This window comes from Talpa occidentalis, unplaced genomic scaffold (genome assembly GCF_014898055.3).
Source record: "Talpa occidentalis isolate TD23 unplaced genomic scaffold, MPIMG_talOcc4v2.1 talOcc4.12, whole genome shotgun sequence".
Classification (NCBI taxonomy): Eukaryota; Metazoa; Chordata; class Mammalia; order Eulipotyphla; family Talpidae; genus Talpa; species Talpa occidentalis.
In genome coordinates, this window is record NW_023601212.1 from 45,274,293 (window position 1) to 45,339,279 (window position 64,987).

General features: G+C 42.4%; 1 protein-coding gene across 3 annotated transcripts; it reads right to left on the reverse strand.

The window, feature by feature from the left end:
* Positions 1–6,994: 6,994 nt before the first annotated feature.
* ZNF333 (zinc finger protein 333) lies at positions 6,995–41,163 on the reverse strand. 3 transcript variants are annotated; one of them, XM_054693336.1, is made up of 12 exons: positions 41,115–41,163; positions 38,978–39,011; positions 30,059–30,182; positions 29,505–29,600; positions 22,112–22,194; positions 20,380–20,496; positions 19,290–19,377; positions 11,943–12,031; positions 11,244–11,370; positions 10,721–10,816; positions 10,116–10,192; positions 6,995–9,636 (listed from the first exon to the last, which is right to left on the reverse strand). In XM_054693336.1, exons 2-12 carry the CDS (start codon positions 38,978–38,980, stop codon positions 8,539–8,541), a joined length of 1,998 nt encoding a protein of 665 aa, XP_054549311.1. In that variant the 5' UTR covers positions 38,981–39,011; positions 41,115–41,163; the 3' UTR covers positions 6,995–8,538. The 3 variants fall into 3 exon arrangements, with proteins under 3 accessions (XP_054549311.1, XP_037361961.1, XP_054549310.1); XM_037506064.2 differs by having other exon boundaries at positions 10,721–10,819; XM_054693335.1 differs by lacking the exon at positions 41,115–41,163 and adding an exon at positions 40,483–40,925 and having other exon boundaries at positions 10,721–10,819.
* Positions 41,164–64,987: the final 23,824 nt, after the last annotated feature.

The window sequence follows — 64,987 nt, forward strand, 5'->3', positions numbered from 1 at the left end:
GGTTACGGATGTTGACGGCCTTCCTTCTCAGCCCAGGACCACTGGACCTCTTCAATGTCAGCTTAACAACAAGCCCTTAGTTCACTCCTTCCTAGTCATGCCTTCTTGCCCCAAACCACTCCTGGTGTTGTAAAGCAACCCCGATACAAAACGGGGTCAGGACATCACTTCCCCCTAACACTGGGTCATGACCTCCTGACCAAACTCAGGGCTACTCATGGTTCCAAGACCCTAGCACTGCTCTCATCCACCCACTGCTCCAAACATCTCCTAATCTTCCTCGGGACTACCCACTGTCTCCTTCCACTGTCAACCTGGTGGTCTGCAATATCTCTATCCTGATTGTTGCCACTTATCATACCCCAGTCCTCATTCACCTTAAGGATACCTCTTCTTTTCCCTCTTGCCCCCAGTTTCCAATTTCCCTCACTCATTGTCAGGGTCTCAAACCCATCATCCAGTGACTCCTAGGAAAGGGACTCCTTACTCCTACCAAATCGCCCTGTAATACTCCCATTCTCTCCATTGAAAAGCCCGACAGGGGCCTCCCCTGGTGGCGCAGCGGTTGAGCACTGGGCTGCAAAGGTGTCTGCAGCCTCTACAGCACCAGTTCGATCCCCAGCCACAGGCGAGGGTCCCACATGGCGCGACAGACCTCTCCTGCCGCGCCTGCTGCTCCCTTCAGCAGTGTATTTCGTTACTCTTCCTGTTCTGTTCCCCGCTCTGGCTCTGGTGAATTCTCTCACCCTCCTGTGCATCTGACTGTACCCAGTGCTCGTATAAATAAACAAATAAATCTTAAAAAAAAAAAACCCGAAGGTTCTTACCGCCTAGTTCAAGACCTTTGCCTCATCAACGAGGTGGTGGTGCCTATCTATCCCATAGTGCCAAACCCCTACACCCTTCTGTCTCATATACTGTCTTCTACCACACACTTCTCTGTACTTGACCTCAAAGATGCTTTTTTTACCATCCCTCTGGATCTGCAATGCTATTTTCTATTTGCTTTTACTTGGGAAGATCCGGACACACACACCTCCCAGCAACTGGCTAGACAGTCCTGCCTCAGGGTTTCCAGGACAGCCCTCATTTGTTTGGTCAGGCATTAGCTAGTGATCTCTCACCATGTAATCTTCACATTCCCTACCACCCACAATCCTCAGGGAGAGTGGAGCGGGCCAATTGGGCTAATCAAGGATCACCTGACTAAAACTCTCATTAGTGCTTCGCAACTGCTCCGGGGACACGCAGACCGGCACTTACCCAGTCCTGCCTTGGATCTTGACCTTCTCAACCAACCTTCCCCACCACTGCATCCAGGAGACCAAGTCCTGCTCAAATTGCTTCAACCAAAGCCACTACAGCCTCCGTGGACCGTTCCACACATGGTCATTCTCACCATGCCTACAGCAGTAAAACTTGTGGGAAAACCCTTCCCGGCATCATCTATCATGGGCCAAATGTGCCCCCGATGACAAACAGTATGTATGTCATAACCTGGGTCCTACTAGGATGCATATTTCCTTTTTTTTTAACATTTATTTATTTATACAAGAACCAGGGTACAAGCCAGAGGCATGGGAGGGTGAGAGGATTCACCAGAGAGAGAGCAGGGCACAGAACAGGCAGACTGATGAAAGACACTGCTTAGGGGAGCAGCAGGCAAGACAGGAGAGGTCTGCTGCGCCATGTGGGATTCTTGCCGGCCGGACAGGATCGAACCTGCACTGCAGAGGCTGCGGCAGCTTCACAGTGCAGCGCTCAACTGCCTGCGCCACCAGGGAGGCCCTAGGATGCATATTTCTTGTCAAAATCTCCCCTAGCTCAGTGTCCTGTGTATGGAAATTCAAAGTTAGGGAGACCTTTGTCTCAGGATCCACTGAGACTACCCACTTGGTGGGTACTGTGGAGTGTCCACAGGCCGGATGCACAGCACCTACCACTCTCACCCTAACTCTTCATCAATTACTAACCCTATGAAGAACACCTGTTTTGTTTCTTTTACCATCAAACCTTAGATCACTGCAAGAATACCTACAAAGAATATGGAGGGTGCCCTTACCAGTCATGTACAGTGCACCTTCCAGACAAAGACCAAATGTTCTCTCTGGTCAGTCATAATACGGGTTTCAATATGAATCAAGTTAACTATGCTATTTCAGATCCTTAGGACCAACATTGGGTACAGGGAGTCCAAGCTGCAGTCTATACTGGCTGGCATTCCTACCCAGTGGCAACATTGTCCATCTCAATGGAATATGTTCCGACACAAAATGCCACAGTCCAAGTCTCCCAGGACATCCTCCATTGGGAGTAAGTCCTATAAAATCAGGTAATATCATCAGAAAAGACCAAGATACCCTCAACCTGGATTCATATAATCCAAAACACTATACTCTTGCTAAATAAAGTAACTCTTTTGGGTCTAATACCTCCTCTTATTTCCTCTGTGCTTCCCTTCAGAGGCCTCTACTGGCAGCAGCCCAATTGATCTCAACACCATTACGACCAAGATAACAGACACTGCTTGCCAGACTCATCAACTCTCAGAGCCCCCATGGGACTCCAATCACAACTACCCCTGCTATCAAACTGACACCCTTGTCGGCTTTCATTCCTGTACTTCTAACATTTTGGTTAACGAATAGATACCTCCTTAGAAAAAAACTTCTGTGTCTTTAGCATCATTACAAAGACAGCTCACCTCCCTGGCACAGGTCGCTCTACAAAACCAGTGGGCTCTGTTCTTGTTAATGTCTGATAAGAAGGGGTACCTGCCTGTTTCTCAGGAAAGAATGGTGTTACTATATCAGTGAATCACGGATTGTAGAACAAAATGTGGAAGGCTTAAAGAAACTACGCAAAGACATGGACAGGGAAAGCGGGGGCTCCAACTCTCCGCTGACATGGTTTCAAAACCCTATAGTCTCATGGCTCCTCCCACTCTTAGGGCCAATATTAATGATAACCTTATTTTTTCTTTTTGCTCTTTGTCTCCTAAAATTCATACAGGCTCGCATTCGGGAAATGTCTCATACCAACTTTAACCAACTCCTTCTCCACCCATATTCTCGCATCCCTGCAGAGACCTTCATAACCAGGCCTGAGCCACCCCCTTGGTCTTCGCCCCCTTTCAGCAGGAAGTAGCCAAAGAAAGAACCCGTTGCCCTTTTTCCTACCAACAAAAGGCTGGTATGAAAAGTCAATGCAGGAGGCCAGAATGCAAAAGCCCACCAGGAAGCCTACCTGGGAACAGGAATGCAGAAGCCTGCCTAGAGGATTCAGACAAAGAAACTCCCCCCGCCCTACAAATCTTTTCGCACCTTACAAAATTTTTCCCGCCGTAGGAACCCAGTTTCCCACCTGACCTCTCCTCACCCTATAAAAGCCTGCCTCCCCCTGACAACATGTGCGGCTTCACTGACCCCTACCTTGGGTGCGTGAAGTCCACCCTGGGTGCAATAAATTTTCCCTTCCTTTGAGAAAGCTTAGCCTGGCTCTCCTTTTCTTTACCGCGCTGAACCTTTCAAAAAGCAGCAAAATGGACCCAAAAAAGGCAAAACAGGGCTACTTAATACCTCAAGAAGATGACATCACAAGAAGAGAATAATTCTCCAGAATCTACCACAAGGATATAGAAGGGGTGGTACAAGGGGTTAAGATGCAGCCTGTAAGGCTGTCTCAGCCTCTGCAGCATGGGTTCCATCCCCGGCCAGCCAGGGAGCAGCCCACATGGCGCAGCAGACCTCTCCTGTCTTGCCCTCTGCTCCCCTCAGCAGTGTATTTCAGTCAGTCTGCCTGTTCTGTTCCCCACTCTGTCTCTGGTGAGTCCTCTCACCCCCCGCACCTCTGGCCTGTGCCCCAGTTATTGTATGCATAAATAAATCTTTTTTTAAAAAAGCTACTGTTTAAAGGCATGGAAGGTTCTATCTTTCTATCAGATTGAGTTGAAAATTGCCATAATAAAGAAAATCAAAGAGATAGAGGAAATCACAGAATTGTCAAAGAAATACAACAAAATTCAGTAACCAACGTTATCTCAAAAAATTTTAAGATTAACATTACATGAAAAAAGGAAAAACTGAGTAATTGGCAAAAACGTAAGTTCATGAACCCATCAGAGAGTTGAGGTTGCAAGCACCCAACTAGCCTGAAATCTAGGGGATGAGATAGACAGAAGCACCTGAAGATGGCATCACCAGAGAAGCAGGTTAAGATTTCTGCTAAAATTTTTAACATTATTAAAGGTCAAGTGTGGGCTGGTAGAAGGGTGGAGAATCTTGGAACTTCAGGCACAAAAAGTTTCTAACCCACTTGCAGGCTCTTCTTAGACCACCTCCAGGCATGAGAAAGACGGGTAGGACCAGAGATTGTTCTCCCTCCTCAGACATATCCATGAGCTCATTTCCACTTTACAAGTTACCACAGGTGTGTTTGCCAATGGTTGCCCTACCACAAAACCAAAGTATCCTTTTTCTAACCTCTAGTCAGCAGTTTCTAACATTTCCAGTCACAGAAGTTTCTTCATTCCTTTAGAGCTGCCTTCTTGCTACCCAGGTCCAAAATCAATATCCCTTTTTAAGTTTTCATTATAGAAGCATCCTATTTTTGATACTAACTTCTGTGACAGTTACTGCTGCAAACCAACCACTTTCCATGATAGTTCTATGTCAGCACTTGAGCTGGGCAGTTCCACTGGTGTCATCTAGGGCTGCTCTTGCAGCTCAGTCAGCTGAAGGCTTGCCTGGAGTCAGATGATCTATGTTGGCCTCACTCACGTGTCTAGTGGTTGATGCTGATGATCAGCTGCTTTCTCTGTGTGGTCTTCATCAGAGAAGAGGATGGCCTAGGTTCCTCCACTTTGCTCAGAAATTTTGCTCTGAAAGTCTAACCACATAAAAAAGGGAAAACCCCAACAAGTTTTTCAAGCCTCTCATATGTCATGTTTGGTAACACTCCATTGGCCAAAGTCAAGTGATAGAGATAATCCTCAAAGGGGGAAAGAAATAAACCCCAACTTTTGATAGGAGGAGCAGAAAGGCGCAATGAAAAGATACATATATATTAAGGGATGGAAGAAATTATTGTAGGCAACCATCTACACCATCATCATTATTCACCAAAAATGCAAATGAAGGTACAAGAACTAAAAAATAAAAATAAAGCACAATAATGTGCTTTATAAATAAAGCAAATTAAGGGCCTCCCCGGTGGCACAGCGGTTGAGCGCTGGGTTGCTAAGCTGCCCGCAGCCTCTGCAGCGCCGGTTCAATCCCCAGCTGCTCCCAGCCACCGGAGAAGGGTCCCACATGGCGCACAGACCTCTCCTGTCGCCCGCTGCTCCCCTCAGCAGTGTACCTCGGTCCTTCTGCCTGCTCTGCTCCCCGCTCTGGCTCTGGTGAATTATCTCACCCTCCCTCGTTTCTGACTGTACCCAGTGCTTGTATAAATAAATAAATCTTTATAAAATAAATAACTAAATAATCTTTAAAAAAATAAAATAAAATAAAGCATATTTATATGCCCACTAACAGACCTAAAATAAAATTGACAGTAGCATGCATAGTGAAGAATGTGAAACAAATGAAATTCATTCATTGACAGTGGAAATATAAGTTGTTTTAGTGAAGCTAAAGATATGACTCCCTAATCCAGCAATTCCCCTCTTAGGTTCATACTTCATAAAAATGAGCATATTTATGTCCACAACAAACTTGTACAAGTTTGTTGTACAAACTGTTGTTCACAGTTTAATTCATAACAGCAAAACTTGGAAAGAAACCAACTATCCACCAACAAAATGGAATTTTTAATTGTGGTATATTCAGACAGTGAAATATTACAGCAATAAAAAAAATGATGTGGCACAGATAAATTTCATAGGCACTATATTAAGTGGGGAGGGGAAACAAACAGAAAAGGGAATACTGTGAGGTTCCATTTCTATGAACAGGAAGAACAAAACCATTGTGAGGTAAGTCAGAATAGATTACCACTAGGGACAGGGTTTGACTGGGCTGGACCTCAAAGGGACTTTCTGGGGAGATAAAATAATTTATATCTTGATGTGGGTGGTGCAAACATATATAAAATTCATCGTGTGAACTAAGATTATAAACTTTTGTATAAGTTATTGCTCAGTTAAAAGTATTTTAAAACACATTAAAAAAGCAGCTCTCCTACTTGCCTGCCTGTGACTATGCAGGTATCTTTTTTCCTTTCTCTTTTTCCTAATAAGCTGTCCTTTTAAAATCTAAAAAAATAAAATAAACACATTAAAAAGAACTCTTCAAGAACAAATATAAATAGAGTGAGGTACAATGAAGCAAGCATGGCTTTTGGAGACAGACTGCATCACATACCACCTATGTTCCCTTATTTAAGTCATCTCAGAGTGCAGACCTGTTTCCTCATCTGTGAGTTAATGATAATAACACTACCTAACCCAAGGTGTCACTGTGAGGACTAAATAACATAAAAGAGTCAAAGCTTAGAGTAGCTACTATCTATTAGTAGTAAGCTCTACATTATTACTTGGTATTACAATGATGAATGGCTGAGTATCACTAGAGAGAAGCATGGTCACTTTATAAGAATAAAGAAACAATTTGCTGGAAACTTATAAAATATAAAAAAAAAATCTTTACATTTAATTCAAAATAAATTGCATTTAGGGCCTCCCTGGTGCCGCAAGGGGTTAAGATGCAACCTATGAAGCTATCCACAGCCACTGCAGCATGAATTCGATCCCCAGCCAGGGAGCTACCCACATAGCACAGCAGACCTCTCCTAACTCGCCCACTGCTCCCCTCAACAGTGTATTTCAGTCAATCTGCCTGCTCTGTTCCCCACTCTGTCTCTCTCTGGTGAATCCTCTCACCGCCCCCCCCACACACACTTCCGGCCTGTACCCCAATCTTGTATGCATAAATTAATAAATCTTTTAAAAATAATAAATTACATTTAATTCAAGACAAATTTAAAAATTGACAGAATTACAAGGTTTATTCAGTAATACATTATCCTGGGAGGAGAATTTAACAGAGCTCTCTAACAAATGACAGATTAGAGATTGCTATGGGCTAAATGTGTGTCCTCCAAAATTCATATGCTGGGGAATCACATTCACTAACCCCAAGGTGATAGTATTAGGAGATGGGGCCTTTTGGGAGGTGATTCAGTCATGAGGATGGAGTCTCATGAACGGCATTAGTGTCCTTAGGGACCCTAGAGAGCTCTCTTGCTCTTTCTGCCATGTGCGAGACACAAGAAGATGGCCATCTATAAACATGAAATGGGCCCTCACCAAAAATCAAATCTGTTCACCTTGATCTTGAATTTCCCTGCCTCCAGAACTGTGAGAAATAAATTTCTGTTTATAGCCATCCAGTTTATAGCATCTTGAACTGACTTAAGAGACCAAAATTTATAAATGCAGAGATTTTTAAACACAAGATGCTCAGTCTAGTAGACATATGTAGAATACAATCATTTCAGCCACATATGAAACATTTATAAAACTGACCATATACTAAAAATATCAGTTAAGAGATTACTCTTAGACATAACAAACACATCTCTACTCTCCCAATCAAAAAAAAAAAAAAAAAAAACCATGAAGAAATATATATTAAGGGGGTTGTAATTGTATGGGGAATATAAAAAAAAATTTAAATTAAAAAATTAAAAAAAAAGAAATAAATATTTTCCATATAACAAGATGCCCAAGTAAACAGCCCAGAGTTGGTACTGCCACACAGAGATCACACAGATACCAACTGGGGGCCAGGATGGTTTCATTTCTGGCCATACTCTTTTCAGTTCTGGACACTGCCTTCCTGTACAAAAAGCAAGAAATGGAGCAAGCTGGTTAAATGTACCTATGCCACATCTTCCCTGGGTCCCTACACTGACATCCTGATGACTTCTCATACACTGACAGAACTGGGGGATCTGGTCTTCCTTAACTGCGAGAAGAGCTGGAAATGGAGGTTACTTAATGGTGTACCTTCCCAATAGGAACAGAAAATTTGGGTTCTTTTGTAAGGAGAAGGGATGATTTTGGTAAATAGCAGGACATGCCACACTAGACCTAAAAGCAAATCTCAACAAATACCTAAGACGCAATAACATAAAGACCATATGCTCTGTTGAAAATGCAATTGTATTAAAAAGCAACAACAGAAAGACAACTAAAACACCCATACACATGGAGCAACTTTCCAGAATGATAGACATTTTGTATCATGAATAGGGCGTTAGTTACATATAAGTATACATCAGTCAAATTCACCCAAATGTATATGTAAAGTCTATAAATTGCAATATAGTTAATTATTTCTCTATAAAAATATAGCTATGTATTGTTATTTAAAATCTAATTTCAAATAATTCATGCATCAAAGAATTAGTGATGAGGGAAATTAAGACAATATTTAGAATTAAGCCAAAATGAAAATATTAAATATCCAAACATGTCATGAAGTCAAACAATTATAAAAAATGACAAGAGCCCCAAATAATTATATAAACTAGAAGTTAATTAACAAAAGACTTATTATATGGATGAGACACTGATAAAGGCAAGCCATCATTCTGAACATTTTCTCTCCTGGCATGAATCCTTTTATGCACGGTGAGTGAAGAACTGTGCCTGAAGGCTTTCTCACACTGATTACATTCATATGGTTTCCCTGCACTGTGGGTTCTCACATGTACAATAAGGTGTGAGGACTGACCAAAGGCTCGTCCACATTCCTGACAGGCATAGGGCTTCTTGCCTGTGTGAGTTCTTGCATGTTTCCTAAGTGATGAGGGCTCACTAAAGGCTCGTCCACATTCCTGACATGGGTAGGGCTTCTCTCCAGTGTGAGTACGCATGTGACTCTTGAGGGTTGACAGACGGCTCAAAACCTGACCACAAGTCACACACTCATAAAGCTTCTCACCGGTATGAACCCTCTTGTGTACGTTCAGATGTGTGCTTGTGCGGAAGGGCTTCCCACAATGACTGCATTCATAAGGTTTCTCTCTAGTGTGAGTTCGCATATGTGTTTTTAGCGATGAGTGTTCTCTGAAGGCTTTCCCACAAAGACTGCAACCAAAGGGCTTCTCTCCAGTGTGAGTTCTCACATGGCTCCTCAGAGAAGATGGCTGATTAAATGCTTTCCCACAGTCCTTACATTCATAGGGCTTCTCTCCTGTGTGGTTTCTCTGGTGCAAAATAAGATTAAAGTTCCTCGTGAAAGTTTTCCCACACTGACTACATTCAAAAGGTTTCTCTCCAGTGTGTGTTTTCATGTGCCGCCGCAAGTTCGAGGAATACTTGAAAGCTTGCCTACATTCTTGACATTCAAAGCATTTCTCTGCAGTATGGGTTTTTTCATGCCTGATGAGGTCAGAGTTGTATCTGAAAGACTTTTCACATTTGTTACATGCATAAGTTTTGTTTCTGCTACAAATTTTCTCAGGTATGATTAAGTGAGTGGATTGAAAGAAGGACTTTCTACTCTTTTGGCATTCATAGGAGTCCCCTCCAGTGTGAACTCTCTGATACTGAAAAAGTGGTTTGATACTATTAAAATGTTTCCCATCTTCATTGTATTTATAGGGTTTTTCTCCAGTCTGAGGTTGTTCCTGTCAATTGGGGGGAGGGGGGGAAGATCAAAGATTTTATTTACATTCATAGATATTCTTCCCCGAGTGAATTATGTATCAGAGAAAGACATTTCTATATCTAAAGCTTTTACCATTTTAGTGCATCTGCAATATTTCTACCCTGAGTTCTCACAAGTGGATGCTCTACCATGAAGAGTACCTTATTATTATCTTCACGAGGCCAATTAAATGCAAATATTTTCTGAATTGCTTAGTGCTAAATTAAGTTTTAAATGCTCTCTACCTATGTCACATTTATGAAAATAGTTATTTGTGGGAATTCTGTGAATACAAGTCTGACCTATGTTTAGAGCTGCTCCCAATTAATGAAATTCATGGACTCTCTCCCAAAAAACTGCTTTCTCTTGAGTCTCTCTAAGCTCTTGTGCTAGTTTTCTAACCAATAACAACCCCAGACTTCTCCTCTATAAACAGGAAAAGTCCCTTGTGAATCTTACCCTTTTCATGTCAATGGATGGAAGCTCCACAAAAATATCTTGGTGAGAAAATGATTCTTGGGGTTGTAGTTGAGGTTCTGAAATGAATTGGGAGTAGGGATTAAGTGAGCAGGAAGAGAAAACTGTGGAATAGAGGTAACCCAAAAAGTAAGCAGGGTATGTGTAGAATTTTTTAATACTAATTCTAAAATATAGGAAGGAATTTTGAAGAGAAGGAATGTATCAAAGAGTAGAGGAAAATTTTAAGGCATCTGGCTATGTAAGGAGGTTTATAATTACAGGAACAAGGGATAGGAATGATAGATGACTTACTAAGAAAATTCTATGAGGTACTGGGACTGTTATCAAAAGAAATTATGAGCAAGAACCTGATGGGGAGGAACTAGATTAAATATACATGTGGAAATACTAAATGTGAAGAGGAAGTAAAACATCTTTCTAGGAAATCAGAATAAAGTATTAGAGATAAAAAGGTAAAGGAAAAAGAAAAGAAGGACACTCAACCAGTCTTCTATTCAAACATATTTAAAAGGTTTCCTTTGTTGAAAATTGTCAAATCTAACACACACCTTACCTGGTGCTCACCTGACCTGTCTGATGCTCACCTAGCCAGGTTTCTGGGAAGATTCCTCTTTTAGTGCTACATAGCTCTTCTCTTTCATCCAAATGGGAAAGCATACTGGGTTTGCATAGTTGATTTCCTGCTTGTGGGAAAAGATGCATGGTATGGGCAGACTGCACCTGCCATAAACCCAGGGATGGTTTTCTGAAGTCTTTGTGGTTGCTGGAGATGGGAGTAGCAAAATGAGCATATTTGAACTAAGATGAGCACAGTAAAGCTCTTTTACTAAGGAAGCAAAGTACAAGCTCCTGCACTGGTCAATAGATAGAGGACAGTAAACTCTCTGGTGCCAAAACCTTAATATGTCAGTGACATATTAAGAAACCCAGAAGCTATGAACTATGGAGAAACAAAGGGCAGCAGAAGGGGTCTCCATTTTCATGGGAAATTCGCTAAACTGTGAGCACATGAGAGTAGCACTTGTCTGTCTTTTCTGCTCTCAAATTCCCAAACCAAAACAGTCTGGGAACCCATAGTGTGTGGATGAAGCAACAAGGCCAGCTTACCCACAAAGGCCAGGTTCCTATAGTTCTCCAGCATCACATCTCTGTACAGGATTCTCTGGGTAGAGTCTAGAAACATCCATTCTTCCGGGGTGAACAACACAGCCACATCCGCAAAAGTGATAGCTTCCTAAAATGCACACCTATACCAGATCAACCAGGGGCCACCCCACCAAAATTTGAGAGGGTGGCAGAGGACTAGCAAGGCCGGTGAAGGGAGATCCCATGCAAATGGTTTTTGGATGAGGTTCTGAGGTCTCTCGGGCCATGAAATTAGAACTCCTCTCTGCCCAGTATTCCCTCCCTGAGTTACAGCACCCAGAGTTATAGCATCAAAAGACCTTGACTTCATGGTGGAACTTAGCTACTGATAAGCAGTCAGAAAGCTCAGGCAGTTTTATTTCCCTCTAGCTCCAGCTGAACATGTCATAGGCAAGAGAGAAATATTTGGTAAATAACAACTGTTTGCTCCAGAAGACCTCGAAGACTGTGGGATAAAGACAGATCACATCCTTACTCTGTTTTCCCTTCTGAAGTCCAGCAGAAGTCAGCACTGGCTAACCCAGGGAAGGTCTGAATGAGGGAGAGAATCACTGCCTTCCCACTTTTAGGCCCAGTGCCTGGAGACCAGCCTCATGGATTGGAGAAGCTCCAGGACATGGGAATTGGGCAAAACAAGAAAGAGCAAGACAGACTTCTTACCTGTGGAAAGGTGGTCAGCACCCCAGGAGCCACAGTTGCTTCCTCTGTGCTCTCCTGCTGGAGCCAGGCAGGGTCCTGAGCAGGCAGAGCTGGAGGAAAGGGAAGTCAAGAGACCCAGTGAGCACAAAGGGCCAAGGCAACCCACCTTGATTGTGAGGAACTGTAAGTACACACACGTACACACCCATGGGACACACATGTACACAGATACGTACATACACTTAGGTGCATAGGCACACTTACATACAGGTATACATGTGTACAAACTCACAAACATGCCTACAGACACACAAAACACATGCTCGTACACATACACAGAGATAAGAGAGCACACACATTCACACACATATGCATGTTTGCCATTTCAAACCTTTTGAACCAGTATCAGTCCACCCGGAGACTAGTTTCTGCAGCACATGCACAGACACACACATAGTTGATTGAATAGTGGGTCAGCTTTTCCTCCTTGCTGAGCCCTGTCCTCTGCTCTAGTCTACAGAGCAGTATCCCCTAGGTCTTACCACATAGAGGAAAAGGAAACCACTACCACCCTATGAGCTTGCCTGTGAGGGAAGTGTCCTGCCCTTCCTGCTTTCAAATCAGTAACACCTCCCCATCACACCAAGTATCCTCAGTCTGGTTCATTACAGATGAGGCAATGACACCCCAACCAGCCCTCCTCTCTCCACACTCCTACCTCTCTTTCCATGGGGACCATATCCTCAGGGATGTCATATCCCTGACCCCACATATTGGATTCCTGCAACTGTGAGAAATGTAGCACAAACTGAGTGGCTATGCTGACCATGCCCCAGTGGGCAGAATACTTCCTTACCTCTTTCTCGCTTCTGGTGGTGGCCACTGTAAAAATTATGCACAGAAACCTTAGAGGTCAGAGGAGAGAAGAGTTCCCACAAATGTGCAATCAGTAAACTACAGCATCCAGGATGCCTTGCCTCTCACAGGAAGTGAGGCTGCTTCCCCATCCCAGTGGAAGGATAAAGGAGATTCCACTTTGCTCAGCAGCAGTCCTTCCAAAAGCTATATAAGGGGATGCTAGTTTTGGGTTGCAGCGAAGTGCATACTTCACCATGAGTACACAATTTCCAAACTGCCTTTTTGTTGTTTCCATTTTGTGGTAAAATAACTGGTTGTTCTTCATTTGAGGTCAACATGGTAGACCCTTGGTGTTCCTTGGCTTGTAGCTGCATCCCTCCAATCACTGCCCCCACTGTCACATGACCATCTTCTCCCCTGCACACCCATGTCTTCACCTGGCCTTTTCCTCTTTTTCTCCCAAAGAAGTAATAGATCCCAAGAAAGTTCAAAACCCAGAGAAAGTTTAAGGCCTAAGAATAATCCTCTGTGACTCAAGGCTCTGTCTTGCTTACTGAGATTGTCCTGCCCTCTAGCTAATTTTGGATACGTTTCATTCATATTCCCCAGATAACTGAAAAAATATTGGAGATAATGGTTGGATATATGGGTCTGGAGCTCAGATGTGACAGCCATCCTGGAGACCTGGGCCTTGTCAGGTTAAGTTGGGAATTGACACCCAGAAACAACTAGGTTGCCCATTAAAGCACAGCATACTGAGAAATATGAGAAGAAATGTCCATGCATTGGGCACAGCAGAGGCGAGATGGAAGGGGACCCTATACAAGAGACCAAGAAGGAACCCAGGGTATGGTCAGCAAGCCCAGTAGGGTGAGTTTCAGGATGGAGTGACTGAATAAATGAACAATGGATTCCCACCAAAGATGGAGGTCACTGGCATCCACAGTACTGGTCCTCAGATGATGGTGATGGGATGTAAGCAGGAGGTGGTGAATGGAATAAAGAGTGATTACCAGGAGGTAGAGAACATAGGAGGTAGAGAACGGTGGTGTGTCACGGCTTGAATTGTATCCCCCAAAAAAGATGTGTTGAAGTCTTAACCCCCCACTACCTCAGAATGGGACCTTATTTGGAATAGCATTCTGCAGATATAGCTAATTAAGATGAAGGTATAGTACAGTGAGCTCTGAATGCAACAGGAGGATGTCCTTCTAAGAAGAAAACACACACGAAAGGGGAGAAGGCCACAGACAAAGCCAAAACTGGAGTAGTATGTCTGCAAGTCAGGAAACACCAAGGATTGAGAGCAACAACCAGAAGCTGAAGGAGGCAAGGAAGGATCCTGTGCCACAGGTTTCACTGCAAGTGTGACCTTGCTGATGCCTTGAATTTGGAATTCTGACCTCCCGAATTATGATATATAAATTTCTGTTCTATCATGCCTATCTTCTCAACACCTGTTCTCGAGTCCCTGATCTTAGGAAGTGACATCCCTGCCTCAGATAAGAAATCTCAACCCTCTCTGACACCAACAATTTATTTTTTTAAATAGTGATGGCACCTCTATATAGAGTTCCCACCTTCCCCTGCTTGTGCCAGTCCACTCTCTTCCTCCTACCCCATCCCCACTACATGACACCTTTCCTTTCTGGACCTACTTAAATGTCAGGTCCCCAGAGTGCCCCTTCCTGAGGTCACCTCCCCAATATCCTCCCTTTTTCTAATAAGACCCTCCCGCCTTCTTCACAGCCTTTACATATTCATTACCAGATATTTGCTTCCTTAGATGTTTCTTTTCTGTCATCTTCCCTGGGTAGAAGCTTCTAAAGAACAAACCTGGTTTCCTTTCTTTTCACAACCCTGTCTCCACCACCACACTGGGCACATAAATGATCTGAATCATCAGGTAAATGACGCATACGTGACTCACAAAATTACCTCAACTCGACCTCCAACATAAGTCTTACATTGTTCCACGCTTCATGCTATACAGACAGGAGCTCATACAGCATACCTGACTGTTCTCCTAAGCAAGGCTGCTGGCAAAACTGGCCCTTGTCTAGCATCTGGGAGACCTGGATTTCAGAAGGGCTCCCACCACTCCATTTAAACTGTACAACATGGTTTATACTGAGCCATTTTCCTTCCAGAAGGCTAGACACAGTTAATTTATCTCAATGAAAAACCAAGGCACTGAGTCTTTAATGAACCCCTGACAGACAACACTTCACACATGATGTCCAGGGAATTAAGTATATCTTGTGTGACTCCCCTGGGAGAGATCTCCAGAATGCTTTGAATCTCTTTATTAAAGGATAATAATCTTTGTACTGTAAACTCTAACTGGCACTTGCATTGCAAGCCTAAGCTTTGAGACTGGATATCCAAGTCAAAGAAGGCTAGCTTGAACAAATACACAGCCCGTCACACCACTGGATAGAGCCAGCAGCCTCCTTTGTTTAATAGGTCCTAGGTGATTTAGGTAACTGGTCCATTGAGACTGGCTTCTCTTTTTCCTTCTGTCTCTCTTCCCACACTTTAAATCCATGCTTTTGTTTCAAATTCACCAATAAATAATAAGCCAGGGAAACCCTGGACCAATCCCCCCAAAATACTCCACCCCAATAAAAGTAAGATCCTGGGCCTATATAGTCACACTCCCTAATCTCAGCACTGTTGCATAGGATGATCGAGAGGTGTCCTGAGGACGGCAAGGGAAAGGGCTGACCGAAAACACTGAGAAAACTTGCGTGTGCCAGGGCGGAAAACCGCATGGGAGGAACGCCTGAACTTGCTTCATCCTTGGAAGTCTCCTTGGTCGTAACTTAACAACAGAGGCTCACAAGGACAGGCATGTCCAATAAGCCTAATGGCTCACATACATGGTGTATATGAGCTCACGTACATGGCATGAGAGGCAAGGTTGTTTTGGCTTTCTCTGACTTATGATAAAACGCGGATGTCCTTGTTCACAATTCCCACATAACCATGCTGTGAAAAATAGAGAATCACTGCTTGTACCTGACAGCAGTCCCCCGTCTGGTGGGTCCTTTGCAATCAGCGTCCCAGGTCTCAGAATCCACTAACGGCTCACAAGCACCACCTCAGAGTGGCTCAAGTGTGCTATGTAATTTTCAATTTTTTATGTAATAAACCTATACTTTTTCAAAGTTTCCAGATGCATCTTGCAATCATTAATAAAACCCCAAGGGCTGGACTAGTTACAATATGGGCATTAAAGTAGAAATGCCTGGGCCTCCCTGGTGGCGCAGCGGTTGAGCGCTGGGTTGCGAGGCTGCCCGCTGCCTCTGCGGCGCCGGTTCGATTCCCGGCTGCTCCCCGGCCACCGGAGGAGGGTCCCACATGGCGTGCAGACCTCTCCTGCCGCCCGCTGCTCCCCTCAGCAGTGTACTTCGGTCCTTCTGCCTGCTCTGCTCCCCGCTCTGGCTCTGGTGAATTCTCTCACCCTCCCGCGCTTCTGACTGTACCCAGTGCATGTACAAACAAAACAAACGAACAAACAAATAAATAAATAAATAAAACATGCCTCTATAAAAGAAAAAAAATTAAAAAAAAAAATAAAAATAAAAATAAAAAATAAATAAAAAAATAAAGTAGAAATGCCTGTTGGAAACTAACTGGAGCCCAGGAGTATCCCCACGTACTTCCAGCCAGTAGCACTGTATCAATAGCCCGAGACCTACAATGAAATCAGCTGTACGTCCCATGAGGCCTCCTATCGAGTCACCAAACCTAGCAGTAGTCCTAGGGGCCCCCTAGGACTCCATATCACCCCAAGTCTAAGCTACCACCACCTATTACTAACTGTTCTATTCACCACTCATGTCCTCCCTGAGGCCCATCCTCTGCCCAAGTGCCGGAGGCTTCTGTTAAAACCACAGGTGTGGCCAGCACCTGCCTAAGTGCAGCACTGGCTTCCACCAGTCTAGGCTGCAGATGGGGCTTTTTATAAGCACCAGTGATCCGGACCCACGCTCTCTCTGGTCAGCTAACACTCTCCACTTCCCAGTGCTCCTGTACCAGAGCCTTCTGGGCCCCCTGGACACAAATGCTCTCTGCCCACTTCCACCCCCAGGGATTCTACAGATGTCAGTCCCAGGCCTGAAATCCTCTCCCCAAACCTTCTCCAAACAGCCCAACATCTGGCTAAGCTAAAAAATACAGTGATTATTATGGTCTAAACCAGCACTTGGTCCCCAGGGGATGTGTAGCAATTCCTGCTATCATGGTAGGTTTGGGCTGTGACAACAAAATACCAGAGGCTGGGCAGCTTGAACAAAAAAAAATTTATTTTCTCATTGTTCTGGAGGCTGGAAGTGCCAGCATGGTTGGCTCCTGGTGAAGTCTCTTTTTTCTGGCCTGTAAACAGCCACCTTCTTACTGTGTCTTCACATGGCAAAGAGAAAGAAAGTTCCAGTATGACTTCTTACAAGGACAATTTGATGGGATCAGGGCTCTATGCTTATGACTTCACTTAATCTGAATTACCTCCTTAAAGGCCAAGTCTTCAGTACCGTGATGAAGAAGATTAGAGCTTCAACATAAGAACTTCAGATAGACATGACCTAGTCCTAGTAACTAGTGACATTTCCGATAGTCATGACTTGCAGTGGAGGTGTTATGGGCCAAATTATGTCCTTACAAAATTTTGTAAGTTAAAGGCTTAACCCCCAGCATCTTGAATATAACTGTATTTGGACATGAGCTCTTTAAAGTAGTCATTAAATTAAAATGAAGTCAGTAAGGTGGACCCTAAATCCAATGTAACTGGTGTCCCTAGAATAAAAGGAAATTTGGATAGATACATACAGAGAGAGAACAATGTGAAGACACAGATAAAACATAGCCCTTACAAGCTACAGAAAAGAGGCCTATCATAGCCCTCAGAAAAAGCCAACTCAGCTAACACCCTGATTTTAGACTTCTGGCCTCCAAAACTGTGAGGAAAACAACTTTTGCTGTTCAAGCTGCCCAGTCTGTGGTACTGTGTTACTGAACCCCTTGCAAACTGATACAGGGACTAAGGGATGGGATGCTCCTGGAATCTAGTAGGTAGAGGCCAGGGAGGTTCTTAACAACCTGTAACACACAGGGTGGTCCCCCACAGAGAATGATCTGGCCCCAGTGCTAGCAATGCTGTGAACAAAAACCCTCAATCTAAGCTTAAAGTTCCCAGAGTTCCTCTCTACCCTCCAAGATAAAATCCTCATGTTATATGCTTCTATTACATTCTGCTCTCCATTTAAAATCTGACTGCCCAAACTGTGAGCTCCACAAGGGAGTGAGTCAGAGTTTTGTTTGTGATTGTTTCCCAGTGCCCACTGCAGCACAAGATGACAGCCTAGTACATAGAGTATTCCCATGCTTCAAAAGCATTTTAAAAGCAAGAGTACTTCAAGAACAGAGTATTCCAGTACTTTAAGAACCAAGTACTTGAATACTTCAAGAGTACTTCAAGAGCACAGAGCATTCACATATTACAAGAGCACTTCAAGATAGAGCCTGGCCCAGAAGGCTTACCAAAAATATACAGAAGAGCAACATATAAGCCACAGTTAAGAATTCCTTCCTGCCAATGATATAATACAGATTCCAAACACAAGACCGGATGATGCTGTTAAGAATAAAGAGTCAGGGCCTCCCTTGGTGGCACAGCGGTTGAGCACAGGGCTGCAAAGCTGCCCGCAGCCTCTGCAGCGCCAGTTCAATCCCCGGCCACCAGTGAGGGTCCCACATGGCATGACAGACCTCTCCTGCTGCGCCCGCTGCTCCCCTCAGCAGTGTATTTCGTCACTCTGCCTGCTCTGCTCCCCGCTCTGGCTCTGGTGAATTCTCTCACCCTCCCGCACTTCTGACTATACCCAGTGCTTGTATAAATAAATAAACAAATCTTAAAAAAAAAAAAAAAAAGAATAAAGAGTCAGTCAAATCCAAACTAATAACAGGCCCTAGAAATCTAGCTGTAGAATTAAGGTTACTGGGGGTGGGGTGGTGGTGGTTAAAGGGACTATAGTGGAGAAATATGGGTGCCCAGGTGTGGTGACATATGTCTGAAGAGATGTGACCCTAGACTCTGAATCACATATAGTATTTTAAACCAACGTTACTTCAATAAAATTTAAACACACACACACACACACACACACCCCATTTAGAGTAAATTCAATTACAATCTTCAATATCAACATAATTGTGCAGTGACGAACATAACCTTGCATAAATAGAGGTCTAGCCTTTGCCACAGATGGATGGGGCCTGCTTTTTCTAAACAGAAAGATTTAAGACCAAAATAATAATCCCAGCCCACAATCCTCATGAAGTGTCTTTTCCTTTGACTCTGTGAAGAATGAGAGGTGACTTTTTCTATTCTCTTCTACAGTACAGGGCACTACCTGAAGTGAAAGGACAGGAAGGTAGAGAAGCAAGTCCCCAGAGACAAGACAAGACACTGGGGCCCCTGGCTGCCGAGTCCATCCAGCACTCACTCACCGGAGCCCCCGGTCATCCATGGGGCGAGGAGGCCCAGGGCAGGCTGCAGCATGGCTACCCTCTGAATCTGCATAGCCACCTTCAGGCCCTGGACAGAGTAACAGGGACAGGTAGAGCCATATAGTCCAGGAATGCCTATTCACCCTTACTAAATTTTGCATGACTAGCCCTGTTTGGGGGAACTTACTGATAAAAAGAGGGACACACCCTGTTGACCTGGTGGAGAGGGGGTCCAGGTGGGGTAGGTGTACCACCTTCAGCAGTGGAGGAAATTTTGAGCCAACAGGGACAGTCAATGGTGGACAAGTTAAGGGGGGAAAGAGGATATAGAGGCAGATACACACCTTATTCCTGGAAAGTATCTGAACCTTTTCTCAGCAGAAAGGGTATCTAATCTGACTTGCATTTCTCAGATATGCTTCTGGTCTGTCCAGGGTGGGGCAAAAACCTATCAGGAGCAGTTCCAGGTCCAGAACTATCAGAGGCTCTGGCAGGGTGGTGGCAGCAAGGACAGGAGAGCAGTCAGAGGTAGGTTTGTGAAGTTGGTGGTAGGTGGGAAGTAAATATGCTAAGTGCTATGGCTCAGGTGATGGTGACTGGCAGGGCAGGGCTCAGAGCTTGACTTAGAGTGTTCCTCTCTGACAATATCTCCACATCAGTATGAAAAAGGAAGGCCCTTAGTCAAGAGCTCAGCCACCAACCCAACACCCAGTCCTTAGGTCACAGGACCCACTCATTCCTTTTAGGATTCCTGGCCATGGCCAGGATAGGTGTGAGAGTGGAAAGATTAGAGGAAGAAAGGCAAGACCTAGACAGGCAGGGCTAAGGCCCTAGGTGCCAACGCTCCCCCAGAACTTCTCTGGATCTGAAACCATCCTGAGAATATTCATCTTCAAAGAAGAAATGGTAGGGCCAATTCAATAGCACTTACTGAGAGCTAAGCCTGGGCCTCTATCATGTTTCCAGTTCCTCATAGTTGGCCCTAAATATCGCCCCACCCCCACCCCTGCTCCTGTTTACAGAAATCCCAAACCCCAGGCGTTCCTGAATATGACTGGGGCCGTCACAGCAAAGCACCTCCCAGGCTTACTGCGTATCTGGAAGACCAAGGTGCCTCCCGCAGAGATGACTGGTCCTCTGGAGCCGGCAATGTCCTACTCTCTCCTGTCAAGGTCCTGATCTGCCTCATCAGGTCCAGCCCTGACCCCTAGGGAAAGGCATGGAGGGTGTTGAGCAGGACAGAAGCAGCAGTGAGGCTGCTTTCAGCCTGAAAGACCCTCAGTTTGGGGTAGGGTTGCCAGAAGTCAGGGCATGTGGGTGATACCGCCAACCTGCAGTGAGCACCAGTGACCAATGGTCTTCAAGGACTGATCACACCCAAAATGTAGAGACACAACTGATCCCTTTATGCGGCCAGAAGATGTCTGACTACAGAAAGGCTGAAAGTCCTTGCTTCTGAATATGAACATTGCCCTATTTTCTTGGGTTCTGTATTCATCTGTGTGGCATCATCAATCACAACTGTTTACCTAACCTCAAGATCCAGAGGTGTTCACTATTCCAACTCACACACTAAGCCAATCACCCAGGCCAGATGATAACTAGGGACAGCCTTAATTAGACCCCAAAGGTCCCCCAGAATTACTCAAACTCACCAATCCCAACCTTTTTACCTTGTAAAAATCCCAATGAAGTCTCCAGCCTAGACACTCTGACCCTGGTGTTTCCCCATGTGGTCCTGTGTGCATAGGGAGCCCTTTCTCCTTAAGAAATATACAGTCCTGCAATGCTTAATGATAGGAAAATGTTCTGAAAAATGCCTTTTTAGGCAATTTCATCATTGTGCAAACATCTTGAGTGTAATTACACACACCTCGGTGGTATAGGCTACTTCACACCTAGGCTAAGATATAGCCTGTAGGCTCCGCAATTGTATGTGTGGGTCATTGTTTCCTGAAACATCATTGTACAAAACATGACTAAAAATCATAAAAGTCTTGGTTGGTATTGGTGGCTCCATGTCATAGCTCAGTCACCTCCACAAATGAAAATGCCATAGGTACCACGTTGAAACAAACATTTTCATCAGAATAATTTTGATATGAATCACTCTTTTTGAAGAAAAGGGTTTTTAGGAGTTTAACCTATTCTTTCAACACAGGTTACTGAGCACTGCTAGTGAAGATGCTGTGGATCCAGCAGAGAACAAAAAGGCAAAACCGCAGCCCCCAGATGCTAAAGTGTTGTGGGGGGAGGGTAATGTAAGGGGCTCTGAGGTAGCAGTGAGGCTGAGCCTGGAGGCACCCCTTCCCTGGCCTCCTTTAGTGCTCTTCTAGGAGCAGTTCCCAGATCTCTGTATCCCTGCATCTACATGTCTAGCTGACTAAGAGGGAAAGTCATAGGGTCTCTGTCTGTCCCTGGCCCGCAGCACTTATTCCCACATGAGAGGGGGGTTTCAGAGTTGCCACCCATTGGGGGCATCGGTGATTGGAACAAGACTCAGCAATGCCCAGAAGGGCCCAGAAGGTCTAGCTGAAGAGTTAGCACCACCAACAGAGAGGCAGTGTATGTGATCCTTGGCGAGTAGAACCTGGGAATTAAGTGGGGGTTTCCCAGAGTTAGGCCTGGATTCGCCTTCAGCTCCAAATCCATCTTTCAGAAGAAAGTCTTGAGTAACAGGAAGGGTTTGCTCAAATTCACAAGTTAAGGATGGTGCCCTCAGATACTGGGAATTCCCTTAAGGAAATGCCCACATGTCTCCCTGGCCCTGTTCCTCTACTTCTCCTGAGAATGAACAAAGGATAATCTCCTGTGAATCTTACCATTTGCATATCATGGGATGAATTTTCCTCCAAAATATCCTGCACAGGAGTAGACTCTTTGGATTTAAGTTGAGATTCCCACTCTAAAATGAATCAGAAAAAAATTAACTTCATTCAGAAAGAGTGATATGAAATTGACAAAAGTATATACAGACATTTTTTTAAAAATATATTGAACCCTAAACTGGTCAATACTGAAAGGGAAGAAGGTATTTTTGAGCAAAGGGAGATTAAAGAGTAGGGCTATGTGTGGAATTTTGCAGCAACAGGAACGAGGGGGATATTGAGGCTATTTCCTTGCAAAAGATTCCGACAACTGAGGCAGATATTACTAGAAAGGGAGCATTATCAGAGAAACATGTAAGAAGCAATTAGACAAAGAGCACTCTTAGAAATGTTCAATTTAAAGAGGAATTGGATAAATATGGCTATGATGTAGAAAAATCAGAACTCTTACCCACCACTGGTAGAAATACAAAACGGTGGCCCTGTTTTAACAATATTTTTTTTAAAGATTTATTTATTTATTTATGCAAGCACCAGGTACAGTCAGAAGCACGGGAGGGTGAGAGAATTCACCAGAGCCAGAGCGGGGAGCAGAACAGGAAGACTGACAAAGCACACTGCTGAGGGGAACAGAGGGCACGGCAGGAGAGGTCTGCCATGCCATGTGGGACCCTCGCCGGCGGCTGGAGATCCAACCGGCACTGCAGAGGCTGCGGGCAGCTTTGCAGCCCAGCGCTCAACCACTGCACCACCAGGGGAGGCCCTGGTGGCCCTGTTTTAGAAAGCAACTGAGCAGTTCTTCAAAGAGTTAAACATAGAGTTACCATCTATGGCATCAACTCTCCTAAATATCTACCCAAAAGAACCAAAAACACGCCCACATAAAATCTTTCACATACATGTTCATAGCCATACTGTACACAATAGCCAGAGAGTGTGGAAACAACCCAAATGTTCATCAACTGATGAGTGCACAAAGTTTGGCATAGCCATACACAGGAATATTCAGTCATAAAAAAAGAAATGAAGCACCAATTTGACTCATGCTACAACATGGATGTACCTCAAAAACATTAAGCTTAGTAACAGAAACAGATCCCAAAGGTCATGTATTTTATCCTTCCCTTTATATGAAATGTTCAGAAAAGACAAATCCATAGAGACAGAAAGCAGATTACGGTCACATGCTGCATAGTGACATTTCAGTCAACAGCAGACAGCACTTTCAACAGCAGTCCACACACACTGTCTAGATGTGCAGCAGGCTGTACCATGTAGGTTTGCATGATTACTCTATGAGGTTCATACAATGACAAAATTGCCTAACCACAAATTCCTCAGAAAATATCCCCTTTGGTAGCTTTTATCCCAAGACCAAGACCACCTGCCTGTGACTTGCAAGGGCCTCTCTTTTTTCTTTCTCCTTTCGTAATAAACCTATTCTTTTAAAATATGAAAAAAAAAAAAAAAAGAATATCCCTTTTGTTAAGCAACATGGGACTATATTGGTGCCAGGGACAAGAAGTGAGGAAATGGGGAATAACTACTAAAAGAAATGAGGTTTCTTTTTGATGAAAATGTTCTGGAATTAGATAGCAATATTGGCTGTACAACTTTGTGAATATACTAAAAATCAACGAATTGTATACCTTAAAACGGTCAATCTTGTGGTGAGTGATTTGAATTTTGTTTGTAAAAACAAACAGGAACACATTTTTTCTGAAACCCAACAAATGTGGGCTAGAAAATGAAAACAGAATCAAAGCTAAAGGAACTCACTGGAGAAACCTCGCTCCTATTATATTTCTCCCCAAAAAAACAGCCTTTAAAATGACAACTTCCCAGGGCCTCCCCTGGTGGCCCAGCAGTTGAGTGCTGGGCTGCGAGGCTGCCCGTGGCCTCTGCAGTGCCGGTTTGATCCCTGGCCACCGGCAAGAGTGCAACATGGCACAACAGACCTCTCCTGCCACACCCACTGCTCCCCTCAGCAGTGTATTTCGTCAGTTTGCCTGTTCTGTTCCCCGCTCTGGCTCTGGTGAATTCTCTCACCCTCCCACACTTCTGACTGTACCCAGCGCTTGTATAAATAAATAAATAAATAAATCCTTTCTTTTTTAAATAAATAAAACGAGAACTTCCCAAACATGAAGAAGGAGCTGAAAATAGACATACAAGAAGCAAGAAGAACACCAAACTTCCATGATGAAAGGAAAAATACAGCAAGACACATAATAGTAAAGCTCCCAAGAATCCAAGACAAGGAAAAAATAATGAAGCTGACAAGAGGGAAGAAACAGATAACATTCAAAGGAAAACCAATCAGGCTGACATTAGACTTCTCCGAAGAAACACTACAGGCAAGGAGAGAGTGGAGAGACATAGTCAACAGACTCCAAGAAAACAAATGGTAACCAAGAATACTCTATCCTGAAAAATTTTCCTTCCTCTATGAAGAAAGAATAAGGACCATCCCAGACAAACAGAAACTCTGGAATTTCATGATGATAAAAGCCCCACTCCAAAAAATACTACAAAGAATCCTAAAGCCAGAACCAACAGAGGGATGAATAACAACGAAACAAGGCCAAAAAAAAAGAAAGGAAAGGAAAAAAAGTTATTTAAAGAATAAATAAATAAAATCAGAGGAAAGACAAACAAAATGGCAAATACAGATGCTAACATATCAATATTAGCTCTAAATGTAAATGGACTAAACTCTTCAGTGAAAAACACACAGAGTCTCAGGTTAGATTAAGAAACAAAATCCAACCTTTTGCTGTCTCCAGGAAACACATTTAACTACAAAAGATAAAAATAGACTCAAAGTAAAAGGATGGAAAACATGCCTACAAGCAAATGGACCAAAAAAGAAGGCAGAAACAGCTATACTTACATCAGATAAAACAGATATCAAACTCAAAAAGGTAAAAAGAGACCCCAATGGTCACTACATTATGATCAAGGGGACAATACTTCAAGAAGAAATAACACTCATTAATATACTAACCAAATGAAGGAGCACCAAAATATATCAGACAACTATTATCATCTCTGAAACAGACATCAGAGAAAACACATATGTAGTAGGTGACTTCAACACACCATTATCAACAATGGATAGATTAACGAGACAAAAAATTAGTAACAACACTAAAGCCCTACATAAGGATCAGGAGCTCATGGGCTTAACAGACATCTATAGAACACTAAACCCCGAAAAATCTGAGTACACATTTTGCTCAAGCACACAAGGATCATTCTCCAAGATCGATCACATACTGGGACACAAGACAAATATCAACAGATACAGCAAGATTGAAATCATACCAACCATCTTCTCTGACCATGAAGGCATCAAACCAGAAATAAACCATAAAAAGAAGGCAAGGAACCCTTCTACCTCATGGAGATTGAAACCCACACTACTGGAAGACCACTGGACTAATGAGGAGATCAAAGAAGAAATTAAAAAATACTTTGAGTTGAATGACAAGAAGGACACCACTTTCCTAAATGTATGAGACACAGCAAAAGCAGTAATAAGAGGAAAATATATAGCCATAGAGGCTCACATCAAGAAACAAGAAATAACTCAAAGAAACAACCTAATCTCAAAGCTCAAAGAACTAGAAAAAGAACAACCAAAAAAACCCAAAATCAGCAGAAGAAATAATAAAAATCAAAGCAGAAATAAATGAAATTGAAACTAAAAAACAATCGAGAAGATCAATGAAACCAAAAGCTGGTTCTTCAAAAAAATAAATAAAATAGACAAACCCCTTGCCAGGCTCACAAAGGAAAAATGGGAGAAAGCACAAATAAATAGGATCTCAAATGAAAGAGGAGAAATCACAACAGACACAGCAGGTCTCAAAAGAATAATCAGAAATTACTATGAACGGTTATATGGAAAAAAGTTCAACAATCTAGAAGAGATGGACAAATTCCTACAACTCTACAATCACCCAAAGCTAGATAAAGAAGAAATAGAACACCTAAACAGACCAATTATAAGCAGCAAAATAGAAATGGTAATCAAAAACCTCCCCAAAAACAAAAGCCCAGGACCAAATAGATTTACAAATGAATTCTACCAAACAATCAGAAACGGATTAGTGCCTATGCTTCACAAACTCTTTCAAAAAATTGAGAAGGAAGGAATAATACCAAACACGTTCTATGAAGCCAACATTACACCAATACCAAAACCAAACAAGGACAACACAAAAAAAGAAAACTACAGACCAATCTCTCTAACGAAGACGGATGCAAAAATCCTCAATAAAATTTTAGATATCAGAATCCAACAATGTATCCATCCATAAGATAATTCACCACGACCAAGCAGGATTTATTCCAGGGACACAAGGATGGTTCAACATCCGAAAATCAATCCATGTTATCCAACATATTAACAAAAAGAAACATAAAAACCGTATGATAATGTCAATAGATGCTGAGAAAGCTTTCGACAAAGTACAACACCCATTCATGATAAAGGCCCTTGAAATTCTTGGGATACAAGGAACATACCTCAACATCATAAAGGCCATATATGACAAGCCCATAGCCAGTATCATTCTCAATGGTGAAAAGCAGAAAGCATTTCCATTAATATCTGGAACAAGACAAGGATGTCCACTCTATCCCTATTCACAGATAATATGGTAATATAGAGAACCCCGAAAACTCCACAGAAAAACTAATTCAACTAATCAATCAGTTTAGTAAAGTGGAAGGATACAAAATCAACATGCAAAAATCAGTAGCTTTCCTATACACAAACAACAAATCTGAAGAAGAAATCAAAAAAACCAACCCTTTTATTATTGAAACAAAAAAAAATCAAATACTTGGGAATAAACCTAACAAAAGAAGTAAAGGACCTATACAAAGAAAACTATAAAATACTGTTAAAAGAAATAGAAGAAGGGGCCTCCCCTGGTGGCGCAACGGTTGAGCGCTGGGTTGCGAGGCTGCCCACAGTCTCTGCAGCACCAGTTTGATCCCCGGCCACCAGTGAGGGTCCCACAAAAAAAAGAAAAAAAAAAAAAAAGAAATAGTTGAAGACACAAAGAAATAGAAAGACAATGCCCTGATCATCGATTGAGAGAATTAACATTATCAAAATGGCCATCCTAATCCTACCAAAAGCAATTTACAGATTCAATGCTATTCCAGTAAAAATTTCAATGACATTCTTCCAGGAAATAGAACAATTATTGATGAAATTCATATGGAATCACCAAAAACCCCGAATAGCCAAAGCTCTCCTGAAAAAAAGAAGGGAACGGAGGCATCACACTCCCAGACTTCAAACTATACTACAAAGCCATAATCATCAAAACTGCATGGTATTGGTGGGCCTCCCCTGGTGACACAGCAGTTGAGCGCTGGGCTGGGAAGCTGCCCACAGCCTCTGCAGTGCTGGTTCGATCCCCGGCCACCAGCGAGGGTCCCACATGGCGCGCAGATCTCTTCTGCCGTGCCTGCTGCTCCCCTCAGCAGTCTACTTTGTCAGTCTGTCTGCTCTGCTCTCCTCTCTGACTCTGGTGAATTCTCTCACCCTCCCACGCTTCTGACTATACCCAGTGCTTGTATAAATAAATCAATAAATCTTTAAAAAAAATAAAAATAAAAAAAAAATAAAACTGCATGGTATTGGTAAAAGAACAGACAAACGGACCAATGGAACCGAACAGAAAATCCAGAAATAAACCCACAGATTTATGGTCAGCTAATCTTTGACAAAGGAGAAAAGAATATGCACTGGAGCAAAGAAAGTTTGTTCAATAAATAGTGCTGGGAAAACTGGGTCGCTACATGCAAAAGAATGACGCTTGACTACTACCTCAAACCATGCACAAAAACCAACTCAAAATGGATTAAAGAACTAGACATAAGACCTGAAGCCGGGCCTCCCCGGTGGCGCAGCGGTTGAGCGCTGGCTGGCGAAGCTGCCCGCAGCCTCTGCAGCGCCAGTTTGATCCCTGGCCACCAGGCGAGGGTCCCACATGGCGCGCAGACCTCTCCTGCCGCCCGCTGCTCCCCTCAGCAGTGTACTTCGGTCCTCTGCCTGCTCTGCTCCCCGCTCTGGCTCTGGTGAATTCTCTCACCCTCCCTTGCTTCTGACTGTACCCAGTGTATAAATAAATAAATAAATCTTTAAAAAAAAAAAAAAAAAAAGACCTGAAGCCATAAAATATATAGAAGGAAATATAGGCAAAACACTACATGACATACACCTCAAAGACATCTTTACAGATACATTACCCAAAGCAGTGATAGTGAAGGCAAAGATAAACAGCTGGGACTACATCAAATTAAAGAGCTTCTGCACAGCAAAAGAGATAATAACTGAAACAAAGAGAAACCCCACCAACTGGGAGAACATTTTGGAACACAACACTAATCATAAAGGACTGATCACAAAAATCTACAAAAAGCTGATGAGACTCAAAAAAAAACAAAGAAAATAATCCAGTCAAAAAATGGGCAGAAGAGCTAAAAAGAAACTTCTCCAAAGAGGAAATGCAAATGGCCAACAGGCATATGAAAAATGTTCAATTTCACTTGTAATCAGGGAAATGCAAATCAAAACTACAATGAGATACCATCTTACACCAGTGAGAATGGCACATATTAAAAAAACTAGCAACAACAAATGTTAGCGAGGGTGTGGAGGAAAAGGAACTCTCCTGCACTGTGGGTGTGGAGATTTCTTGACCTATTAAAGATAGAGCTTCCATATGATCCAGCAACTCCACTCCTAGGTATTTACCCAAAAGACACAGAAACATTAATTCCAAAGGGAACCTGCACCCCTATGTTTACAGCAGCACTATTTACAATAGCTAAGCTATGGAAACAACCCAAATGCCCAAAAATAGATGACTGGATCACACATACACAATGGAATATTACTCAGCAATCAAAAAAGATAAACTCATGCAATTTGCAGCAACATGGATGGAGCTGGAAGGGATCATGCTCAGCGAAATAAGCCAGAAAGAAAAAGAAAAATATTGGATGATTTCACTCATAGCAGGAATTTAGAAAACCTAAATAAGGAACCAGGAAAAAGACTAATTAATACAATGTAAAAATCAAAATCAACAGCAACTATAGACCAGAGACACACTACAGTGGGGGACAGGGGAGAGGAGAAGAGGGACTAGGGTCAGAAAAAGGGGGTGGGAGTTGTATGGGGAATATAACCAAAATGAAAATGCAAAATTATGCAAAAATGAAAAATGATGTAAGAATTATATAAAATAAAATAATTCATAACAGAAAAAATATGCTCAGACTGACCCCTCACTGCACCACCCCGCTGACAGGTGGGTGGCAAGATCAGCACCACCCCGCTCCCCATTCCGGTACTCACCCACAGCCATGGTGCAGAGAATCCTTTGTTGTCCTGCCCTCAGCTCTCCTCTTGGTCCCACCTGGGAGACCAGACTGGGTGTGCACAATGAAGTCCCTGCTCATGGAGAAAGATATACATGCTGAGGGCTGCAAAAGAAAACAGATGCTCCAGGACTGCCCAGCTTCCACATGGGCTCCATTCTGAGTGTGAAGGTGTCAGAGAGTAGGACAGGGAGAAAAGTGATCACACCCAATTTCTCCTGTACTCAGGGAAGCTCTATCACAAGGGCCCAAACCACAAACACCCTCCTCTGTGCCCATGGAGTGGAGGCCCTCCTCTCTGCCCCATGGAGTCCTAAAGGCCAGGGCCATGCTCAGTGAGACCCACACGTGTCCTGACTATGGAAAGGCAAGCCAGTGCAAGGGATGGAGCTCTGCTACCCTGCAAAAGTCAGTGTCCATAAGTCTGGTATTGTAAAGAGACAAATGTAAGCCCACATCACATCTTTCTTCAACAGCAGGAAGTTAAGAAGCATTTGACATGCAGGAAGGACCAAGCGATGCCAGCCTTACCCCTGGGGGCCAGAGTCCTGCAGTTGTCCAGTATCACGTATCTGCACAGGTTCTGCCAAGCACCATCCAACAACGTCCACTCCTGGAGGAGCCCCAACGCCACATCCTCAAAGGTGACTGATTCCTGACACAACACACAAACTGGCCTCAACAGGTTCATCCCCCACCACTCTGCAGGACTACTGGAGAAGGGAGACCCAACACAAGAACATTAAGATAGGAAGCTCTCTGCACGCCAGGGCTCAGCAAACCTGGCCAACCACCTGCAATTGTCAATAGTTTTATTGGCACACAATCACACCCTTTGTTTACCTTTTAGTTGTTTTTGTGCTAAAACAGCAGGATTGAGTAGCTGCTTTGACAGAGATCATATGGCCTAATTGGAAAATACTTGCAATATTGAACAATATTTGTTTTCAATTGCACAGGTCCACTCACATGCTGATTTTCTTGCAAACAGATGACATAAACTCACAGTATTGATATGGCGCAACACTATAAATGTATTTTTTCTTAAGGTTTTTGTAATAACATTTTTTTTCTATCTTACTTTATTGTAAGATTACAGTATGTAATAAATATAACATGCAAAACAGTGTTAACTGACTATATTGGTAAAGCTTCTAGTTAACAGCAGGCTTTTGGGCTTGATCTCTTCATTTGTGTGAAATATGGTCCTGACTTATATGTCTATCTGGTAACCTTTCACTTGTGTTAAAATAAGATTTCTGGATCAACATGGCAGTGAAGGGACACTGGGATCAAATTCTCCCATAAAAACATTGGATAAGGGACCTCCCCAATGGCGCAGTGGTTGAACGCTGGGTTGTGAAGCTGCCTGCAGCCTCTGCAGCACCGGTATGATCCCCCGCCACCAGCAAGGGTCCCACATGGCGCACAGACCTCTCCTGCCACCCACTGCTCCCCTCAGCAGTGTACTTCGTCAGTCTGGCTGTTCTGTTCCCCGCTCTGGCTCTGGTGTATTCTCTCACCCTCTCACGCTTCTGACTGTACCCAGTGCTTGTATAAATAAATAAATATATCTTTTTAAAAAAAAATCTGATAGGGAGAAATAACAGTGAGATCCTGGCAGGACCCAAAGGCGTTAGACAGACTTGGCAGCACCTGTGATTCACTTAGACTGCCGAGGAAATTTGGAAAGACGGGAAGGAAAGAGAGAAAATCATCGGAACCTTTCTCCCCTCCTCCACCCACAAAGCTGGCCCACTACATCTAGAAGTAAAGGAGGAAAAGCTTGAAGACAACAATCCAGGAGAATCCTGAGACATCTGAGGGGTGCAGATAATGAAAGGTAGGCAAGCGGGGCCTCCCCACAGACATACAATGGTAGGAGCAGACCCCTTTATTGTGGCTTCTCCCTCCCCCTCCTCCTGGAGACCATTGGGACCATTTAACCAGTCTGTCACACTTATGTGGGAAGGACATCAGGGGGAGCCTAACAGGACTGGATGCTACATTGGGGTACTCTTAGTATCCCAAGCCCTCGGAGAGGGAGGCTGCAGGAGCCCCATCACCCACCTAACTACCTCAGAGGCCCAGAAGGTATGCCAATCCTCCCACACCCACAGCTGCAGTTCATTCCACACCCTCTGTACTTGGTTTTTTTTCTGTTTTTTTTTTTTTTTCCTTTTTACCTACACTCCCTGGGGAAGACGATCCCACTCAGCCCTACAGTGGTCCCCAGCAGACGAGACTAAAACAGCAACAATTAGCTCACTGGGAACCATCTGAATCCTGAGAAGCAATTCTCCCCCCATCTGTTTCTGTTTGTCAGTCAGCTGGTCTGTTATTCCTTAACCTCTCTATTATTTCTGTTTTCTGAGTCTTCTATCTTTCTTCTTTCTCCCCTTCAACATTACCATCACCACTTGCTCTTCTCCTTCTGCTACATTGTCTCTGCCATTACCTCCTCTTTCCTCGTCCCCCCCTTTAGTCTCTTCCTTCGAATCACCTTTGTTCCTTCTACATTTTCATATCATCCTCCTCTTTCCTCTCATCCCTTCTTTCTCTCCTTATTCTCTTTTGATCCCAGTATTCTTCTGAGACACACCTAGAAGGGAACTAGCAGTTCAACAGAGAAATACACTCCACCCAGACTGCAGGCTCCTCCCAGTGAACTTGGCCTCAGCATGTATCTGGAGGCACAGGGCTCCACACAAGATTCTCGACTACCATGCACTGAGAATTCGGATCCCATCCTATGCAGTGGGGGCCGGAAAGCAGGAGCTCCTGGTGCAAAGCGTGGATGTGTCAGGCGTGAATGTGTTTGACATGGGTGAAGAAACAGCTCAGAACAACACCTACCATGATAGAAGAGGGTCTGGAAGTATTTCCAGCCACAGCAGCTCAGACATTAGGCAGATACATCCACGCCTGAGCATGAGAAATCACAAGTCATGCCCACCAGCACCAATGGTACAGCGGCACTACAAACAGAACAAAGGCTAACAACGGGAAGAAAGAAAATTACAAATGATCAAGCAGGCCCGTCTGGGAACAATACACCACAGAAAGAAATTCAATGTCCAGAACCTGATAACATGGATGCAAAAAAACATGTCCATCTAACAGACAAAGAATTCAAAAAGGCCATAATGAAAACAATTAAAGAGTTAAGAGAAAACGTAGAAAGAGGTAAGAATATAATCAATGAACTGAGGAAGAAAGTGAAGGAACTGGAAGATATCCAGAGATCAGCAGAGGAGCTCAAGAATTCGGGGAAAATGGGCCTCCCTGATGGCACAAGGGGTTAAGGCGCAACCTATGAAGCTGTCCACAGCCTCTACAACACGAGTGTGATTCCCCGGCCGGCTAGGAAGCAACCCACATGGTGCAGCAGACCTCTCCTGTTTCACCTGCTGCTCCCCTCAGCTGTGTATTTCAGTCAATCCACCTGTTCTGCTCCCCACTCTGTCTCTAGTAAATCCTCTCATGCCCCACACCTCTGGCCTGTACCCCAGTTCTTGTATGTATAAATAAATAAATCTTTAAAAAACAAAAAGAATTTGGGGAAAAGCCATGAAAACAGAATGGAAAAAATGGAAGAACAAATCAGTACTCTCAAAGATACAGACATAAAAAGAACCAAAAAAGAAAAGGAAAGAGAAGTACAAATAAAAATGAATGAAGAAATGCTTCAAGAACTGACACTAGTTCTTGAAGGAAAATTAAGAATCACAAATCCCAAAAGGTGAGGAGAGAGACCAAGGAATGGAGAAACTATTCAAGGAGATAACTGAAGAGAACTTCCCAAGCATGAAAAAGGAAATGAAAACAGACATACAGGGAGCTAGAAGAAGACCAAATTACCACCATAAAAGGAAAACGACAGCAAGACACATATAGTAAAGTTTCCAAAGGTCCAAGACAAGGAAAAAATAATGAAACTGACAAGGTGAAGAAAGAGATAACCTATAAAGGAAAACCTATCAGGCTAACATCAGACTTCTCCAACGATACACTAAGGGCAAGAAAAGAATAGAGTGACATATTTAACAAACTCCAAGTCAACAAATTCCAACCAGGAATACTCTACCCTGCAAAGCTCTCCTTCCTCTATGAAGAAAAAAATAAAAACCTTCTCAGATAAACAAAATCTCCAGAAATTCATTACTACTGAATCCCCACTCTAGAAATATTACAAGAAACCCTAAAGCCAAAACAAACAAAGGAATGAATAGGAAGAACAGACTAAGGTAAGGAATAGAATCACAAAAGGCAAACAAAATGGCTACTAAGGATGCCTGTGTATCAATATTAACTCTAAATGTAAATGGACTAAACTCATCAATAAAAAGACACAGAGTAGCAGGCTGGATTAAAAAACAGAACCCAAATATATAAAATAAATAAATAAATAATGGTTGATTACCTATTTGAAAAAAAAAAAACAGAACCCAACGTTTTGCTGTCTACAGGAAACACATTTAACTACAAAAGATAAACATAGATTGAAAGTAAAAGGTTGGAAAACTATCCTACAAGCAAATGGACAAAAAAAGAAGGCAGGAACAGCTATACTTACATCAGATAAAATAGACATCAAACTAAAAAAAGTAAAAAGAGACATAGATGGTCATTACATTATGATTAGGGGACAATATATCAGGAAGGCATAACACTCATCAACATATACTCACCAAATGAAGGCGCATCAATATATATCAGACAATTACCATCATCTCTGAAAACAGACATTAGAGAAAATCCATATGTAGTAGGAAACTTCAACACACCACTTTCACCAAAGGACAGATAAACAAGATAAAAAACAAGTAAGGACAACAAAGCTCTAAATAAGGACCTATACCTAGACCTCATGAGCTTAACAGACATCTATAGGACATTGTCCCTAAAAAAATCCGAGTACACATTTTTCTCTAGTACACACAGATGATTCTCTAAGATCAATCACATACTGAGACACAAGACAAACATCAACAGATAAACTAAGATCAAAACAATACCAACTATCTTCTCTGATCATAAAGGCATCACACTAGAAATAAACCATGAAAAGAAAGCAAGGAACCCTCCTATCTCCTGGAGATTGAAACCCACATTACTGGAAGACCATTGTATCAATGAGGAGATCAAAGAAGAAATTTAAAAATACCTCAGATGAATGACAATGAGAACACAAATCTACAGAATGTATGGGACACAGCAAAAGTAGTTATAAAAGGAAATATATAGCAATATAGGCTCACATCAAGAAAGAAGAATTCAAAAAACAACTTAATCCCCCATCTTAAAGAACTGGAAAAAGAACAAAAACAACAACAACAACAACAAAAAAAAAACCCAAAAGACAGTAGAAGAAAGGAAATAATAAAAACCAAAGCAGAAATAAAATGAAATAGAAGTTCAAAAAAATCCAAAAGATCAATGAAACCAAAAGTTGGTTCTTTGAAAAATAAACAAAATAGAAAAACCTCTAGTCAGGCTCACTAAGAAAAAACAGGAGAAAGCACAAAAAAATAGGATCATAAATGAAAGAGGATAAATTACCACAGACACAGCAGAAATCAAAAGAATAATCAGAGATTGCTATGAACAGTTATACGCAAACAAGTTCAATAATCTAGAAGAGATGAACAAATTCCTAGAACAATATAATCATCCAAAGCCAGATAAAGAAGAAATAGAACACCTAAACAGACCAATTACAAGCAGTGAAATTGAACAGTAATCAAAATCCTCCCCAAAACAAAGGCCAGGACCAGACAGCTTCACAAATGAATTCTACCAAACGTTCAGAAATGAACTAGTGCCTATTCTGCACAAATTCTTTCAAAAAATTGAAAAGGAATTGGGGGGTTGGGGGCGGGAGGGGAAGGATTGGGGTCAGAATGGGGCGTTTGCAATTGTATGGGGGAATATAAAAATAAAATTTAATATTAAAAAAATAATAATAATAAAAAATTTAAAAAAAAAATTGAAAAGGAAGGAATACAACCAAAAACATTACATAAAGCCAATATTACACTAATACCAAACACAAACAAGGAAAACACAAAAAAGGAAAACTACAAGCCAATCTCTCTAATGAACACTGATTCAAAAATCCTAGTCAACAGAATCAAACAATGCGTAAAAAGATAATTCACCATGACCAAGTGGGATTTATTTCTGGGGCACAAGGATGGTTCAACAACCGAAAATCAATAAATGTAATCCAACGCATCAACAAAAAGAAAAATAAAAACCATATGATCATATCAACAGATGCTGAGAAAGCATTTGACAAAGTTCAACATCCATTTATGATGAAGGTGCTCAAAATTCTCAGGATAGAAGAAACATACCTTAACATAATAAAGGACATAAACAAACCCCTAACCAATATCATTTTCTTTTTTTTTTTTTTTTTTTTTTTATAGAGGCATGCTTTATTTATTTGTTTGCTGGTTTGTTTGTTTGTTTTGTTTGTACATGCACTGGGTACAGTCAGAAGCGCGGGAGGGTGAGAGAATTCACCAGAGCCAGAGCAGGGAGCAGAGCAGGCAGAAGGACCGAAGTACACTGCTGAGGGGAGCAGCGGGCGGCAGGAGAGGTCTGCACGCCATGTGGGACCCTCCCCCGGTGGCCGGGGAGCAGCCGGGGATCGAACCGGCGCCGCAGAGGCCGCGTGCAGCTTCGCAACCCAGCGCTCAACCGCTGCGCCACCGGGGAGGCCCAATATCATTTTCAATGGTGAAAAGCTAAAAGCCTTTCCCATAAGATCGAGAACAAGACAAGGATGTCCACTCTCACCACTGCTGTTCAATATAATACTGGAAGTCCAGCCAGAGCAATAAGATAAGAGAAAGACACACAAGCAATACAAAAGGGAAAGAAGAAGTAAAACTATCACTGTTTGCAGATGATATGATAATATACACAGAGAATCCAAAAACTCCACAGGAAAACTAATCAAAATAATCAACCAGTTTAGTGAAGTAGCAGGACACAAACGACACAAAAATCAGCTGCCTTCCTGTGCACAAACAATCAATGTGAAAAAGAAATTTTTTAAAAATCCCTTTTATAATTGAAACAAAAAAAGTCAAATATCTGGGAATTAACCTAACAAAAGAGGTGAAGGACCTATACAAAGAAAACTATAAAATTTTGTTAAAAGAAATAGAAGACACAAGAAATGGAAAGACATCCCCTGCTCATGAATCAGAAGAACTAACATTATCAAATTGGCCATCCTACCGAAAGCAATTTACAGATTCAACACTATTCCAATAAAAATTTCAATGACATTCTTCAAAGAGATAGAACAAATATTGATGAAATTCATATGGAACCACAAAAAAACTCTGAATAGCCAAAGCTCTCCTAACCAAAAATAAGCAGAATGGAGGTATCACATGCCCAGACTTCAAACTATAGTACAAATCTATAATAATTAAAACTATGGTACTGGAACAAAAACCGACACACAGAACAATGGAATCGAATAGAAAACCCAGAAATAAACCCACAGATTTATGGAAAACTAATCTTTAACAAGGGTGCAAAGAATATGCAATGGAACAAGGACACTTTGTTCAATAAATAGTGCTGGGAGAACTGGACTGCTACAGGCAAAAAAATGAAGCTAGACTACTACCTCACACCATGAGCAAAAACCAACTCAAAATGGATAAAAGACTTGGACCTAAGACCTGAAACTATAAAGTATACAGAAGAAAGTACAGGTAAAACATTACAAGACATACATCTCAGTAACATCTTTAAAAATACATCCCCCAAAGCAAAGAAAGTGAAGGAAAAGATGAATAGGTGGGACTACATCAAATTTAAAAGCTTCTATACAGCAACAGAGACATTAACCAAAACAAAGAGATACCCTACTGACTGGGATAAAATTTTTGCACACAATACTAATGAAAAGGGAGTGATTACAAAGATCTACAAAGAACTCACACACTCAACAAAAACAAAGTAAACAATCCAGTCAAAAAATGGACAGAAGAGCTGAAAAGACACTTCTCCAAAGAGGAAGTGCAAACGGCCAAGGGGCATATGAAAAAATGTTCAATATCATTTGTAATCAGGGAAATGCAAATCAAAACCACAATGAGATACCACCTTACACCAGTGAGAATGGCACATATTTAAAAAACAGGAAAAAACAAATGTTGGCAAGGATGTGGAGAAAAAGGAACTCTCCTACACTGCTGGTGGGAATGAAAACCGGTCCAACCTCTATGGAAAGCTGTATGGAGGTTCCTCAGTCTACTAAAAATGGAGGTTCCATATGACCCAGCAATTCCACTCCTCAGAATCTACCCAAAGGACACAAAAACACTAATTCAAAAGGATACCTGCACCCCTATGTTTATTGCAGCACTATTTACAATAGGTAAGATATGGAAATAACCCAAATACCTCAAAATAGATGACCGGATCAAGAAGATATGGTGTATATATACACAATGGAATATTATTCAGCAATCAAAAAAGATAAATTCATGCCATTTGCAGCAACATGGATGGAACCACAAGGGATTATGCTCAATGAAATAAGCCAGAAGGAAAAAGAAAAATATTGTATAAGTGAAATCGTATATTGTATAAGAAAAATATTGTATAAGTGAAATCGAGGAATGTAGGAGAACCAAATAAGGGACCAGGGGAAAAAAATAATTATAAATTAAAAAACAAAATCAACAGGCAACTATTAATCAGAGACACTCTGCAGGGGAAGGGGAGGGATCAAAACAGGGGAGGGAATGTGTTATTACACAGGGGACTATGGTGATAGTGCACAGGTGAATTAGTGTGAGAACTTTGCAGGGACTATACCTGAATGATGTAAAATATATATTAAATTAAATTAAATTTTTAAAAAAATAAGATTTCTGTTGTCTGAAAAACTCCATGAGCTTTTAGTTTCAGGATTCTCTCGAGCAGCTCTGTGCCATAGAATTCTCTGTGAAAAAGGAATGTTCTATTCTGTCCTCTCCAAAAAGGCAGCCACCAGCACTTGTGGCCATTGAGCAGTAGAGAAATGTGGCTTAGGCAACTGAAAAACTAAGTTTTTTTTTTTTTATTTGATTTCAGTTAATTTAAATTTGAATTTATACAACCACATATGCTTTCCGTAGGTCTCACAACGGGTAGCGGGAAGGAGCTCTGCAGCTGCCGTCTAGAAATGAGACCTGTACTGCAGATTTTAGGATTAGGACAGAGTCCCACATCACTGTGGGAACCCTCCTCCTATGCCTGTTTCTCTAGAAGTCATGCACTAAAAGAGATCTCCAGGTCCCTTCATTAGGGCTAAGAAGCTCCACACTTCTCCTCTGCTTGCTACCTGAACTGAGGGGTGGAGAGAGGGAAAAGGACCCAGAGTACATAATTTCCACTCCAATACCACCATCCTGATTCCTCCAACACACTCACCATAACACCAGAGCCAGGGTTTCAGGCATCCTCCCTGAAATAAAAAGAGAATGAGGTCAAAGAAGTACAACATCAAGCAGGGATCAAATTGCAGTAATTACATTTTTGTGGGCTACAACTAGGGCAGCCAAGTGAAAAAGCCTTACGTGGAATTTAGCTCAAAAATGGATCCAAATTCTCTAAATTATACCTCCAATATGTCTCAAACATTCCAACTTTTCCAATACCACAATCATTATCAAGTCCCAGCTACCATCATCTGAGTTCAGAATTTATTCAAACTACTATATATATGGAGTCATCATATACATATAGATTAAAATGGATTACCCATTCACTCTAATCCATCCTAAACTCCATGCTCAATCCAGGAGTTAGCATTTTGTTCAAGTAACAAAATCATCTCGCTTCCAAACCAAAATTCTGATTCAGTGGCTTTCCAAAGACCTTAGAACAAGATCCAAAATTTCCCATAACCTCCAGGATCCTGCTTCCTCTACAACCTGATTTATCCATTCTACACTTCGTTTTCTCTGCATTACCTTTCTGTGTCTTTTCTCAAGCTGTGCGCTGCCTGAGCAATTGTGCATCTGGAATGTACTCTCAAATCTCCTCCCCACTCTTAATTCCACAGCCACAATCATTATCAGCCAACCCCTTGCTGGATACATCTTTTAGGTTCAAATATTTGTCCCTTTGAAGATGTGTTCCTCCCCAAGCTCCCCTGCTCTATGTTCCCACATCACTCTCATCATTATTAATTTAAAATTTGTCTTCTCAGCCAAAATAAAACCTCTGCAGGAGGAAGTATCAACTCTATTTGGGTTACATTGATTGACCCCCTCTCTCCTTTCTCTCCCTCTCCAAAGGAGAGGTGGCGCAGGCGGTTGAGCGCTGCACTGTGAAGCTGTCCGCAACCTCTGCAGCCAGGGAGCAACCCACATGGAGCAGCGGACCTCTCCTGTCTCTCCTGCTGCTCCCCTCAGCAGTGTATTTCAGTCAGTCTGCCTGTTCTGTTCTCCACTGTTTCTGGTGAATCCCCCACACACACACAACTTCTGGCCTGTACCCTGGTTCTTGTATGCATAAATAAATATATCTTTAAAAAAAAAAAAAAAGATAACCCCAATGAAAATGTATTAATCAACACTATCCGCGATTAATTCAGTATAGCTAGCCTAAGGAAGGCCCATGCCTGCATACATACACACACACACACACACACACACACACACACACACACACGATATACCACAAAAATCAAATATAAAAGTGACTTAAAATGCCTGTGTAACATAAATCACAATATTAGATATCAGAAAGCGCTAAGAAATATCTCAATTTGAATACTAAAAAAGGCTTATGTCATCTTTTCCTTCATGTGGTTTTGATTGTAATTTACAGTATTAAGGTAACAGTCAAGGGGGAAAAAGTGAATAGTCTTACTTTTCCTTTATGATAAGACTTGTAAAACAACTGAGAAATAGCTTTTAAGATATCCTCACCTCTCAGTTGGTGGAGGGCAAGGGAGAATTGATGCCCAAGGTCAAAATAAAAATCACAAATTAAAAGCTCTTTTAAAAGAAAGAAAACAAAGGAAATGGAAATGAAAGCTAAATTAACAGTTCCTAAACTATCTAATTCATCCCGTGCTAGAAGATGCGTCCCATTTTTCAAATTCACTCGACAAGTCACTCATCGATTTACACATGTAGACTCAGACCTAACTTTCCAGTTGCGGAGCTAGATGCTATGAAGTGACATGAATGACAGGTGAGTTACTAATAAGGTTATCTTGCATCAGGTGAGGGGATGGGGTCCCACAGTGCGGGGAGGTCGGGTGTGGGATGTGGATCGGCCGGCATCACCATGCCCGAGCTGCAAAACCTGCACCGTTACGGTGTCCCCAAGGACTGGGGATGAGGGCCCCGTCTACCCGCCGGGTGTGCCCGAGAGGGGCGGGCGCGGCCGGGGGCACCCAGCTGTGAGGCGGAATTGTCGGGCCCCATTCCAGCCCCGAGGGACTGCGGAGGTGAAGCCCCTGGACCAGCCCCTGGACCCGGCGGCTGTCCAGGCCCTTCCGGCAGCTCACCGCCCCCGCCGCGCCCTCCCCGCCCCCCAGGGGGCTGGGCCACACCTGCACACCGGCCGGAGACACCCCCACCGCCGGGGCCGCGAGGCCCGCGCCGCCGCCGCCGCCGGTCGCCGCCGGTCGCCGCCGCGCACTTCCGCTTCCGGTTTCGGGACCGCCGGGAGCGGAAGCAACTGGGGTGCTAGATGGCGGTGGAAAGCCTAGCTCCTTTGTCACGCAGCCACGGAGGAGAGAGTCTAGCGTTTCTATTCGGGGGAGTGTGTGGGTTTGGCTAGGCAGGCCTGAGGGACGCTTGGCGGAGGTTCGACCGCCCCTGGAGAGTGAAGTTGGGGCGGGGCCTAAGCCCGGGACCGGGTTGGGGCGGAGCTTAAGTGTGCCGGGCGGTGGGGGCGGGACTCTCGCTCGGTGGGCGGGGAATGGGGCGAGCTCGCCGCCGCCGAGGGGGTAGTCGGTGTGTAACTCACCCCTCTCGCCCGCCTCCTCTGCCCACCTCTGCTTTTTTCCTTTGGCTTGATCCAATACGCTACAAAAACATATCCGTACATAAGATTTGCTTTTCAGTATAATTCCTTATGAAATAGTTTTTTTCTACACGTTTATAACCAAAAATAAATAGCAAAAAAAAAGTTCAAGACAATAGTGTGACTGATCATTTCTAACTATATGTTTCTTACATTGTATTGAAAATACCTATACACAGGAAGTTTAAGGGGGGAGGGAGGAGCTCTCATTTGATCCCTAAATTTCCCTCCCTAGAAACAACCGCTCTAACCAGATCCCTGATATTCTTTATGTTCCAAGCATGAGTATGTGTTATTCCTTCACTAAGTATCTATATACCATCAGTTGATTGCTACATACCAGGTGCTGTGGTTACAGTAACACTCCATAGGGAAATGGAGAAAGAAGTTGATTCATAAAACTAACTAAATAAAACTAACTCAACACATTGTAATATGTGCTTCATTAATAGAATATTTTAATTGATGGGATTTAGACGGGAAATCATAAATTTGGCATGGTTGAAAGTGGGTCTTGAAGGATGACTACTTAGTTATGGGGTATTGGAAACATTGCAGGTTGGGGATTATAGTGTGAGCAAAAAGATACGGGGGAAATGCATGTTCTGGGGACAGAGTAATTAGTTAATGGCTAGAGATTAAGGGTTTGTGTGTGCTGTTGTCGCAGTGTGACTCAATAAGATAAACCAAACCAGGAACTGAAGCAGGGGCAGAGAGGGCCACAAAAGAGGCCACAAGGCAGGAAGCCCGATGGAAGTATGGAACAGCCACCCACCTGCCCAGGCTCTAAGACCAGAGCCACCAAAAAACCCCCAAAGGGTAAAAACCAAGAGCTATAGCCTCACAAAGAACAGTGCCCCATAAGAGGACAGATCACTATCTGTGGGTTCTCACCCGTGCACACAATGCAAGAAACCTTAGACTCCAGGAACAACCATGGGGTTTATTTTACAAAGAGGGGAAACAAAGAGCTCACTGTATCCAAAAGTGGCTGCTACTTCACCCAGGTAGCATCAGTGATGGTATCCACCGGTCACCAGGAATGCTGGACAGCACTAGCCAGTAGTGATGGCCACTACTGCTCCTGCAGAGCTGGTGTCAGAGACACCCAGTGTTAACAGCTCTTTTTGAATTGTTGGGCTACACCAACAACTAACAGATCTTTGAGACACCAGGCCCAGGGCCTTTGGTGCTCCTTTCAGGCAATGTCTGAGACAGGACGGAGGCCCAGTCTGACAGAGTCCTTCGGCTTCTCTTCCCTCCTCAGATGGAGGTTGGTGGATGCTTTTTTTTCTTCTTTCTTCAGAGGTTGGAAACCTATTTTCTTCAGGGATTGGCAACATCTCTTCCTCTCTAGGGGATGGGGAGTCTCTCCCTTCAGCTCCCTCCAACCCTGGCTATATCCTCTTTCATGGTGCCCCACCCACAAGTCTGATTGGTCTATTCCACAACCCAGGAAATGCACTTTATATAAAAGGGCTCTGAGGAGCAACTGCCACAACTGACTTATGGTGAGAGGCTGGGTCCTGGTAACAAAAGTCTGATTGGACCAGTTAGCACCAATCAGCTCATAGCTCATGCCTGATTGGTCCATTCCATGATCCAGGAAGTACACTATTACATAAAAGGTCTCTGAGGCACAACTGGTACAACTGACAAAAAGGCAGTTAATTAGCTCTGAGGAGCAACTGCCACACCAACTTGTCGTGGGGCAGCAGGTTGAAAATACCGTTGCTCCTGCTGGCTCCCACCACTGAGACAGCTGGGTTCCAGTAACAGAATCACAGTAGATAGATCTAAGAATTGAACTTATTTAAAGGCAGAGGCCAGCTCCTGGGAGCAAAGCCACAGGAGTTAAAGAAATAGGCCAGCTCCTGCCAGTAGCAAGCAGGCCTGAGATTTATTGAGGACAGATAAGCAAAGATAATCTCCTGAACACTGGAGGGGTACTGAATGGGTAGCCACTAGTGAAGACAACTTCCAGGGTTTTATAGTTGTTTTGGGTCTAGGGAATGAACCATGGTGGTCTTGCAGTTTCTTAATCGGTCAACCTTGTTCCATGTCCTAACATAGATTAACCAGTAATAGTGGTTAATCAAGTGGTTAACAATGGCAGCTTTTATCTTGGTTTTGATTTTGCTCTTTTCTTCCCAGGCTTGTCTGGCTGTTTCTGACCATTTTCTATGGGTCCCCGCTAGAAGGTGCTTTAGACTTGTGGCAGGCTTTCAGGCCTTGCTTTGGGCTAACCCTGTTTGGCTGGACATTTACCCATGAGGACATGGGTAACTCCGGATGCTAGATTTGGAAACTACATTCTTTGTCTTGTCTGTATTGCACACTAATTGTATTAAAGTTCCTTTCCATTATATGTATTAAAGTTCCTTTCCATTATATGTTCCATTATATGTTTTGTCTTGATGCGGCAGACGGCAGAGCCTATTTAGAGTGGCAGGTTTGGGGGTTCTGGGGTGCCCCACTCCCTGTCCTGTAACATTTTCTCTCCTGTTTTGTCTCCCAGGGGCCCCATGTCTCCCAGGCTCCCTGTCCTTATCCCTCCTATTATGTATATCAGGGCCCCAGTCTCTATCTTTTTGTCAAGGTCTAACCCCTCAATAGGATTAGACAAATAGATCAAAATAACTCAGAAGGACACTCAGGTTCTATGGACAGTCAGTGTGTGATAGATGGGATGGAATACTTTAAATGTTGATGAGGAGGGCCTCCCCAGTGGCGCAGTGGTTGAGCGCTGGGTTGCGAAGCTGCCTGCGGCCTCTGCGGCGCCAGTTCGATCCCCGGCTGCTCCCCGGCCACCGGAGGAGGGTCCCACATGGTGCGCAGACCCCTCCTGCCACCCACTGCTCCCCTCAGCAGTGTACTTCGGTCCTTCTGCCTGCTCTGCTCCCCGCTCTGGCTCTGGTGAATTCTCTCACCCTCCCGCACTTCTGACTGTACCCAGTGCATGTATAAACAAACAAACAAACAAATAAATAAATAAAACATGCCTCTATTAAAAAAAAATGTTGATGAGGAAGTTAATATTCTAACTTTCTGGGTTTGGAGCTGGAAAGTAATTAAATTGGCACAATAGAAATTATCAGGAGAAAAGATCAACTTCAGTTTGTATGAGAGTCCTAAGACTATGAATCCACCTTCTGGTGTAGTTTATAGTAACCCACCTTCTGGTGTAGTTTATAGTATCCAGAAAGGAGACAGTAAAACACATAATAATATAATTTTTAAAAAACATAAAAAAAAACTTTTAAGATATTAGAAGAAAATATAGGGATATTCCTAACAGATTTTGCTTTATATTTTTCAAAGATGTGGTATTAATTGCATGGCATAATGCTTAAGAATTATGATTTGGGATACTTAAGAGCCCACCTACCTCTTCTCTGTGCTTCAATTATTTTAACTATTGAATGGGGGCAATAATGAAATTGTATTCTAAGGACTAGATGATGTAATGTCTTCATGTAAAGCACTCAGTGTGTGACATGTCGTAAGTGCTCCATAAATATCTGCTATTATCATTATGATTTTTGACGAAATAATCTTAACCTTTAAGTCTCTGTTTAAAATTCATCTTGTTTCTTTTTTTTAAGATTTATTTATTTTTATACAAGAATCGGGGTACAGGCCAGATGTGCGAGAGGGTGAGAGGATTCACCGGATACAGAGTGGGGAACTACAGGCAGACTGAAGAAATACACTGCTGAGGGGAGCAGGGGGCGAGATAGGAGATGCTTCGCCATGTGGGATTCTTGCCCACCGGCAGGGATTGAGCAGCGCTGCAGAGGCTACAGACAGCTTCACAGTGCGGCACTCAACTGCCTGTGCCATCAGGGAGGCCCTACCTTGTTTCTTGTTTCTAATATTGACATACCAGTCTTGCTATTATTAGTATTTGTCTGCTATGTCTGTTATTTTCAACCTCTTTGCCATTTCATCTTAAGTTACATCTTTTATAAATAGTACATAGTGGGATTTTGCTTTTTTTAAAAGTCTGAGTAAATATTTCACAATATAGTTACAAGAATTAATTATACAGCAACACACTTAGTTTTCTCCCCATGGTATCTATCTGATTTTATTCCCAACAACTAATTCTAAGAAAATGTATTTTTAATAAAATAAGGGAATGAGAATAATATTTTAATGCCATGAAAGTATTTTCCCTGAAAGAGGAAATAAATTAACCAGATTAACGCCATTTTAAATGTGAAAAAACTAAGATTGAGTAAAATGAGTCAACCTGACTTAAAGCACTGAGCACAGACAAGGCATACCCTATACATTTATTTGTTGGATGGATGCACAGATACAGATAGCTAATAGCGAAAACGTTTTTCTTACTCCCCTTTCCATGCTCTGATCACTATAACTTAGTAATGCAATAAGTATCTTTGGGCCTGAATGTTCTAGGGCAATAAGAATAAAATGATTGATAGGGCTTCCCCGGTGGCGCAGCAGGTTGAGCACAGTGCTGTGAAGTTGTTTGCAGCCTCTGCAGCGCGGGTTGATTCCCAGCCGGCCAGGGAGAAATCCACAAGGTGTGGCAGACCTCTCCTGCCTCTCCCACTGCTCCCTTCAGCAGTGTCTTCGGTCCATCTGTCTGTTCTGCTCACTGCTCTGTCTCTGGTGAATTCTCTCACCCTCCGGCGCCTCTGACCTGGACCCCAGTTCTTAAATAAATAAATAAATAAATGAGAATAAAATGATATATTTAAGATGACATAGAAAAACAATTAAGTATTACATTGGCCTTGCCAGTCTCTTATACCTAAAAATTTAGATCGTCAATCCTGCTACATGAAACCAACATTTGAAGCTACTTTGAATTTTTTATTCCTTTGTTTCCCCAGAAGGTGGCAGTACATTGTAAGAACTAAGTCACTGTATTCAGCTCCAAATAGGATTTAACCACCAAAACAATCACTAATAACACCAGCAGCAGTAGCAATAAAATTGATAATATAGATCTTATTTGTGCCTGCCATAATCCAAGTATAACATTTTAAATCCTGTCTCATAATGAAACCAGAAAGAGTTAGAAAGCTTAAATTATTTTTCCTACTTTGGTAACAAAATCAAATAAGGGAAAGAATGTGTTAGATGGGTTTTGGGTGCTTGCAATTTATCAAGGGTGCGCCCAGGTCAGAGAAAATAAGGAAAGCAGGATAAGGTGGACAAAGGGGTTCAACAAAAATGTAGGTTCAACTGTAGTCAAGCATCACCCTAACTACGGGAAGCCCTAAAGCTCCCACTTGAAGACAAGGGGCTGGCACTTTGAACCCCCATCTCAGATCATTATTGATCTGCAAGATGCCCCTCAAGGATGTAGCTCAGTGAGGGCAATACTCCAGTGGCAGGGTGAGAAAGTGGTAACAGCCAACTCTTATCAGCAGGGTGGGGCACGGGGGGTGGGGGGGAATGGGTGATAAATAAAAACCCATTAATTCTTTAGGGGATAGAAATACATTCATGGAACTGACAAAATTTTATTTTTCCCTTTAATTTGTTTATTTTAATTCATTTTCATGGAAATAGTTCTAGGTAGTGGGCCAGGAAATGGGATGGGGTGAGGCATGATGGGATCCTCTATAGAGATCTATACCCACGTTTTTATGAATGAAGCCTGACAAACTGGTCTCCATGATAATCTCTGAGAGTATAAAGAAGGAAGAATCACATGGAAGCTGCTTACCCCCAGCATTGCTTTATGATGTATGATGCAACATTTTGTTTTCAATACTTTAAATTGAAGAAAGTGACATTCACATTCTGCTGATCCAGGGGCCACATCTTGAGAATTACTGAAATAGAGAAACATAGACATTGGCAGTTCGGTGTTGAAAGTGATTTTGAATATTCCCAATATAAAAAAGTTTGAAGAATATCTTAACCAGTTTATTTTCCATTCCTCTTTTCCTTTTCATACATGCCAGAGTGATATATGGTAAAAAAAATAACTTATAAATAAGTCTACAATAGATCTTTGAATAAAAATAAGAAGGCGTGTGAGACAGAGAAATTGAGCGATGTTCCCAGAGTCACACAGATAGCAGAGACAAGATTTGAGCCAAGAAGTCTGGCTGGAGAGCTAGCATTCTGTGATAGCATTGTCCTGACCTCTAGGTGGAACCACTGGTCTTTCTTGACCAGCTCTTGCCTGCAGCTATTTCACCACCCACAGAAGATCACTAGGGAGAAAGAACAGGCAGCTCGACTCCTAGACTATTGGGGTCAGGCGAATGTTGAGACCCCCACAAACTTTCCATGTAGATTTCATGGCCTTGATAACCCCAAGAGTCAGCTAACTCCCTATACTCCAACTAGCCAAGGAAGTCCCTGTATTCATCTTTCCTTGCTCACATATTTGGCCTCAGACTGACTCTGGAGTTGAAAGCACTTCTGTCTTCATTATTCACCTCCCTTTTTTTCCTTTCTTTTTAGTTTTCTTTTCTTTATTTATTTTAGTACTTCTCCCTTTTTTAACTCAATAAACTTCATTCTGTCCTCCACCACCATTATTATTACCACCACTACCCATCACCACCACCTTCACCACTATTATCACCCCCATCATCACCTCCACCATCACCATTGCTGCCACCACCTCCATTTTCATTACCATTATCAGCACCACTGCCCTCACTGTGCTCATCACCATCACTCCACCTTTATCAGCACAAGTGTCCCCACTACCATCACACCACTATCACCTCCACTACCATCCTCATCACCACCATCACCACATCTTCATCACCACCATGACCATTATACTCACCATCGGAACTTCTCTTTCTAAGAATACCAATTAACTCTTGACTCTTACATCTTGTGAATATTTCTGTTTTAATTCAGTGCCGTTTCCTTACTTGCCATCTGTGACATCATATTCTATTCATTTCCTCCATCTCTGTAGTCACACTTGCATTGTCTCCTCTATTATCTGTTCCTCCTGTAAGTAATATTGAAATACTTACTCCAGGCTTTGTTCTCATTCTATGATCTCTCCCTAAATAATTTAATTCATTACCTCGGATTTAATGACTAGAGAGAGAAAGAGGAGGAGCCCTCTCTTTGGTGATCTAGACCATATACATAATGTATATTGAAATCACAGCACCTCAAAATCAATTTAGCAAAAACTGAAGTCTCGCTGGTCCCCAAAAAGCCTCTAATGTTTCATTTTCCTGAAGAAAAATAACACTACCATCCAGCTTGTTGCCCACGTAGCAATAACAAAAACAAAGAGTTAATTCCCTCTTACTCAGTTCCTACCCACTTCCAAGATCTAGAGTCCTTTTTTTTCATTTTTTTTCTAAATGATCCATTAATTCATCCACTGAGCAATTATATCATTGGAAACCAGACAGATAGGAAAATATTATAAGTCTGCTTCCTAGAAAGGAGGGACACACCAAAAATAAACAAACTAGATAATTGCAGATTTGAATAATACAATTACAGAAATAGGACAACTTGGCAGGACATCCTGTAGATGTGATAGGCAGGGAAGGCCACTCAGAAGAAATGAGTTCTGGGCTGAGACATGAAAGAAAAGGAGTCAAGTATTCAGATATTAATGTAGAAAGCATCTAGGCAGCGTGGAGGCCCAAGAAAGGCCCTAAGATAGAAAAGAACTTTATGTGCTCAAGGAACACAGGAGACTGTAGCAACTGTGAGCAGAAATATATCTGTAAAAGGGGAGGTCCATGTTCCCTGCCCGACCTAATGAGGGGGGAGCTAAGCAGCCAGGTGCAGTGGGGAGACACAGAATAGAAAGACACAAGTAGGGGAGACACTTGGAAAGAGACAGAGAGATGTGAAGAAAAAGAGCCTGCTTGCTTCTCAGCTTTGGACTTGCACCAGGGACTAGGGGGACATGAAAGAGACACATGGAGTTGAGACATATAGAGACACTTGAAAAAGTAGGAGGCTACAAAGGCAGCCCTTATCTTGATTTGCACTTTGATTTTACTCCTTTCATCACAGACTTACCTGGCTCCTACCGCCCCTTTGCTTTGATTCCCTGCCAGAAGGTATCTTAGACTTACAGCAAGCTTTGGGGCCTCAGTGACCCTGCTTTGGGCCAAGCCTGTTTGACTGGGCACTTACCCACAAGGAGATGGGTAACTTTGGGTGTTTCATTGGGAAACTATATCCTTCCTCTTCTTCCCTCTCTATGCACAATCATTCTTTTAAAGATCTTACACACTAAGAGTCTGCTTTGTCCTTATGGGGCAGATGGCAGAATCCCTTTAGAGCATCCAAGGTTGGGAGTTTCCAGGTGACTCTCAGTTTGCCTGCTAACAGTTGATGCATAGAAAGTAAGGGGAAGTAGATAAGGACAACTCACATAGGTGATTTTAGGTCAGAGCAAGAAGTTTGGTATTAATCCTAGGTATGATGAGGAGAAAAATGCTTTCAGACAGGGGGAGAGAGGGGGGGGTGAGAGAGAGAGAGAGAGAGAGAGAGAGAGAGAGAGAGAGAGAGAGAGAGCCCAGTAAAGGGTGAAGACTTGCCAGGGGCTTGGAGGCCTACCAGCCTCCTGGCCCCCCGGCACCCATGACTGCCATGTACCTGGTTGTTGCATTAATGTAAAAGCTCAATATAAGACTGAGAAAGCCACCCAGGGCTCCAGGACTCTCCTTTACCCATCTGCTCCAATCATAGAGAACCAGCTCTGTGCCTTCCTGGCACTACAATGAGTTATGCTTGTTTAACTGCCCAGCCTCCCCACCTAAATTCTACATAGAAATTATTGTATATTTTATTCACTGTTGAAAAAAATGATCCCTAGAGTGCAGATCCTATCACTTAATAATTGTTTTATTATTCATTTAAAGAGGCAATGACCTACACACCTTTTCTTCCAAATCCTACAATTGGTCTGGATTGCCCCTAAATGACCAAACAATATATCACCTCTATACCAGATTTTGAGATCTGGTGAGTGACAGCTGCTGGGGAGAAGGAAGGAAGAATCCCACGATTTGTAAAACTGACTCCTCCAGAAATTTTAGATACCAACAGAGATACCCTAAATTCTTAATCACCCAGCTCAAAACCACCAGGTTAATTAAGGTTTAATTTTGGCCCCAAAGTCACTTCCTCTGCTCAGACAATGTTCTATAACTAATAGGCATTCCTTTCCTGGAGTCAAAAATAACTACAAAAACCTACCATCAAGGAACCATTTGAAAACAAGTGCAAAAAAAAAAATTGTAGAAAACAAATAAAAAGCGGAACCACGGGGCTGATGGTAAGAAACCAGAAGTTCACTCTTCTTACAGCAATTTCTAGGTAAGCTGACCTAAGAAATGTTCACATGAGACTTCCTTGAGCTGGGAAAAGCAGTCAGCTGAAAGCACAGAACAGAGCTTCAAGAGCTGGCTGGCATGAGCTACCTCTACACAGGCATGCGAGGGCCATTGCTCCTTCAAGGTATGTGCAAATGAGATAATAACTGCACCTTATCCACCCTTCATCAGGAGCTACTTGGCTCAGCAATCAGCTGTCTTTTCCTTCTCTTCTTTCTTCTGCTCAGCCTTGATCATTCTCCTTTCCCCTCAAGTTACGGTTTCCTTCCTTGCCACCACTCAAACTGCTCTCATATCTCCCTAAAATTTCCTTATGATCCAATCCATATACCTCTTCCTAGGTTTTGTTTTCTCATTGATATCCTCTCCTTTCTGATAACTACTGTGACCTGGAACTTCCCTGAATTTTCTTAGCCTCTCTTCACTTCTCCTTTTTCTTCTTCCTCTACTAGGAATATTAGTAATAAAAACAACCAATATTTTGAGCACTGGCATTGCATTTTCTACATATTAATCCATTTACTCCTCACAGTAGGTCTATGAGGTGGGTTTTATTACTGACCTCATCTAGGGCACAGTTTTGCAACAACACAGATGGAATCTGTGGTGATTGTGCTAAGGAAAATAAGTCAGAGAGAGAAAGACAAATACCAGAATTTTTATTCATATGTGGCATATAAAGAATGCAAATGAACTAACAAAACCCAACACAAGTAACTCTTAGACTCTGACAGCAGAATAGCAGTTATCAGAGACGGGAGAGAGGGGGGGAGGGATGGGTAGAGGGAGATGATTTGATAGTGGTGAATGGTGGTGGAATTTTGGTGAGAGGTGTGGTTATACATTTACTGAATCTACTGCTGAACTTTATATGATTTTGTAAAGCAACGTTACATCAAGTTTTTTAAAAGGAAATGTCATTTGAACATTTTCCACTTGGCTCTTAACTATAATATTTCCTCAGAGGAATTTTATGGGTCTTCCACCCTGGGGACCATGAATTGAAGAGAGAGGCACCCAGATTGGGTCATACTTCTTTGACATTGGCAACAGGGAAAAGGGCAGGGTTCAGGGCTGCCCTCAGAAACCTGTGCTAAGCAGTGGTATTTCAGGTGTCCAGCTCCACTTAGACCTGGTCTCTCCTTTTCTGAAAGCTTCACCTGTGAATATTAAAGGCACATGAAAGCAGGTAGCGTGTAAGTTGGGCATTTCCCTAGACATTGTGTTTATACATTCCCTCATTTATGCTGTCATCCAAACCCCAGGAGACAGAGGATGCTGTCACTGTGTTTTATATAAGGAAACTTAGAGAAGTTAAGAATGCTCATCTAAATTTGCACAAGTTTCTGAGCAACTTGTGGAGTAAAGGACTGCTTGCCCTGTGATACGATGACCCGTCCATTTCCTCATTGACAAAAGAAGTCAGCAGACGGTTTCTCAAGTTTCTTATAAATCTAGGTTTCTGGTAAACTAATAACTCTAGAAACCCTAAACTAAGACACACACCTGTATGACTGAACTCTGTGTGGCTGACTGGGCTGGAAAGGGTGCCTGAAGACTCACCTTGGGGAAACCAGATGGTGCCCAGACTGCCTGGGCTTTGGGAACTGGGAAACCCTTTTTAGTCATGTGTTTCACCAGTTGACTCTGCAAGCTACTGTCAGCATTTTGGCAGGTATAATGTTAATGTAGCTGCTGAAAATTAATTTTTAGATCAAAGAAAGCAAAAGGGAATTTTAGATTTATTAGGAAATATGCCAGGACCCTACCATTAGTTGGTTCACAGCCCAACTGAGAATATGCTTATTAGACAACCAAAACTATTCTGTGAATGCAGTAGTTGGTCATTAGACAGACTCAGTACCTCCCTTGGGGAAGGATGGGAATATGCGACAGTGAATCCTAATCCCCTGGAAACTTAGATATCTTAGCTTACATGTGTAGGAAAAGAAAATATTCTCTTCTACTCACTTAGGGTCTCCAACTGGGAATAAGAACTAAATTGAATAAGAGAGATTAATAGGAAAGAAGCTGACAGGTTTAATCAAATTTTAACAAATATGTGGGAGTCTTAAGAGAATAAAGACTCAATGAAGTGATTAAAGCACAAAGCTTATGTATCTTTTAGACAAAGAAATGATATATTTGTTGGGGGAGAAAAATGACAAAGTTGATTGTGTCAATGAGTTGTGGGGAAGTGACTAGAAGAGATATGGGAGGGAAAACTAGTGGAAGATGATGGTTATTTTAGTAAATGTGGTTATACGGATCCATTTCAACATCCCTTGCAAAATCTGGTGATAGCGACATTTTTTAATCCTTGTATGGAGAGGAGACCTTTCTTGTGGGCAATTTTATGTCCTGTTTGAGGGTAGAAAGGGGAAGGTCAGAGAGCCCTGCATCTGTTGCTTTTCAAGTATCTTCAGCACAAATTGACCAATATGGCCAAGTAGCATATTTGGGATGGCATGTCCTGAACTTCATGTAGTTGAAGTGATGTTGCAGATGTGGATTGTTTAAGAATGCTGAGATGGGCATATAATCCAGGATAATAAAATCACAAGGGTCCTTATAAGAGGGAAACAGGAAACCAGAAAGGAGAGAAAAAGCTTTGAAGATGGAAGAATGGGTGATGAGCCAAAGAATGTGGGAAGTCTCTAAAAGCTAGAAAAGACAAAGAAATGGATTCCCCTAGAGCCTCCAAAAGGAATTAATGCTTCTGACATCTTGAATTTAGCAGACTGATTTTGGACTTCTGGCCAACACAACTATAAGGGAAAAAAATTCTGTTGTCTCAAACTACAAAGTTGATGGCAATTTGTTACAGCAGCAATCAGGAACTTATGCGGGAAAATAAAACCCAAAAAAATTGACTTCCCTCTCACTCTTGAAAGTCTCTGCTAGACCATTGGGCCTTTTCCCAAATATTGCAGTTGGTCTGGATTGTCCCCAAATAGCAAATGACCAAGTAATGTATCATGCCTTCTAGTTGACTCTAGTCAGAGCTGGTCTGATGAGTAGCATTTTGGGGGAGAAAATTAATCCTTTCATTAAGTCATTGTCACAGTAAACATGCCAGCTGACAGGGTTGACAGTCTGATTGCCATGTAAAATTTCTGAAAGAGAGGTGATATTGGGTGATAGGTTGGCAATTAGAACCCAGAGTCTGGGTTGAACTCCACTCTGCCACTGTCTAGCTCTTGGAAACAGAACAAGTTGCTTAATCCCTCTGAGCCTCTGTTTCTTGATCTGCACAGTGGGGATGATGTTAACAGCACCTGCCTCCTAAAGTTTCTGCAAAGCTGAAAAATGCTTTAGAGTAATGCCTGGCATGTAGTAAGGACTCAAGCACCCCTTAGGTGTTGTGGAGACCAGATCTTAGAACTTTACCAAATACCCCCACCAAGGAAATGCTCTCTCCAAAACATTAGGGAAATTTTACAGGGAGAATGGACAGGTGGCTAAATTACAGGGCAAGCAGCACTTTACTCCACAGATCCCTATTGCCTCCAAATCTCGCTTCACAGACACCAACTGCCTTATCTCCCAAGTCTCCTCAAGGAAGCCACAATGCCCTTCCCCATCTTCTCCAGATTTTCAGCTCCAGCCATTTTCTCCATCCCTCCAAACAGGAATCAAACTCTATCCCAGCTCTACCAACTAGTCTACCCTCATCAACACTGATCACCCCACTTCATGAACAGAGAACCATTACCAGCACCCACTTTCCTTTCTTAGTTTTACTAAGGGTATAATTGTAACTGGGGTGCTCCTTCCATCTCACCATTTTCCTTTTCAAGCTTTCTTTTCCCATTTCTGCTTTTCTTCCTAGACCAGCAGAGCTTGAGAAAGTAAAATAATAGAACAAAAATACCCAAACCCATCTCTTAAATGGAAAAAAAAAATATTTTCACAAGCTGACAAGTTGTGCTTCAGATCACAGGTCCAGAAGGTGAGCTATCCTCAAAGTGCGCTTTCACTGCCTTGAATAAAAACTACCGTAGGAAAAAGGACCCAAGATGTCCAGTTCATGGTTAAACTGACAACATTAAAAGTGATGGGTACTTAGGTTTCTTTGTAGTTCTGGGTGGATCCAAATTCAAGTTACTCCAGATAGCAACCAAGCAGAATCTATCAACTTGCATTTTTCTGTACATTCGTTGTTTCCCAATCCATTAAATATTGCCCAAAGCCCCATCTTTAGGGAGACTGATTTAAGAAACTTGCCTCCAGTCTCTTTGCTAGGTGACCTTCCAATAAACTATTTCTTTTCTCGAAAGTGCGTGGTATGATTAATGGCTTCTGTGCCATTGAGCCTCAGTTCTATGTTCATCAACATAACTGATACACAAGAATAACTTCACACATTTGATGAACCTGGAATAGGTATATACCACATGCCCATGATATCATCACCACAACCAAGGTAATAAGTTCATCCATCACCTCCAAAAATGTCCTCGTATCCTTTGTGGAATTTTTTTTCCTTTGGAAGAATAATTACCATGAAATCAATCCCTTTAACATATTCTGTTAACTCTAGGTACTATGTTTTATAGCTGATCTCTGGAACTTATTCATCTTACATGTGAAAAACGTTATATCCATTGAAAAACAATCCCCATTTCCTCTAGGTTCATCCATGCTGTCACAAAGGGGTAGGATATCCTTCCTTTTTAAGGCTGAATACTATTCTACTGTATCTGCATACAATATTTTTTTAATCTATCTGCAGGACTCACTTTCTTAGGGAGTAAACAAAGTTGCAAATAAAGTTACTTGTCACCAGAGCTAAATTTCAACCAATGTTCACTGGAAGAGCCTCATAGGTTACGCATTTTGAAATAGTTCCACATTTTCTGTCACTAGCACTCCTGTCAACCTGGACCCCAGGGACTTCCCCAGCTAAGAATTTAACACTACGTGCATCAGAGAAGATGCCTTGTGTCCACTCTGATTGATTGATCCTGTACCATGCCAGTTGTTAAATATTTTGAATACTGTCCTTGCAAATGGCAAATAATTCTAGATGTTAGCGTGTAAGAAAAGAATGGCAAGAAGGTAGGAAGAAAACTAACAATCAGAATGGTTTAAGATTTATTAGAAAAGGGAGAGAAAAGCCCCCATCTAACCAGCATCTTAAGGTCTCTGTAAAGGCAGAAACACTGATGACACCAACACCAGGTGGGAAGAAAAAAGAGCACTTTACCAGATACAGTGCAGGCAGCCTGCACACTGTATTTCCAAAAAAAGCAGAAACAGCACTACCCTTCACAAAACATGTTTCTAGTCTTGCAAATCCTCAATCAAGAGAAAGAATCTCCTGGCACAGTCACTTGAAGGCAGCTTATTTTAGCCCTTCCTAAGGCTCTCTGAGCAGAGTGTGGGGATCACCATAGCACCACCAGCCACCAAGACACCCAACACCAAACAATCGCGCTGAGGGTTGAATTCTTCCGGGTGTTATCACAATCACTCACATACAAGCATTATTCTGTGTAGTAACAGGAAGGCACAAAGCTGGTTCTCTATGATCGGAGAAGACGGGTAAAGGAGAGTCCTGGAGCCCTCAGTGGCTTTCTCAGGCTTTTATTGAGCTTTTTACAGGTAGTGCAGCAACCAGGTGTATGGTAGGCAGGGGGTGTGGGGGCAGGAGGCTGGCAGGCCTCCCAGCCCCTGGCAAACCTTCACTCTTTATTTGGCTCTCTGGCATTCTCTCCCCTTTTCTCTCTCCTCTTCTCTCTCCTCTTCTCTCTCCTGCCTCTGCTTCTCTTGACTAATATATCAATACTGTAGCCATGGCCCACAGAAGTAAATAATACAACTGAATATAACAATGTAACAAAATGCAGGTGGCGCCATCAGGCAGGAGGGCAGAAAAGCCTGAAAATCATTTACCCTACACTCTATTAACATTTCTATTGTTACTCCAGCCTCCTAAGCAGGCAGTTAGTTCCAGGACATCCACCCGCTTTAAAATGCTTATGGAGAAGTTATTTCTGCCCCAGGCTTATCTAGTTTGCTTGCAACAAATGCAAGGTGTTCAGATTTTGTGATTTCAAGTGTCAGAAAGAATTTGCAATCTTCACATAGTCAGGTGGGCCAAAGCATTTCAGAAAGCAGGCTGGTAAAACATTTACAGTGAATAATTCATTTGAATTTGAAAAACATAGAAATGAAACTGTTAAATACCAGCAAGTTCTATGGAATAAAATAATGATGCAATGAAGAGAGTCCAAGAGATTAAGCAGAAACAGCAAGCGAACATGTGGATCATTCCTGTTTGAATAGAACCCATTCCTTTGAGGCTCAGTTCCCCTCCTAGATTCCACATATGTGGCCAAGGGAACAGCTCCAACTTCTAAAGGGCCTGAAGAACATATAGCCAGGGCCTCTCCTCTTCCCTTTGTGCTCATCATTTTGGTGACTTACTGGAAGTTTCCAGCCAAGAGGGATTTCAGTATTTCTTGCTTTGGCCTCATGATCATTGTAAAAGAATATAATGGCCTCATATATTGAAGCCCAATTGTGTTGTACTGCTTTGACCAAATCTAACTGTTCTAAGAAGCAATTATGGATATTTGGGGTGAAAGCTGAATTGTTGTAAAGGTCAGGACTGGACACAGTGCAGGTTTTCTGATCCCATGCAGACCAGGTAAAGGAGGAGTCAGAGTCCTCAGTGGTTTTTGCAGGTTTTTTATTGGGGTTCACCAGGCACATGGTAGGCAGGGGTGCTGGGGGGCTGGGAGGCTGGCAGTCCTCCCAGGCCCCAGCAAATCTTCACTCTATCTGGGCTTTCTGGCGTTCTCTGCTTCTGCTTCGGGCTTCTTCTCTTTGGGCTTCTGCTGCTGCTGCTGGCGTCCCCGTGACGCCGCCCTTAAAAGCACAGTCTTAGCTCAGCTGAATCCCATCTACCTATGCCCACACCCTATTCCAGGTGCCCACCATCAGGCATGCATTCAGGACAAGGATCCATCATCTATCCTGATGGCGGGAGGGCAGAAAAGCCTGATATTTTCTTTACCCTACAATTGTCTATTCCTGAAATGTCACTACACTCTGTAACCTCCACTTTGGAGAATCATCAATGGTAACTTGAAATTCCTGTTAGCATAGCTCAATTTCCCCAGCTTAGCAAAGATTTAGAAGCAGGGAGATCCAGTGCCTTTTAAATTTTGCCTGGTTTTCATTTAAAGAACACCTAATTTTTTGTTGGTAGAGCATCCAGACATTATTTTCTCATAAAATAAATTATTTCTAAAGTAAAAAATGAAAAATTTCACCAATGTTTTTGCCAATCTCAGGATCTTTTGTAAATAATTTTTCCCTGAACTTGCTTTTTGAGAATAGACAGTGATACCAAGTAGGTGTAAGTGGGATTCTCTGTTGTTCACAAAAATTCTAAATTGAATTTTGTGCTTTAAAAAAGGTGTCTTTCATGTAAAAAGAGATATGTTAAGAATATTGGAATGCCAGCAATGTATCCATAAAATAATTCACCACGACCTAGTAGGATTTATTCCAGGAACACAAGGATCGTTCAACATCCGAAAATCAATCGACGTTATCCAACACATCAACAAAAAAATATATAAAAACCATATGAAAATATCAATAGATGCTGAGAAAGCTTTTGACAAAGTACAACACCCATTTATGATAAAGGCCTTTGATATTCTCGGGATACAAGGAACATACCTCAACATCATAAAGGCCATCTATGACAAGCCCATAGCCAGTATCGTTCTCAATGGCGAAAAGCTGAAAGCATTTCCATTAAGATCTGGAACAAGAAAAGGATGTCCACTCTCACCACTGCTTTTCAATACTGGAAGTCCTAGCCAGAGCAATAACACAAGAGAAAGACATACAAGGAATACAAATAGGGAAGGAAGAAGTTAAACTATCCCTAAACTATCCCTATCATTTGATGATATGATAATATACATAGAGAACCCCAAAACTCCACAGAAAAACTAATTAAACTAATCAATCAGTTTAGTAAAGTGGCAGGATACAAAATCAACATACAAAATCAGTAGCCTTCCTATACACAAACAATATATCTGAGAAGAAGAAATCAAAAAAAAAATCCCTTTTATTATTGAAACAAAAAAAAATCAAATACTTGGGAATAAACCTAACAAAAGAGGTAAAGGACCTATACAAAGAAAACTATAAAACACTGTAAAAAGAAATAGAAGAAGACACAAAGAAATAGAAAGACATCCCCTGCTTATCAATTGGAAGAATTAACATTATCAAAATGGTCATCCTACCAAAAGCAATTTACAGATTCAATGTTATTCCAATAAAAATTTCAATGACAGTCTTCCAAGAAATAGAACAATTATTGATGAAATTCATATGGAATCACCAAAAACCCGAATAGCCAAAGTGCTCCTAAAAAAAAAAGAAGGGACTGGAGACATCACACTCCCAGACTTCAAACTATACTACAAAGCCATAATCATCAAAAATGCATGGTATTGGAACAAGAACAGACACATGGACCAATGGAACCAAATAGGAAATCCAGAAATAAACCCATAGATTTATGGTCAACTAATCTGTGACAAAGGAGCAAAGAACATGCACTGGAGCAAAGAAAGTTTGTTCAATAAATGGTGCTGGGAAAACTGGGTCGCTACATGCAAAAGAATGACACTTGACTACTACCTCAAACCATGCACAAAAACCAACTCAAAATGGATTAAAGAACTAGACATAAGACCTGAAGCCATAAAATATATAGCAGGAAATATAGGTGAAACACTACATGACAAGCACCTCAAAGACATCTTTACAGACACATCACCCAAAGCAGTGATAGTGAAGGCAAAGATAAACAGCTGGGACTACATCAAATTAAAGAGCTTCTGCACGGCAAAAGAGACAATAACAAAACCAAAGAGAAACCCCACCGACTGGGAGCACATTTTTGCACACAACACTAATGATAAAGGACTGATCACAAAAATCTACAAAGAGCTGATGAGACTCAAAAAAAACAAAGAAAATAATCCAGTCAAAAAATGGGCAGAAGAGCTAAGAAGAAACTTCTCCAAAGAGGAAATGCAAATGGCCAACAGGCATATGAAAAAATGTTCAACATCTCTTGTAATCAGGGAAATGCTAATCAAAACTACCATGAGATACCACCTTATACCAGTGAGAATGGCACATATTAAAAAAACTAGTAACAACAAATGTTGGCGAGGTTGTGGAGAAAAAGGAACTCTTCTGCATTGCTGGTGGGAGTGCAAACTGGTCCAACCACTATGGAGAGCTGTGTGGAGATTTCTGGACCTACTAAACATAGAGCTTCCATATGATACAGCAATTCCGCTCCTAGGTATTTACCCAAAGGACACAGAAACATCAATTCCAAAGAGCACCTGCACCCCTATGTTTATAGCAGCACTATTTACAATAGCTAAGCTTTGGAAACAACCCAAATGCCCAAAAATAGATGACTGGATCAAGGCGATGTGTTACATATACACAATGGAATATTACTCAACAATCAAAAAAATAAACACATGCAGTTTGCAGCAACATGGATGGATGTAGTTAGAAGGGATCATGCTCAGTGAAATAAGTCAGAAAGAAAAAGAAAAATACCGGATAGTCTCACTCATAGCAGGAATCTAGAAAACCCAAATAAGGGACCAGGAAAAAGACTAATTAATACAAAGTAAAAATCAAAATCAACAAACAACTATGGACCAGACACACACTGTTAGGAGGGGTGGAGGGGCGGGGAGAGGAAGGATTAAGGTCAAAATAAGAGGGGGTGCAATTGTATGGGGAATACAACCAAAATGAAAATGCATTGTGCAAAAATGAAAAATGATGTAAGAATTATATAAAATAAAATATTAAAAAAGAATATTGGAATCAAGGTTTATATCTTAAAATTCAAAAATTATTACAAAGGATGTTTTCATTTGTCTAGCAATCTTTATATAAGAAAAACACATTTTAGGAGGGGCGGAGCAACATGGCGGCGCGGAGACGCTGCGAGTAAGATCTCCCATTAAAAAACGTTAATAGGGAGGAAAAGCGGCAGGTCCCAGTGAGAACTGGGACACGGAAGATAAACGGGTGACGCCAGCGAACTGCCCGAAGAAGAAAGTGGCCATAAAAGAGGACTAGAAGGGAGGGAAGCGCAGAACCCTGCTCCCCTCCCCCGCCCACAGAGGCGGCACTCTCCTACCCGCAGAGAGGAGAAAAACAACAAACTAAAACGACCAACAAGAAGAAACGAGCAGCAAGCGGGACTGGGAGTGGAAAGGAACTATTGCAGCCACCACACCCCGTTAACGGGAGCTGTGGAGAACCCTGCAGGATCCGCCACTGAGGTGAGCTCCGGGCGCCATTAAAGAGAGACCCCGCCCAGGAGGAGACCAGGACCAGCACACAGCCCCGGCCAGCTTGCGCGGAAAAGCGGCGCGCTGGAAACAGGGCGCGGATTGCGGTCAGGATTGCGCGGAAAAGCGGCGTGCTGGAAAACCAAGTGCGGATCGGAATCGGGATCGCGCGCGGAAAAGCAGTACAGTTTGAAAAGCAAACGCGGATCCAGATCGCAGCTGCTCAGGTCCCTGCGCCTGCGACCTAGGCTTGCGGGGAGACGCGCGGAGGCCCTCACTGAGTGAGCAGGAACCAGGCGCCCAAGCACAGGAGCAGGATTCAAAAGGCGCCATTCCCGCGCCACTGAACTGCTACAGCCTGAGTCCTGGAACTGAGGGCTTTGGAACTGACATCCGGGACACGAAATTAGGGGCGTGGGTTCCCCACGACGGTGGGGCACAAGGCAGACACAGCACCCCAAAGCCGTTGAGGTTTACCCTACCATTCCCGCTCTATTCCCTGTCCCACGGGGTGGAAAATCAGCTCCCCAAGGGCTCCAGGAGAGATCTCTGGCGCCACCTAGCGACTTGAAACCAGCAGAGGCGCCTAGAGGAGCCAGTGGCCAGCTGGGAGTTAGCCCACGCCAGGCCCCTTCCGACCAGTAGTCTGAGCCCACAGGGGGAGCGAGCACCCACAGCCGGGGCAGACCAGGCACGCAGAAGAGTGTGCCTGAGACCGGACGCGCAGGGAGTGTGTCCCACATCACCATCTTAGAACAGGGACATTTCTTCAGACTACCTGCAGAAGGCTTCCTCAGGAGCCAGAGGTGAGCGGGGGAAGTTCGCCCACGCCAGACCCCTCTGGCCTGCAGTCCAAGCCCAGAGGGGGAGCAGGAACCCACCGCCGGGGCAGACCAGGCGCACAGGGGAGTGTGTCCCCACATCGGCATTTTAGAACAGGGACCTTTCTCAGTAAAGACTGCTTGAAACTGACATATGGCTCCTGGAGGAACCAGAGGAGAGCAGAGAATCTCACCCAAGATGCCGGCCAGTCCCAACTACACAGTGTCCCAACGCATACGGCAAATTAGAAAACAGACAGTAGGGAGGAGAAGAACCACACGCAACCTAGCAACTCCCCAGGGAAAAAGCACACCACAAAAAGAAAACCAGCCCCCAGATTGCAACGACAGTAACTTGGAAGAACTTCTGAGCCTTCCAGAAAGAGAATTTAAAATTGCCGTGATTAAAAAACTGACAGAAGTCATAAAGGAAAACAATGATAAGGGAAAATAATCAATGATCAGAGAATGCAATTGAGTCCCTAAAGAGGGAAAACAATGGTCAGAAGAATGAAATTGAGTCCCTAAAGAGGGAAGTAAAAGAAATGCAGGAGATCAAAGAATTAATGGAAGAACTAAAAGATTCTGGGAAAAGCAATGAAAGTAGAATAGATGAAATGGAAGAACGAATAAGTTCTCTTGAAGACACAGAAATAAAAAGAACCAAACAGAAAAGGAAAGAGAAGTACGAAGGAAAAAGAAGAAGAAAGGACTTCGGGAACTATCTGACTCCATGAGGAAAGGAAATATAAGAGTTATAGGAATACCAGAAGGAGAGGAGAGAGATGTAGGAACAGAGAAAATATTCAAAGAGATAATTGAAGAGAACTTCCCAAATGTGAAGAAGGAGCTGAAAATTGATATACAAGAAGCAAGAAGAACAACCAAACTTCCACGACGAAAGGAAAAATACAGCAAGACACATAATAGTAAAGCTCCCAAGAATCCAGGACAAGGAAAAAATAATGAAGCTGGCAAGAGGGAAGAAACAGATAACATTCAAAGGAAAGCCAATCAGGCTGACATCAGACTTCTCCGAAGAAACACTACGGGCAAGGAGAGAGTGGAGGGACATAGTCAACAGACTCCAAGAACAGATGCCAACCAAGAATTCTCTATCCCGCAAAGCTCTCCTTCCTCTTTGAAGAAGAATATGGACCTTCCCAGACAAACAGAAACTCCGGATTTCATTCAACAAAAAACTAAACCCCCACTCCAAAAAAATACTACAAGGAGTCCTAAAGCCAGAACCTCAGAGGGACGAATAACAATGAAAGAAGGCCAAAAAAAAAAGTTATTAAAAGAATAAATAAATAAAATCAAAGGAAAGACAAACACAATGGCAAATACAGATGCTAACATATCAATATTACTCTAAATGTAAATGGACTAAACTTTCAATAAAAGACACAGAGTTGCAGCCTGGATTAAGAAACAAAACCCAACCTTTTGCTGTCTCCAGGAATACATTTAGCCGCTACAAAAGATAAAAATAGGCCTCAAAGTTAAGGATGGAAAACAATCCTACAAGCAATGGACCAAAAAAGAAAAGCAGGAACAGCTATACTTATATCAGATAAAACAGATTTCAAACTCAAAAAGATAAAAAGAGACCCCATGGTCACTAACATTATGATCAAGGGGACAATACTTCAAGAGAAATAACACTCATTAACATATACTCACCAAACGAGGAGCAACCAAAATATATCAGACAACTGTTGTCCTCTCTGAAAACAGACATCAGAGAAAACACATACGTAGTGGGAGACTTCAACACACCACTATCAACAATGGATAGATCAACAAGACAAAAAAATAAGTAAAGGAAACCAAAGCTCTAAATAAGGACCTAGAGCAATTGGCTTAACAGACATCTATAGAACACTAAACCCCAAAAAACGGAGTACACATTTTTCTCAAGCGCACACGGATCATTCTCCAGGATCGATCACATACTGGGGCACAAGACAAACATCAACAGATACACCAAGATTGAAATCATATCAACCATCTTTTCTGACCATGAAGGCATCAAACTAGAAATAAACCATAAAAAGAAGGCAAGGAACTATCCTACCTCATGGAGATTAAAAACCACACTACTGGAAGACCACTGGACTAATGAGGAGATCAAAGAAGAAATTAAAAAATTTCTTTGAATTGAACGACAAGGAGGACACCAATATCCTAAATGTATGGGATGCAGCAAAGCAGTAATAAGAGGAAAATATATAGCAATAGAAGCTCACATCAAAAACAAGAAAGAACTCAAAGAAACAACCTAATCTCGAAGCTCAAAGATCTAGAAAAAAAACAACAAAAAAAAACCCAAACCAGTAGAAGAAAAGAAATAATAAAAACCAAAGCAGAAATAAATGAAATTGAAACTAAAAAAAACAATCCAAAAGATCAATGAAACCAAGAGCTGGTTCTTTGAAAAAATCAATAAAATAGACAAACCCCTAGCCAGGCTCACAAAGGAAAAAAGGGAGAAAGCACAAATACACAGGATCATCAATGAAAGAGGAGAAATCACAACGGACACAGCAGAAATCAAAAGAATAATCAGTAACTACTATGAACAGTTATATGGAAACAAGTTTAACAATCTAGAGGAGATGGACAAATTCCTACAACTCTACAATCACCCAAAGCTAGATAAAGAAGAAATAGAACACCTAAACAGACCAATTACAAGCAGCGAAATTGAAATGTAATCAAAAACCTCCCCAAAACAAAAGCCCAGGACCTGATGGATTTACAAATGAATTCTACCAAACATTCAGAGACGAATTAGTGCCTATCCTTCACAAACTCTTCAAAAAATTGAGAAGGAAGGGACAATACCAAACACGTTCTATGAAGCCAACA

Excerpts from the sequence above, each read along its gene's own strand:
- ZNF333 (XM_037506064.2), bottom strand. Across the intron at positions 20,497-22,111 it reads CATCCCATGATATGCAAATG|GGGTCAGGGCTGGACCTGAT; the intron begins GTAAGATTCACA and ends GCCTTTCCCTAG. Across the intron at positions 19,378-20,379 it reads CTTGGTCTTCCAGATACGCA|GGCCTGAAGGTGGCTATGCA; the intron begins GTAAGCCTGGGA and ends TACTCTGTCCAG.